This window comes from Prinia subflava, chromosome 1, assembly GCF_021018805.1.
Source record: "Prinia subflava isolate CZ2003 ecotype Zambia chromosome 1, Cam_Psub_1.2, whole genome shotgun sequence".
In the NCBI taxonomy this organism is placed as follows: Eukaryota; Metazoa; Chordata; class Aves; order Passeriformes; family Cisticolidae; genus Prinia; species Prinia subflava.
In genome coordinates, this window is record NC_086247.1 from 57,857,756 (window position 1) to 57,918,703 (window position 60,948).

General features: G+C 35.3%; 1 protein-coding gene across 1 annotated transcript; it reads right to left on the minus strand.

The window, feature by feature from the left end:
• Positions 1-27,788: 27,788 nt before the first annotated feature.
• On the minus strand, positions 27,789-56,312 carry LOC134550689 (neuropilin and tolloid-like protein 1). Its single transcript, XM_063397425.1, has 6 exons — positions 56,188-56,312; positions 44,556-44,784; positions 33,708-33,821; positions 30,841-31,399; positions 29,632-29,706; positions 27,789-28,402 (listed from the first exon to the last, which is right to left on the minus strand). The coding sequence occupies exons 1-5, from the start codon at positions 56,299-56,301 to the stop codon at positions 29,646-29,648; spliced, it is 1,077 nt and encodes a 358-aa protein (XP_063253495.1). The 5' UTR covers positions 56,302-56,312; the 3' UTR covers positions 27,789-28,402; positions 29,632-29,645.
• Positions 56,313-60,948: the final 4,636 nt, after the last annotated feature.

Sequence of the window (60,948 nt, forward strand, 5' to 3'; positions counted from 1 at the left end):
AAATAAAAATCAGATTTTAAGAAACTCTAAAAACTATATCTCAAAACCAAAAAAGAACAACTGTCTACATGTTTTTCAAAGTTCATATTTTATGTTTACAAATTTTTATGTTGCAAGTTTGGTAGAGGGAGCAAGAAAAAGTTCTAATCAATTGTAAAATTCACATTAAAATACTAATCTTTTTCCTTTTTTCTCAACAGCAACTGTATTGTGTCACATGTTAAAGCAAACACTAAACTCCTAAGTTTTATAGCAAATAGCAATGTAACAGCAAACTTTTAACCATACATCAAAATACATCAGCTCTTGTAAAAAGTGTCGCATATATCTCAAAGTCAAATTAAGACAATTGTGCTACCATGCCCAAACTACCAAACACTAACTACACCATCAATAGCAGCAAAAGTTAACCCTCAAAATTAAAAACAAGTATCATGCAATATCAACCATTTAAACAATTCAAACAAATTCACTTGTCTAACCACACACTTTTTAAAGTATGTTCTACCTCAACACATAAAGGAGAAAAAGACCAAAAAAGACAATTAAAACATCTCTTGTAAACATTTCTCATTCCTAAATGTACAGTTCTTAAAATTACAGAAGTTTTTCAACATATCAAGTCTACCACATATTATAACTAATTCATTCAAAAGCCAATCTATTGTTAAAAAACACACAAACAGCTAAAAATGTTCTTTAAAAGATAAAAATGGGAAAGAGCGTAGTGCTTTCTATTATAGAAAGGTTGAACAAAGTTATATATATGTTTTTTAATCTCTCATATTCATAAAAATTCTGAAAACAAGACAAATTTTAGAGCCTGTCCTTTATGGCAGGGAGAGAGGTTTTGTTTGTCTCCACAGGTACAGACTGTAAGAAAGTTCCTGCAAAAGAAGTTGAGTCACAACTACAAAAGAAGAAAGGAGAGCAGAACACACCTCAAGAAGAGCATGCAAAAAGACCCAGAGTGACCACAGACAGTGTCTTCAAAAAGACTTCTGCATTTTGACACAGCCCAGCACTATAGACACTGAAATACGTTTGAAGCAGAGACTTAAGTTTTATAAAAGTTGCACTGTTAAAATTTTTGAAGTTATTGTTGTCATGTCAAAATTGTTCGTTGTTGTATGTTAAAAGTTATTATCAAATCTTTATGCAAAAGAAAAGGAAAATATAGTTCACTTGAAAAAATCTCCCCAAACAAAAAGTAAAATAAAATTCATATGTAATTTGAGACTAAATATTAAATTTTAAAGATTGGCTAATAAAAAGAAAGTACCAAATTTAAAATTTTGTAATCCATAAAACTACACCTTAACTATAAACCAAATTGTTAAATAACAATAAGTTATTGACACAATCACAATTATGAACAAAAGTGAGAATTTTTTCAAAGTAACTATTTCTCTTTTTTTTTCTTTTTTTAATATGATTTTACAGGGTGAGATGTAGTCGTGCATTTCTGTACCCGAGCAGGTGTTTCCATATAAGGAAGTGAAGCTAGAATTTTCTATAGCCTGCTCGCTGTAATTGGCTCAGTCCCAACACAGACACAGTGATAGGACTTTAGAAGTGCACCTCAAAGTCTAGTGTCCATCTCATTGGGCCAAGAGCCAAAAAAGCCCACCTAGACCATCGAGTACTAAAGGGCCTGCATAAGGGTACACGAGGCTTTTTGGGAGTGCCTTAGCCTGTGTAGCTGTGCTTGGTACACTGTGCTCGGCTTATCTCTTTTCATTTTGTAACGTTTATTATTTTTCCTGTTATTAAAACTTTATTTTACAAAGCATATCCTGGGAAGCCGTCTCGCTATTTTATTAAGCCATTTCTCCGCTGGCTGGACCCTCGGAGTTATCGGGAGAAATCTCGATAAAGAATAAACATGTCTCCCTACTACTGGATGGTATCTCATTGCTTTTAATATCTGCAAAATGTTCTTTCTCATAGAGAACGATTCAAGGAAACAGACAAAAGTGTTTCTTGACAGAGGACAAGTCTCTGAAATCCTTTAAATATTTATTACTAGTATTTGGCCTTTGGGTGAGGAACTTTTGCTAGTTTTGTTGGTCTATCTAGAATACTGACTAGATTCTTCACTAATCTGAAATAGTAGAACATAAAAAAAGCACTTAAATAATGCCATTTATTTTTAAAGAGTTTTCAGATTTCATTGAAAACATGCAATTTATAAATTATCAAAGTTTTAATTCAGTGACCCTTTGTATTACTCATGCATGATGAATTATATTCTAGTTAAAAGAGCTATACTAACTTCTGACCCAATTACTTCTCTGCACCCATGCTGAACATTGGTCAGTAAGAGGTGTAAGCTGAGTTAATTTAGCACAAAATTGCTATCAAAATTATCAGAACCAAGTGGCAAGGTCATCTCACAGAACCCGTAACCAGTGTAGTCTGATCTGGTTCTTTTGATTCTCTTTATGATATTTTCTTTTGTTGTTAATTTAAACTTGTTTGAAAGTGTGGGCATAAATTGATAAAATAGGACAATGATGGTAGTAGATTGACGCATGGCACTTGAATTTACTCCTCTGGAAGAAGGGTGTTAGGAGGTTTGTGAGAAAGTCTAGTGCATACAAATTTATCTTATTTCATCTAACTTACACATACCCTGCATTTGGACTGCTGAATCTGAACAGTAGATTTGCACATATGAAGACGTTTATCCCAAGAGAACTGTTCCTGAAACTTCAGTTTTTTCTTTTCATGTGGCAAGTGTGCTTTGTCCTACTTTGCCTTATTTTTATAGGGCTTTCAACTTCCACAGTATTGATCAAATTGACATTTCTTTGACAGAACTCCAGGGAGCCCTGTAATTTTCTTGGCAGTTCCACCACTAATAAAATTGTTTATTTTCAGATGGCAAGGACTAACTTTATGTCCTCAGCAGGAGGCATAACGAGACAAGTAATAAAATGGTTTTCAACAATGTAGCCCTGTATTGCATGTTACAGCTCCATATCTGTGGACAGGTCGTCATAGAGACAATAGATTTAAATAACTAACAGCAGGGAGATATATTAATGCTCAAATGTCCCATCTTGAATCCTGTCATCAGTAATGATTGCGACCATACCCTTTTATCTCTTTTCAGGTTTTTATTACTGCAAATGATCACACTGTATCAAAAGGAAAATTAATAACTTACTTTAAAATAAACCAACCTTCTCAGAATTCTATTAACATTGCTCCAATTCTGTGTTTAAAGTTAGGTATATGGATTCCTTCCAGAACTGTTGCTTTATATGACAAAAGTTTTGCTCATAGTTTTTCAGATTTAAACCCGTTTCTTTACCTGATAACTGCAGACAATTTTAAATTTCATTATTACACAGATGCAATTTACTGAATGCAGGCGAGTGTTCATTTGTTCAATAAGCTTTTTAAAATCATACTGAGAGAGCTTTCTATAAATTCACAGTTATCAGATATGCACAAAGTTTCTTGATCTTCTCTCCTGGCTATAGTGCTGTACTCAAACACGTATCTCACTAAAGCAGTGGTTATGACAGAGACAGTAGAAAATTTCTGTAACAAACTAGCTTGAATATGTATGCATACATGTAGATATTAAATTTTGCTGGGAAGTGATTCCTTAAAGCAAATGAAATCATCTTTCAGCTTTGAATTTACTGGACAATTCTATAAAGCAAAATGATTTATTATTTTAATTATGTAAGACAGTAGCAATTATTTCTGATTCAAAACAAGCCCAGAAATCAATGATACTTGAATGAATAAATGGAGTAGACTGTGGTTTTCTTGTTGGTTAATTTACACGCCAGCCATAACTTTTTATCCTTCATATAGAGGCATAATTCTTTCTCCATTATAGAAAAAATGTGATATTGCTCCACTGGTTAAATTCCCCAAATTTAGAAAGAAATGACTAATAAGTTAAAAAAAAAATAATGACAAAAACAAGTTCAGATAGGCTGATATAATGAAATCGAAATTAATAGATTCCAATGATAGCACCGCCTAATTTGATTTAAAATAACAAATACTTCTTGTAGCTATTTTGTACATAGTGATTTTGACACTGCTCCCATACCCATATTCAGGAGTATTGAGCATATGGCATTTCTTTGATCTAATTTAATATCAACTCCTCTAGCAGTGCCAAAGATTGTCTCTTTTACTGTTTTTAAGCTTTAAGTCAAACATCTCTCTACTGAGTTAATTTCTCAGGATTTGCAGATACTTACATATTCTGCTGTGGATCAGAGGCAAAAAATGACAACGAACTACCTTAGGGATCCATAAATCTGTGCAGGCAGAGTCATGTTATTTCAAAAATATATGATGCCTCAAAAATATTTGACATGTATTGGCCCATTTCATAGAAATCTAGAAATATATTTGTAATATTTTTTTCTTTATGAGAAAGAAATATATATAAAGGTATCAAAAGGAGATGTTTATGCTTAAGGGGTTGTGTTTAAAGCTGAGATAGCAACCATTCTCTTCCATTTTTTTTTAATTTCTTTTGAGTTTTAAATATAAGTTACTTTTTTATTTCAAGGCTGAAGGTAATTATTATTAAGCTAAAAACACTGTGAAGGTTCTGTTAGCCTAGTTTCAGTGTGTTGCTATTCTGGACCAGTTAAATGTCAAAACTCTGAAAATTTATAAATTAATGTCTAGAGAGTGTGGAATGGACCAGCCATCTGGGAAAGTAAACAAATCAAATAAGCAGGAAACAACAAAAACAACAGCTAAACAACCAAACTTCTCCAAAATTGGAAACTTCCCTTGCTGTGCATGCAACTCAGATTTCAGTCATTCAAGACTTAGTTTTGGTAAAGACTTTTGAGAAGTTTGGGGTTTTTTCCTAGAAATGTTTTACAATTCTCAGAATTTGAAATATTTGTGCCTAACTGGCATGTTGTCTTATGACTGTGGAATTCATGTAACTTCTCATTGAATTGGTCTGATGTGACCAGTAGTAATAGTCTAGAGAAAACAGATTTTATATGGTCAAAAAGTACAGAGGCAACTGTCCCTTTAAAAATTTACAGAACATCCCATTTAGAAGACTTGTTAGAGATCTAATTATTTGACTTGTCTATATTAGTCATGCTTTTTATCCCCCTCCATGTGGATGGAAGCAAAGAGTTTAGGTGCATCACCTTCCACACACCTCTTCACATTTGACCTTGGACAGAATGCAAACGAAAACGCCCCTCAGCAGGACACAAGCCAAATGTGTGGAAAGGATTGTTAAATTTTGGTTCTCTTTCAGCAGAACAACCCCACTGAATGCTCTTCTTTGCTTTGAGTTCCAAAGAGAAGAGCTGCTCCACTCATCTGAATGCCTCCGAGCCCTGCACCAAGCCCTGCCAAGGCTGCCTGCAGATGAAAGGCATATGTTGAACTGAAGTAGGTGGACAGAGATATTTCCTGATGCAGAACCGGGATCTGGTGTCTACAGTAGCTTTTCTTTTCTCTGTTTACTCATCATAACTCATTTGCTTACCTATAACTTACTCATAACTCATTACTTACTCATACTCATTTACTTACCTACAAGAATGTCCTCTCCTTTCCCGGGGCAAGGTCTTTGCAACGCACTGGAAACCAGGTGTAGCCTTTAGTCAGGATCAATAACAAATATTTTCTACTACAGTATCACTATAGAAGTGTATGTCCCTAAAGGCAACCTTCACAGTACTGACAAGAAAATTATTTTTTTATTATAACCAAACAAGTTGCACCAACATGTTAAGTAAACCATGATTTTATCTATATTCTGAGGCCTGTTGGCTTCAAAGACAGCAGGACAGATAATGTTTGCATTTATATCCCCCCAGCATTATAGAGCATATGCCTGCCCAGCTTGTCTGGTAGACACCAGTGGAGTTTTGCCCTTGACAGCTCCTGTTTATACAGATGGTTTTAAAAATGTTACTGGAAGAGAAAACAGCCTGCACTGTAGGAAGCACCTTACACAGGAGCCAAGACTTAACAAGGAAAATTATTTTCATCGTTCTCTACTGTTCATCTGGAAAATTTGAGGAGCATTTGAAGGTTGGCCTTAAAACTAAATTTAAACTTATTTATGCCTGTTATATTTAGACGTGTCAAGATTTTTTAACATGATATTTTGAAGACCCTGTTTAAGAATTTATTAGAGATCTGGTTATTTGACTTGTCTATATTAGTCAAGTTTGTCAGTCTTCTCCAAGTGGATGGAAGGAAATAGTTTGGGTGAATCACTCTCCATATCTTTACCCTTGCCTTTAGATGGGATGAATCACTCTCTAGAGAAGCCTATGCCTTCCTGCAGCCTGCAAGGGGAACTGAGCAAAACCAGGTAACCTATACACAGGACCAGTATTCCATTCCAGAATCACATTGAAGTTAGAGGAAAAAAATCCCATCACTGTCATGCTATAGGACCTTCATCCTTTGTCATGTGAACTGACAACTGTAGGACTACTGCCACCAATACGAAAATGTCCTCTGCAAAGTATGCATTTCTTTTAAAGGTGAGGGTGGTGGAAATGCTGGTAGCTGGTTTTCCTGATCCAAAATATGATTCATTCTTATACACTCATAAAAACAGTCCTGTCTCAGCTGTCTGCATTCATATATGGCTAATTTAAAATCCCTACCCTCAAAACTAACAGAGTAACATAGAACAGCTGTCACTAACTTTTACCTTTCCATCTGCAGTGAATGAAGGTGCCTGGGATGAGATCTGAGCTTTCTGAGGCTTTTAACACTGACTTCAGCAAGACTAAAGCATGTCCCAGAAAAGCTCCCAATTCTGTGGGCTAAAAGCCTAAACTAAAAAAATAAGTATATAATTTAACACTAAAATATGTGCAAATAGTTAATTATCCATCTTACAATTCCTTTGACATCAGAACATGATCAACTAGTCTGCAGTTCATGAAAACTGTTATAGTGCATCTTGCCATTGCATTTGAGATGATGAAAATACGGCACTGCGGTTTGCTGGCAATAGTTATTCAACAGCAACAATACGTAAGCCAACTATAACAAGACGGACAGATACATGGCCAGTGACTGAAACAGAAATTAAAAGAAAGAGCTTTCAGAAATTGATAGGACATGCCAATATCTGGGATAATGGAACTAAAAATACAATGTATTTCTCATCTTTATGAATTTTAATGATAAACACTTAAAAAACCCTTACAGTAAATTTTTAATCAAATAAAACTGCTATATTTGGGAAAGTTGTAAGGATTGTTTTTGTATGAATAGCATAAAGTCCTGTAAACGTACTATCATGTTCATTAAACCATACAAACCGGAAAAAAATATATGTCTAATCTTAGAATAGTCAAATTCAGACCATAAACCTTAAAACATTATTCAAAGACAGTTTTCCATATGTCAGTGATCAGCAGTGTACAAGTTTGAGGAGAACACAGTTGTTATCTAATACATATCTTTTTATTCTACAGGACACATATCCTCCAAACAAGTTTTTGCCTGCACAGGTTTCACAGCAACACAACAGAGCAACACAAACACCTGTAAAGTAAAAGGCAGTTTTATGTAATCTATTCTGTGAAGTCAATCTGCACTTACTAGAATTTATTTTTGAACCATAGTTCAGTCAACTTTGGGTGAAATGCAATAATGACTTTGCTTTGACAATATTGTGATGAAAGCTTTACCAAAACAAACGGATTTTTTTCTTTGTTTTAAGTAGATTTTTAGGCACAGCACCTAGTACCTGGAATTAATTCACTTCATTAGGGAAGACTGCATTAGCCCAGGGAAAATGATAACGAAAGAGACTCAAGAGGTCATCACGTTAAAGACAGAGGTTTGTTTATGGGGGGAGAGGGCAAAGCCCTGTTCTGATGAAAGAAGTAGAAGGTAACCAGACACCACTAGAGCCACAGTGCATTCAATTTATGCACAGACATCTGGCCAGGAGCTGCTTCGGTGAAGGTGCTGTGTAGGATTGGAGCTGTATCCCTACTGACAGTGTGTTGAGAAGCTATTGGGTACATCTGAGAGCCATTTAAATGCAGATATAATGTGAGTTTGTCAGTGACTAAAAACAATCTTCCAGGCAATGGCGTTAGTAATTAGAAACCATCTGCTGCCGTGAAAGCTTGCTACACTTTCTGTATTTCCACAGGCCAAAAGGATGCCATTTATCTCCTACAAAAACAGAAACACCTATGCTATATGTTAGTGCTCTGACAATTAATATGCAAAATCAGATCCATCTTGATGTTTTTCCTCTGGGCCAGTCCTGGAAAATAAATAAATGAGAAGCCTGGAAGAAGGAATGCCATAACCATCACAAATGAAATTTAAAGAGATCACACAGATAGAGGTGAGTACCTGAAAAGATGAACGAGCTGTGTTGAAAACTTTGCCTCCTTTTTACCTGATAAGATTATGAAAGACATAAAGCAAAAGATGCTTGATAATTAGCCTGTCAGAACTCCTTAAAAAATTATGTTCTGTATTTTCAGTGTGTGGCATGAACAAGTGGATTTAAAAAAAAAATAATTAATGTAAACCCTTTCTCTTTTCTGGCCCTTAGAAGTTTGGGGGTTAGAAATTTCATGCTGTGCAGACCAAAATGAAAATGTTCCAGTCTGTTCATCAAAACCTAAACCTCCCTTCACCGTCTTTGTTTTCAAGCTAATATACCCTAAAGAATGTATGGACAGGAAGAAATATATCACACCCTCAATCTTCATCTGAGAGATTAAGTGAATACAGAAAAAAGATAATTTTAGATTTACATTGGTAATTGCAGTAATTGTCTTCTTCAACATCATATTTGTATGACATTCACAATTGTCAATTTCACTTGGTAGCTCCCATGAGTTGAAAACAATACAGAAATTCAGCTTCAGAGTTTATTAGTGATAATCAGCTGTTAAGGATATGGAGGACAGCAAAAATTAAGATATTTAATTTTGAGAATTTCAATAGCTAGAGAAAAACAGGAGAAGCTCACTGAAAGCAGAAAAAAAATTGCAATTTTTATACACAGTGAAAGTATTGAAACATCCCAGCATGTGTCTATCAAAGTAGAGGTGGTGGTTGATCCAGTGTAGCTCTGATCTGAATAATGCAGGATTCAAGGCTGAACAATCAACATCTGCAGACCATCTCAGAGCCTGTGTTTCTCAGACACAGCTGTGCTTCCCAAACTAGTCTATAGAAACTGAAACTGTACCTAAATCTTATTCTTACATGTGCCAAAGTCGTATCTCTCTTTGCTGTTCTTATAATTCATGGAATATTTTCTTTCAAAAATTTTTCTCAGAAATAAGATATGCCAGAAATACTGAAACTGAGCCATCAAAACAGTGAATAGCAAAGATATTGACTATGTGTGAAGAGGGTGTTTGGGTGTCTGCATGTCTGCGTCTGTGTGCAGCACATTTCCACACCTCAGTTCAGGAGCAGTATTTTGCCCTTGTGTAGGTGAATAGGGCAATTGAGACTTCCTTTCAAGTTCTCAAGACACAGGATTTGCAACATACTACTTGTACTTTGAAATATATCAACTCAGAGCAATGAAACTGATTTCCAAGGACAAATCAGTTTGAGACTCTCGACTGTGAATCAAAATAAATTTTCTATTTCTGGGTATAAATTGTCAGGTTAAGAGGTCTTAAAAAGATCTTTTTCTTCTAACGTACTGCTTCTATACAAAATCAAACTTATATCTCTCTAGTGTTTATAAAAGATGTTACACTTTTATATTGTTTTGTACCTTTATGCCAACCATTATACGATGTATAAAAAATAAAAACCATTTGCAAACAACAATTCTTTGTTCAATATCCCTGCATGTAACAGCTTAGTTAGTGACTAAGTTAGTGACTTAATGACTTAAGTCACTAATTTTCACATCAGAATTCATTTTTTCTCTTTTTGTACACGAGAGGAATTATTTTCCTATGTGCTTTCAACTTTATGTAGTAAATAAACCTTAATCAGTGAGACAAACCTATATAAATATTCAGTTCTCTATAATTTTCAGTTCATTTTCTATGCCACCTTGTCCACCAGCATGGTTTTCCAATGTTCAACCATTTCACCTCTATTCTCAGCTAATGCATACACATTTTTGAGAAGAGAAAATACCAATAAGGTATTGCAGATAAATTTGAAACAGTGATAATTTAATAGACCACTACAGCGCTAAGATCACTTCAAAGATTCCCAAAAATAAGAGTGCATCTCTAAGGTGGTCTGTAGATAATACAAGTTCCTAGAGATAACACACGTTTTCTGCAGAGCACTGTCAGGACAACATGCAATTTACCATACCAGAGTGACATAACTGAACGAATTCTTGCATTTCATGTTTCAGTATTTAAAAAACTCCAAACCAAACCACAACTAAAGGAAAAAAGGGGTTTTAGGTAGACAACTGAAAAGGAAGTTTAGTGACAGCCCTGTAATTTGGTCACTTTGAATTTATCCACTGTGAAACACAAGCAGATTCTTTTTCAAGCTGAAGATGTAACTCATCACCCATAAAGTCCTTATTTTACAATATTACTCACCCACAGAACTAATCCTCCAAATCTCCATTCATACTTTTCTCACAGCTTTTCTTGCCAAAGCTCTTGAGAGGTTTATAGTTTGTGCCCTTCACAGTTTGTTAGCTTATTTTTACTGAACTAAAATACATTAACATAAATGACAAAAATAATTTGCAGAACTTAAAGGAAAACAATTGCAAAATATTTTGGCAGTGTTATCATAGAAATTTTTCAAGAATATAAAGAGGCATATTATAAACATTCTCTTGCAAGTTAGGAAAGCATTAATTACAGATGGCAATTTATTAACAGTTTTAACCAGTGTTATTGCTGAAGTCTAAGAACTAGCAATAAGAAAATAATAAAATGAAGAAACTATACAAAAGATGAAGTTTAACATTTATTAAGAAATAATACAATATAAGAGCAAATTTCAAAAACCAGTAGCCCAAAGTCAACTTCAAGATCATATCTATAATTTACATTTAGAGATTTACAGTTTAATTGCATTATAATCTACAGTCATACCAATCTGCCTTATAGAATATAACTGTGGAAAATGTAATGGTGAACCTTTCCAGTGCTCAAATAGATTTTTTTGACCAATACAGCATTTTAAACTGCAAAAATGGGGTCAGATAAGATCACATCAGTCAAGGGAGATATGAACCACAACAAGAATCACCTAGTAAGACATCGAAGTTTTTAGAAGAAAATAAATTTTATGGCGAAATAATAATCAATTACAATACATGCTTTGATCATAAAGTTTCCCCAAAATTTGTGTAAACCAACAAGATTAATGCATTTAATTTCTAATGGGAAAATAAATTTGGATTAGATATGAAAGCAAGAATTCTTGAGGAGTTTCACTGTATCATTGTATATCCCAAGCAGATTTTTCAAGCAGGTCCATTTCCTTTTAGGTTCTCTTTCAGTCAATCAGAAAACTGCCTGTATGGAATTACTGTGAAAGATGTGATTACCTCAGAAGCACCAAAAATCTCTCCCAAATTATTTATTAGTTTTGACAAGAAAAAAAACCCAAAAAACATAAGAACAAACAAACAAACAAACTCCCCTTAACTAAACATTACGAACAACTTTTTCAAAGGTATCACATAAAACAAAAATTTTATTTCTCTCCATGCATGTTATTATTCCAAGGAAATGAGGAACAAAATACTCTGTTAAAAATGTCAATTTTTGACAGAATTTTCTACAAGTATAAGGCAGCAATCACTTCAGGCAGTTGTCAAGAAATGGAAAATATGAGCACCTTCACATAGAAGGAAAAGGAGAAAAATGTATGGATGTCCAAATTTAAGATGGCCCTGAACACCTGGCAAAAATCTTTCAAGCTTTTTCTTCTTCCCTTTGCAAATCACTAGCTTCAAAGTTGTGAAAATTACAATTGGCAGTGTCTAAGTCCTCTCTAATGCTACAATAAGGATTTCTGGAAGTCCAAAGACTGTATCAACCACCACCATTGAACCTCTAGGTTTTGGTTGGTCACGATCACAACGTTTTAAGTATCTGAGTTTGTATCCTGAGGATGGAGGAGAAAGCAAATTATATGCTCAGATATGTACATGTATTTTTTAGTTGTCATATTTGTTTCTTTCATTATGATTCTAGAGATAGAGGTAATTTTGGGACATAATTCATCAGATCAATATTGAACAACTGCAGTAGCATGACAAGATTTCTACTACAGAAGTTATCTTTAAAGGAAATTTTGAGCATCTCAGACAGACAGTCCTGCAGATGTCCAAGTCAGATATTATGTAAACAATCAAGATTATGAAGCCAAAAGCCCTGAAGCCATTGCTTTGCCTGTATTGTCGGGAATTCAGAATTTCAGATATTTACAGGACACAATTAGAACTTTTTATTTGGAAAGTACAGTTTCAAGAGTTAGGGGAGATTTAAAAAAATCCAGAACAACAACTAGTAAACAGAAACTTTGCAAATCCCTTGTATTTGCTGTTTTTAAATAAATCCTTTAGTTGCCTTCAATTTTGTACCACATCAAAATCTTTTTATAAACATTTGAAAATCATCATTCTTCATAGACGAATTGATGATTTTGTGTTAGTACTATCATTACAGCATTTGTGACAGAAATCTCTGTTGACATAATTGCTTTTTTCTTCTGAACATCAAGAATTCATATACTAGAGTTCTGGGAGTTTTAAACTTAAATAATCCCCTTTCCCTTGGAACCTAAGAAATACTCAGAAATATATCAGTTTTGTTTCTCATAATTTAGCAATTTATTTTGTGAACACAAATCCCTACTTTCTAGACCAAATATTCTGAATGTTACCAGCAATGCTTAAACTTTCAAGGGTTTTCTTTGCTTTTAAGATACACTGAGTTGTCCCCATGAGCAGTGAGCCACATATACAGCCATACTGATGGGTGAAGTATGAATATTTTTTCTTCAGTATCTTCCAAGGTCTCAGGAAAGGATGTCACTTGCTTACAGAAGATTTTGCTAGGAGTTTATTCATTTTAGGTAGTAAAGGCCTGATCCAAACCCCGATGAAGTCAATGGAAAAAGTCTCCCATTGACTACAATGGGCTCTGGATCATGCCCTAAGTCCATTCTCTTCATTAATCCAGGATTAATAATAGGACGTCTTTCCAGTAGCCTGGAGTACCAAAGATCCCAACAATTTCAGATGAAAAAGTTCACTTTAGATTGTCATCCCATTTGGAATTTGAAATATGAAGTCACGGTCTTTTTCAGTGACAAGAAAACTTTAAGTGGGGGCATTTTCATTTCGTGGCTATAGTCAATCCCACCAGTTCAGTGAAAATCCTTAGGCATCCTAATGAGGAAACAGCAGGAGCAAATGGAGCCAAAGAAATTTATGTTGTTCAGGGCACACTTCAGAAATACAGTGTAGACTCTGGTTTGACCAATGAATAGATGCATGTTGATGCTTTTGGAGAGATCAGTGTAGAGCCTGACTACAAAGGACAAATTAAAGGATTATAGCACACTTAAATATGTAAGGGTTTTGCTGTACTTATTTTTAAATTAACAGTTAAGGAGAGAGATGACATTTTTCAAAGCTTTTTCTCCATTTTCACAACAACGCAAAACATCAGTTCATAAATAAGGAAAAGTGACAGAAGGACATTACAAATAGCAATAATACCATCAAGTTCTCTGAACTTACAGATGTGAATTGTGAATCTTATACTAGTACAAACTTTGACAGACAGACAGCAAGTAGTTAAAAAAGAATAGTGTTATTAAATCAGATATAAAAATATCTGTATTAGGATTGGTTTTATATAAAATAAAAACCTGAAACAAACACAGTTTGTTATATTACTGTTTAAAAATTGTATTTCTGATAAATTAATATATAGATCACCCATTCCAAAACATCTCTAGTGCTATTCACTACTCATATTTCATTACCTTGCATTATTTATTATTTTACCTTGATTATTCATACTGACAAGAATGGCTCAAAAGTTGAAGCATGTTTTTTAACCCAAATACTAATATTTCTGCTAAAAAATATCATCCAATAGCCATGTACCTTATGATAAGGATAGTTCTAAAGTTGTATTGTTTGACTTAAAAAAATCAGTGGAAAATTAACATAATTTCAATATTTGCTATTAAAATATCAGCACATTCATCAATCTATAAATGCTTGCAAACATGCCACCATCCTCCCACTAAGCCAGTGAAATATAGAAGTTTTGTTCTTTCAGTTTTACTTCTTTTTTTTCAGAGACAGTTCTGTAATACTGTTTTACCACCACATTTAGTTTTAAGCAATTTAAAAGCCTGCGGACAACTCTTATATTTATTAATTTTTGAGATAAAGGAAGGAGATCTTAAATATTCACATCAAAATACAGTATTTTTCCAAAGAAATAGGTTTATTTTCCATATACATAAATAAGAACTTGCTCATCCAAGGATTCTCCCAAAATACAGAAAAACCTCATGTTTGGATCCATGGTATGAATCATCACCAATTCATACATTTCTCTCCAAAGTATCTGAATATTATAATAAAATACTGTAGTTTATTTCTCTTTCTTTGCCTTGATGAATTTTAAAAAAAAAGTCATCTGATAACTTTGCTGTAAAATAAACACATAATTTTTCAAATCTTGCCAGTTTCTGTGAAAGGAAAATTTGCTTGCAATACAAGATAACTATAATGACATCTGAAATTCATATAGTCATAACCAACATCAAGAAACACCTGATTTGAGTCTAACATGCATTCCTTTTTCTCATCCATCTAAAAATTCTGGCCAGATACACTACCTTAGTATATAGTATTTAGTAGCACAAAGACTATCCCAATTGCAACTCTGTTGAACAAATCCAAGGACTGTTTTCAGTTTAACACACTATTTTTTTTCATCCCTTCATTCTTGTTGAAATTAATTTTATTCAACATTGCTTCATTCAAGTCATGATCTGAAAAAAAAAATGAAAGCATCCTACCACCTGGATCAGGTGAAAAAAGGAGAAAATTAATGCAGTTTAAATGTTCTTGTCTGGAGTTAATATAGAAAAAAAATTAGTTTCGCATCTATTTGTTTAAATAAAAGACATTAATTTGCTTTCGTGCGCTTTTCAATTTTTTCATTTATCACTTTTAGATGAAAGGTCCATACCTACAATCAGCAAGATCAATAGACATCAAAGCTCTTTAAGCAAGGTTTAGCAACTGCTTCCCTGACATATTTATAGCTTGGCTACTAAAATTAGCCTGTGCCATTGGATTAATAATAATATCCTGATCTGTAGTTCCCATTTGATTTAACTAAACAAATATTACATTCCTGCCCCTAGAGTCTTACAGTGACATTGTCAAGATTTCAAACCCTGGAAGCTGTCCAGGATGTACAATGCATGGAAAAGACTGTACATTGATTTTCAGACAAAAGAAAAAAATATTAGTCAAGATTAAATGCTTTACTGGAGAGGTCTTCACAGCAAAAGACTGAATTGAAAAAAGATATTTCTTACCCTTACTATATTTAGAACAAGGAACTTAAAATGTGCAGCAAAATACTCAAGAACCCTCATCAGAGGGAAAAGTGAGTGACAGGATAACATCCAATATATTCTTTAAGCTAGAGTTCAAGTCAACAATTAGACAAAGTTAGACATCAAATAGGTTGTTTCCAGCAGTTTTAAGTCTTTCAATATACATGAGACAGACATTTGAGACCAGTCTGTAATATTCCTTAGAGATTTAGATAAATCCATAAACAAGACCATAATGATTTTACCAGATAGTTTTGTCATTAGAAAACCTTGTAAGTAGCCAATAGTTTAATTCTTACAAGGAGTGGGAATTGCTGTCAGGCATCTGACACCTTACACCCTGTAATTTAGGTTTTAAAATAAAAAAGTAGACTTAATTACACTCTTAGAAATAATGTTTTATCAACTTGGCACATGAACAAATTGGGTGGGATTTTACTTTCTCCCCTTCTATCCCCCTGCTGTTATCAAATGCAAGTAAAATATTAAATTTTGCTTTATTTCAGATGCTCTTTAAAGGCCTCCAATTACTACCATACATATACCAATATGCTGTGTGTACTTGCACAGAAAAGCAATAACTAGCATATTTTTGGCCTTGCACATAAGGCCCAAATCAATAACTGTATATGCAAACTTTTGTTTAGACCAAAGTTAAAAATTCCAAATATTTGCCTGAATGGATGTCAATATACCTTTGTCCAAGAATGGGCCAGGCAGTGCTACTGGTACATGCACTGCCACCCAACAAGAACATCAGAACATCTGGTCAGCAGAACAGATCTGAGGGAAAATCAAGCCAGAGTCACACAGAATCATTAATATTGTAAGAGACTTTCAAGAACACCTAGTCCAGCCATCAGCCTTGCACCACCATAATCACCCCTGAGCCACATCCCCGGCTGACAAACCTGGACTCCTCCTGAATGCTGCCAGAGAGGTGACTCCACAACCTCCCTGGGCAACCTATTTCAATGATTAACCATCATCCTCATGATAAACATTTTTCTAACATCTAATTCAAACATTCCCTGATACAACTTAAGGGCGTTTCTTCACATTCTTTTGACTAAAATGCGACAGAAGTGACCAACGCCCACCTCACTACAACCTCCTTTCAAGTAGGCCCCCCATCCCCCTCCTCACTCCCTTTCTCTTTCCCTTCTTCTCTCCACCACTGAAATAGCTTCCTTCTTTGTATAAGAATATATCAACATTCAAGAATGTTTTAGAGGTGTTGCTTTGCCCACATCTTCTGCTTCAAGGTCTTATCTGAACCTTTAGTTCCTGATATCACATTCTTTTTACCAGTATTGTCAGGCATAGCAACCAATGACACAAACTGGATCAAAAGGCCTTATTTTCAGATGTCCCTGATGTAAGCACTGATCTGACAGATTTAAAAAGAATGAATGGATATAAATGCAATGAGGCTTCAGAAATTAATCCAGCTATCAGTAATAATAATCTTGTTTTCACAATGGACATTTTGTTACATATAAAAGAGGTTTATTTTTTCTGGAGAGTCTGATGAACTAGGATTCTTAATAATCAAATACATTCTTTCCCTTTTTTTCTTTTTTAAATAAAAAAATGAGAGAGAGAGTGTGTATGTTTACTCTCATACCCCTTATTCACCATCTCATTTCCCAATTCATCCTCAAGCAAGCACATTTGGTAGATTAGGCCTCCACTAGAAAAAAAAAATGTTCTTTTTTTCTCTCTTTAGAAATCATCAAAACTAAAGCATATCCTGAAAAGTTTTAAAATAGAACAGCCTCCGTTTACCTACTCACAAAAGAACTAAATTAAAACTTATGGAATGACAGAAGAAAAAGCAATAATATAATATCAAAGAACATGTGGATGAGAAGGAAACATTCACCCTGAGATATGTAATATTTTAATTGGCTATCTGGAAGAAATAAGAAAGTGCATGTTATGAGTCTGATTCTAACCTTATTAAAGGCAGTGGCAAAAAGCCCAGTGAGATCAATGGGGCCAAGATGAAGCTCTAATTGAATTAGAAACTGACTTCAGATAAAATATGCTACCTTCTTCCCCTCATCTTCCCATTTTAGTAAAAAGAAATAAGAAAGATTTATTGAAATTCATCAGAGATGCATTCAGTTGAGTTTGTTTTGACCTGGATCAAAGGAAATAAGTATTCATGAAGAGAGTAGTTTTGACTATGAATTCATTTAAATAACAATACTGGACACTGAGCTTTCCACTAGAAGCTGGCTGCTCTACTGAAGGGTTTAAAACCTGTACTGCACTAAAACCTGAAGTGTCTAAACACCTTGGAGACAAGGTAGCTCTATTTAAACAAAAAAAATGCTGAACTTTTCCCTCAAAAACAAGTGAAAATGCAAGATTAGTTGATAGGAAAAGACCCTTGTCTTTATAATCCCCTCTGCCAGTCAGCATTTGCTGCAAGCTCAGACAAGGTGTATGTTCACATAAGGAGGGGCTGACAAAAGAAAACTTCTCTCCCTTTTACTGTTTGCAAGATGATCAGCTGCTACTGGTAAAACAGCAGCGATAATACATTAGGAGAAGACCTCAGTTTCCCTTTTCCAACACCCCCTCAGGGTCTTTTTTCCCCAACTGCTAGTGGTTACTGCCACCCTCATGATGGTGATCATCTGGGAGAGCGACTGCAATGAGAGGAGGGGAGGCTGCTGTGTAAGGCATATGCTTTGAAGCATTTTTCTTCTGTAGGGATTCTCTTCCAGCCCTCAGAAGTAAGAGTTTCCAAATTCTACTGGAATAGAACTGAAACATGAAAAGACAGAATCAATATTAGAGACTGATTTAAACTGGAAAGTTTCAGATACTGTTATCTGAAGCTGTGAATTCAGATTAATGGAAACAATTAAAAACTAATTGTCTGAAAGAGCAACACTCTAGTTGTTCTTGCATAGTTCTCTGTTAAATGACTCATGTGAGAATTATTCCTTTTCTTTTTAAAGACAAATATACATTAGATTCATAGGGAAAGTGAAAGAAGAGTAAGGAGTCCCATTCCTTGGCTCCTTGGCCCACTGGCTAGAGGTCATTTTCTTTCATTTGGCAGGCTAAGTTTAAAACCTCCCAATCAGTTTCAGAGTTTCATGAAAAATAATGCAGATGAGCAATCACTACTAATAAATAAATTTAAAAAAAAAACAGACAGCCTTAATCTGCCTTTTTTTTTTTTTTTTTTTTTTTTTTTTTTTTTTTTTTTTTTTTTTGACAGCAAAAGTACTTTTAGAGAAGCAGGACTTTATTTACAGTACTTTGGTTTCTGATGGGTTGAGGAGTCTAGAAAACTTTTGAAGTTTTTAAGGTGAGCTGTTTCCTTCCTGATTCTCCCTGCAGTGGCACAGGCTTCGGGAAATGTCAAGTATCCATCTTTCCTTTGGCTTCTGTTTCGCTTAAGCCAGAAAAGTTTCAACCATCCAAGATTTCAACCAAGATTCAGCTTTGAGACATTGCATACCTTTGACTAACACCTTTTAACATTAATGAAGGGAGATGTAAAGACACAGAAATCAATAACAAAATACAAATAAAGTTAGGTGGAGTTTCCTTAGTCATGAGGTGGTTGAACAGATATTTCCTAAGTGTCGTGACATTTTAGCAGCATCTTTTTTTTTCCCTAGAATAAAACACTACTAGCATCTTCAGAAAATGAACTGATAAATCTTTTCAATATATGTTCATCTTTGTATAAATTGAAACACTTTTTGAAATGCTAAGCATAAAATATTCTGGAAACAGATGAAAGCCTTCTTTTGTATTTCTCTGCTCAAATTCTTTATGTAATATCAGTCCAAATACTTGCAGCATTAGCTTGGGCACATTTGCAGATTTCAGCAAGCTGATAACTCCTTGTTGCTGTCTGGGGACATACAAGCTCCTGTGTTCACAGAGTATCCATGTACCTGAGAGATATGCATACTAAGTGATGGAAAGCATGCCACATTAGAAAATCGATGCATATGTCAGCATATGCACCACATTTTAACTAATTAGTCTATATTAAACTTCACGATATGCATGACTTGGAGTGAGGAGAGACTCATGACTTTTTTTCAAACTTGAGCTTTCTGCAGATTTTTTAATCTAGTATGCATTTCCTGCTGAAACCAACAAAGGCAAAATACTGTAATATTCTCATTTCTTGTTTATTAGATTTATGAATTTTATGAAACTTCAATAACAGTCTTGGGGAAAGCTTGCATAAGCATCATTCTTACATGTTATGATTGAAAGCCTGTATCAGCACAGAATTCTCCCCAAATAATAAATTACCCAAGAAGTAGATGTAGAGATAACCATTACTATTATCACAAAAGAAAAAAAAATCTGGTTTATGCTTTTGTTCTCCCTTTCTCCTTCACAATGTTTGCTATTATTATTGAAATAAAGGACAGAGGAAAGCTCCTTAGAGGTGACTCTGTACTGCCTTATCTCTAAAAGGTCCTTTTCTAGGGCTCTGGGAATTGTGTCCTTGAATGTGACATTACAATACATCATTGTATTTTGCACCATTTTTCAAAAAATGGTCTATGATTACAGTACTGACTAGATGCCCTAGCTATGCAATGTTTTGTTAGGCTCAACAGGAGTTCCATATTGTAGTTCCATGATCTATATGATCGATATATGATCTATAAAATAAATGAAGTAGTGGAAATTGTTGGAATGGTCTTTCTAACACCTTTAAAAAGCTTTTAGAAAGTCCATAAATTTTAGCAGTAAATGAAGACAATTAAACTAAAGTGTTAGCAGACAATGCCTGATCCAGGTCTAAAAATAATCTCCATAAACTTATTTGCAAATTATCCAAAAGGAACAGAAGTAGCTCCACCCCATATTATGTTGTACATTAATTTTAAGAACCAGTGTACAATTATTTATTTACTTACCACTGTTGGCTGTTTTGCATATTTTTCTTTATCATTCCCCTTTGATTTCCACTTTCTCTTGAATATGCATTGAAACTGAAGACAAGGACTGTTTTCACACAGCAGAAATACAACCTGGCAAATTGAAATGTTAGGGGTTTTTTCCACCTAGCAGTAGAAGGCACCACGAGGCTCTAGTACTCAGATTGTTCTTCTCATTGAGAAAATGGATTAGTAATCTTCAGATGAAAAGTTTTTCTTGTTTCTTCTGACACAGTTGGTATTCAGCACTGACAAAAGTCAGCCTCAAACTGGATAGCAGATCCTGAGAGGCTGGAGAGCTTTGAAATGTTAATAAATGTCAAGGGGTGAGGTAAGATAACAAAATTTAAATCTTCAGCGCTTCATGCTCAAGCTAAATGTCATTTGAGCCATAGCGTAAAATTAGAAACATTTGATAAGTGTTTATCAGTGAACAGGTTTCAAGAATGCTAAAGAAAATCTAGAGTGATAGAACGTATTTTAAATTAAATTAGCTAACCTTTAATTTCTACTTTAATTGGTAAAATTTAAAGACAGGAAATACAGATCTATAGTTAAGGGTTAACTGAACCAAATTTTTCATCACCCATTAACATCTGTTACGACCATCTTAGCTGGAGGTGGGCTTTGCAGTCCTAAAAAAAATGACAAGAGGTCTGTCTCAAGGAGCCTTCTGAATTATGAGCTCATTTGGTGTCACCAGCAGCAGAGGGTGCTGAGCCTCAGAGGCTGGATGACAAGATTCTGATTCGGGAACTCTAAGATGGAAACTTGCTACTTACTTCATTGGCTGTTATGCCGTTAGTATGTCACAGCTCTAAATCATATGCCTTAGAGTAAGGAAACCAAAGGAAATGAAATTTTGCAGTATTTCAAGGTGTATTTACTAGGTTCAGAATCACACACCATACTTCTAAACATTTTCACTGCCATGATCAACTTCTGTTCCTTCATAAATATTGCATTTTATACCTCCAATTTAAATGGATTGTTCATTGCTATGCACGGAGTCTACAGAAAGGAGCCTGTGGAAAATCTGTTTGATTAATTCTGAGACAGAAGAAGTACTCATTTGCTCAAAGCATTAAAAAGTTTCTAAATGTTCCCTTTCTTTTCTCCATATCTTCTAAACAGATGTGTGTTTAAAACTTCATGATGTATAAAGTTTATGTTGCTGTTGAGATTTCCATAAAAGTTTATGCCTATTGAGAATTCTCTTTTGATCAAATCCAGTTGAATAATAAAATCTTACAGAACTAAAATCGTGCAGAACTTCTAGAGCAATTTCCTATTTTTATTTTTATATATATCTAATGTAATTATTTTCTAGCAGCACATTGTGATCCAGCTAAACTCTAATGACATTTGATAGACTTTTCTTATAAAGCTGTATACCATATGCCAGGAAATACCCTTTTCTTTTTGAGTCCCCATAAGCTACTGAATTATATAAGAGATGTTAATCTGATAGACATGTAAAGACTACAAAGTTTACATCACAAAAGGGAGGAGTAAAACTAAGACTTCTAGCTGAATTAAAGGAAAAACATCACAGATCTGAAAACTGTAGCATATTTAATAAAAATGTCACATAAACTTTGTTGCCTTCTGCTACGAACTCTTAAGTTTTCCATGTTAACATCACTCTCTTTTTCTATCATCAAAGAAAGACACAGCGATAATAACAAATGGAGATGCCATATCAACATTTTAAATATGTAAGATCTAAATTATTTCTAGTAAATAATATTTGCCTGGATTAGTGTAGACTTTCTACCAAGACACTAAAAACCAACAAGATACTTTATGTCACTAAAGTTATTCTCAAATGACAGCACAAATCTCTGGGCCTGGATCTTGGCCATGCAACTTAGATAACAGTTGAAGAAATTCTTTCTGCAGGCAGAGCTGTAATGTACTGTTTCATTACTAAAGAAGTGCCAGATATACTCAAAATATCAAACAAAATCACCCCATGGGTGTTTTCTGCACCAAAACTAGTCAGTAGAATGTGGGAGTGAAAATGTTGGAAAGGAATTAAAAACGTCTTCCATTTGGCAAGGAAAACTCAAACTGCAGAGATTTGTCTCTGAAAAAAAAAAGGAAGACAGTAATTCTTTCTGACCAGCAAAATCAGTGGTGTTTAAAATAAAGGATATCAGCACCTTACAGATTTTTAAATGTTAAATTTGTAATTTTAAATTGGCGTACAAATATAAAATCATTCATATTGCTCAGCTGAATTTTATCTTACGATAATATAAAATTTATTAAAAAAAATGAAGGCTAGGATTGGGCTTGTATAGTAACCAAGGGTTCAACTGTAACTTCGGGAAATATTATTATTGTTTTGATCCTTGGGAAAACATGCCTATTTTAGATTTCTGGTGTTCCTTTCATTGTTTTACTTCTCTCTTCAAACTTACATGGATCACCTAAGTATAGAGCATTCATTTTGCTTTAAATCATTGATTTTTAAAACAAAGGGAAAGACTAGATGACTTGTATCGAAAACTCCTCTAGCACTAAGAAATGAGAATGAAGCTCTCCTTCTCCAGTATAAATCATATTTTTGGCTCCGCTAAAGATGGTGAAAGTCATTCACTTTCAACAAACTGATTTTTCTTAACTAAAACTTTCACTGAACTCAGAAAAAAGCAGGATCTAGAAGGAGGATGTGACTAAAGCATGAATCAGGCACTGCAGTTTTACAAGGAAAATCTCAGACAAAAGGTGTTTTCATTTAGTGATGCAGTTGATCCAGCTGAATGGTTCATTTAACCAGATACATTAATCTAACATCTGGGAGAAAAAAACCCACCTATATTTTTACAATAACTGCATCCAGCACCACAAGCATTTTCACATCCAACTAAATGAAATACCAAGGAATTGCTTTCCTATAAAGTCACAATTTTTTTAACTAGCTGAGTGTGTTTATTATGTACCTTTCTGGAGCTCAGGAGGACCAACTGAAGAATGGAAAAATTAAAAGGTATAAATAACTATAAGCTGCAGATGCTGCATGTCACAGCACAAGACTACCCTCATAGGCCTAGTAAGTCCTTGTCTGCCCACATATATGCAAGAAACTTTTAAGTCCTTCCAGAGATCTGAATAGAATTGGTACTCACAGTTGTGGCATTCTTCTCCAAAAAAACCCCTAAAACCCTGCAGTTTTCCTGTATCTGAGAATGAAGAGATTAAATGATGCATAGTGTTGGTCAGGCATGTTACTTTGGTAAAGAAATCTAAGCAGTCTCATTCTTTGTATTTTTTCATCATGGGCTTCTTAATTTCTCTTTCTTCTCCCAGTTAGGATTCATTGCTTGAAGGGGATAGCGGCAACATATTTTTCCCATAGTGACCTTGTTTAGAGATTGTGGATCAGCACAATTCCTTTTCCTGGGAAAGAAAATGGATGGAAGCAGCAACTCCTGCTTCTTCTGGTAGGTGATGTTCTTACCTTGCTGATGCTAGCTCTGCCACACCATTGGCAGGTGTTTGCTGGGCTGTGCACTGCTTTAATGGGTATGTGAAGGAGGCTAGGACAAGGATTTATGTAGTGTGGACATACACACTAATAGAAATACAGCACAGAAGAAAAAACTTAGAGGTGCTGGAAATGTTTTGACAATGGTGTAAACTGGGAGGAGAGGAATGGTGGATGACCACTGAGGTATGGCTATCACAGGAGCCATCATGCCAACACATGGAGGTAGACAGCACAGACAACACGAGTGCACAGTTATTAAGATGCAGATTCTGTATGCCTTAAAATGCAGACTCAGTATGCATGAGGAGCCCATCCTCCTGCCCATCCCATTGCACCTTCATAGCTTTTGTTGTGTTCCATAAATTGAGGGTAATCGGGGTATGCTGAGATCTCACGTTTTCATTTTGCTGTTTATAGGCAAGATATGAATAAGATGGCTCTAAAATGACAGATGGGAAAGAGCTTGGGGGATTCCAGGGTAACACAAAGGCAGGGAGCTGGTAGGATTTCAGCATTTTCAGTGAATTTTGAGGTGAGATGGGAACAGAACTAAACTCCAGTTAAACTCACTGTGGACAGAAATGAAACGCAGCAAGTGATAAAGTTGTAAACTGATCATCAAAGAGTAAAGAGGCAAGATCCTAAGGTAATGATGAAAAGCAGGGGAGTTGTGAGTGTAAGACTTCACATCAAGTGCTGAGTCACAAGTGAGAAGATATTTTCAGATCAGATATAGACTTTTATGCTCAAAAGAGTTTTTAATGGTTCGGCTTTTGTCCTTTGTATGTGCCTTAGTACTTTAGCTGTGCTGCCTCAGCTGAAATATCTTTGTGGTATCAGGGAGATTTACACATAAAGTAGAAGACACACAAAAAAAATCTAAATTTTTTTTGTAGGACAATGATCTGTGAAGTATTACTTCTGTCTTTTAGAGCTGGACATGAGCAGAATGTTTTTATTTGGTGGTTAAAGAACTTATCTGTCCTAAATTTGTTTGCAAATTTGGGAATAGGTATAAGCAAAACTCCTTTATATTCTTCTTCTAAGTACAATACCTTTCTGTGTTTCTTTTCTTTGTCTGATTTTTTTGGGGACTGTGGGAGGATGTGGGGGCTAAGAATTTCTCTTTTACAAGAAACCTTCCTACTTTCTCTTATTCCCTCTCACTGGTTACATTGTTGATAGGTTCAAGAGAATATCTCCAGCATAAAAATTGAGAAAAATTGAAGGATAAGGTGCTAACATTTATCACAGCTTCAGAGCTTTTTTTTTTCAAGCTGTTTATAGAATTGTGAAGATAGAAAAAGTTTAGATGATGATGATTTACAATATGAACTTCCTGAGATTTTTAAATGAATCTGCAGAGAGTCCTTGACAAAGGCCGTATTTACTGGAGCAAATAAAAAAGGTTGGCTGTGGCTGTTCAATTATCATGCAAAAAGAAAAGTGTATACATAGGACTGCATTCATGGAGGGCCAAAAAAAAACCAACAACCACAAAACTATAAACAGTATGTCAATGCACTATGTTAACAAAACCTCATTTTTAAAAGTATGTAAGAAATAAACATACTGTCAGCATGGCTGTAGATCACACACATTACACCCGTCAAACCAAAATTATCTACTAAATATCATTCCTAGTTTTAGTTTAAGGCAAACATGAGGTAAAATGCATGAAACTAGGACTAGCAGCTCAGCTAATTCACAGTAATTTACTGTGTTATGCAATATTAACACATATAGCTGTGTTAATTTAGTCCAAAATTCCTTTCCATAAAATTGAAAGCTTGTTTGAACTACCTTCTTGTTTTAAACAAGTGTATTCATAATAATGAAAAATACTGACAGGAAAGGAAAACATTTACTCCCAGCAACAGCTCCTTTTATTTTAATATTTTGAGTTTCATAGATCACACTAAGGTATCCTACTATCCTGAGATATGAAGCAAATATTATCTTTACTGTTTGCGGTATAGTGGACTAGGCTGTTACTCACATGGACTATATAAAGAATTCAATTACTTGAAATTAAATATTTTAATTATAGTATTTTATCTGTGTTTGAATTAATTTTTGTTTATATTTTTAATAGCTATAATTTGACCCTGTCATCCCAGTACACATGTATTTTGTACTTACAATGTTTTTTGTTTAAGGGTATACCTAGCTATTAGGCAATATGTTTCTAAAGGAGTTTCCAGGATCAAGCATTACCACTCTCACTTTTCTTAACTTGTTCTGTTTACACACCATTTTATGTTTTTCCATCCTTTTTCTGTGGCACAATTAGATATTTTCAAAAGAAAGGAAGGATGCACATGAAATTACTAATATCCATGTCTTCTCTAGTTCAGTTCTTTCAGTTAACACTTCATTGGAAAAACATTAAAAATAATTTTATTGTGTATTTGTCTAGGAGGGACTAGACAAACTCTGTGTCACAGTGGGATTTAGGCACTTAAATATAAATATACAGCAACTTTAAAAAAAACAAGTTCAGCATTTTTCTGTGAGAACAGTATAATTCATTCAAAACTAAATTAATATTTAGGTTTTTCCTTATATATTTATTTCTACTCTATCTCCAATAGTAAATATTTATAGATATACATACAAGTGTCTGCATGTATATGCATTTCTTTAAGTAAGTCTTTAATTCTTCCTTTATTTTATAATGGATGCATGGGTGCATCCATTGTAAGCATGGATGTGGCAAATAACATAATATACTTAAAAAAAGGATGGTGAGCCAGGACTTGGAGCGGTTAAGGAAAAAAACAGTGATAAATCATAAGAACATGTGAAGAGCTACTGATTTGGAAATGAACTGTTGGTGCATGCTGCAAAACCATGTAACTGAGGGATGGCTCAATGACTCTCAATGACTACAGAGGACTGAGAACTGTTTTAGCAGTTCATATGTGAAAACAAAAAAATTACTCAAGCTAAAAGAAGTTGCAAAATAGATTGTAAATATAATAGTCAAATATCTGAAACCCTGCTTCTCACGTCACTATTAAGTCATAGTGGTAGAAATCAGATTTTCTGTATTTCTAATTATGTAAAATATATATTATATATTTAAATAACTCCTATAGATTACCTTCTTTTTTATTTCAGTGTTTTTTGTTTTCTTTTTTCCCATGTACTTATAGTTTAGGAAGATAGATGGAATCCTTTACAGTTTTTCCAATAAATCTAGTAAAATTTTTACGCAGAAAAACCTAACAACCATGAATGATGCAAGATGTTTCAGAAGGAGCTGAGCTTTGTTTTGGAAGAGAATTTGGAAGATACACTTTAAATAGATAACGAAGCTGTGATTTTATGAATGGTTATTGAGTTCTTAGATGAGGGTGCTTTCTACTTTACATAATAGTAGGCTTTTCAACCTATAATAATTCCTTAATAACATAACCTCTCAAACTTGATTTTGATGTTGGTTACTAACACTTACAGCTTGCATTACAAATATAATTTTATTTTGCTTGAGGAAACAGTTTATGTCTGTTATTCTAAAGTTGGAACCCAACCACAAGGTTGGTGTAACTGACAAAAATCTGCTACTCTACCATACTGAAGCAAACTTCCTAATAATTGCCATGGAAATAAATTAGTTAAGAGAACAGAACAGAATACATAGATTACCACAAACCTTTTAACGGAAATTAGGTGATCAACTTATTATGAATTCATTTAAACCTTAAAAAAATTAATGTATTCTGTTCAGTAATTGAGAGATGAGAGACAGTTGATTCTCTGCTGTATCTGTGTTTCAAGTTCCTAGAAACTACTTTTTGACCTTAATCTCCTGAATTACACAGGATTAGTAAATTAGGTAAAAGAAAACATTGCATTAAACTCAAGGTATGAAATTATTATACATTGTTTTATGTATTTTTATATAAAAGTTACAAGTAGCAAGCATATGACACAGAAATGGAACAGTAACAGCAATAACTGTGAATGCATGCTTTTTACAATGTATCTAATAAAGGGATTTTTGCCAACTCAAATATCCAGTAACATACATGCAGTTTAATTTCTCGATGTCAAATTCAGTCATATTGCTAGATGCATATCCAACAAATGTTTCTATTGAAGTGATTATGAATGGCTAAATACCTGATTTCAATAAATTGTTCCTGAAACTGGGAATTTTACTTGCAACAAAAAGAAGAGAGAAAAAGAAAAAGAGAAATGACTGATAAGCATAATAACCAAAGTCTTATTGCCTTCTAGTAATTTTACTCAACGCTGCTGAATTTTTTCATGATAAGAGAATAGCTGGTCAGAGTCCATAAAACCTCTAGCTGGTGTTTCCAAGGACGACAGTTCACATTTCATTGTAGCATGTTCAAAATCACCCAGGAGCGCACTATTCTCAAGCAGTCTATATAATGAAAACAACGCACATGTAACAAAAGTTCAATGTAAATCTTCTTCCACATATCACACAACATACAAGTAAATAACAGACATAAAACAGATCAACTTAAAGAAAACTACGGTTGAAAAAAAAAAAAAAAAAAGAACAGTCTCAAAAACTAATTTCTTCCTCAAGTTTCCAGTAAATCTCCAAATATATTTAATAACTAAGGAGCACTTTATGGCCAGAAACCAAATTACAAAAGAAATAGATTTCTGTGCAATGGGAATATCTTGTTAAGGAGGTAAGATAATGTCTATATTTTTTAGGGTTGCATAAAGGCAATTAAATTAAATTGGAAAATTGTCCACTCTCTCTTTCAAAGAGCTGAGATAGTTCATTACAGATTTTTCCATTCAGAGTTTGCATCGCTGCATGAATAGTTGTCTGAAATCAAAACTAAGTTAAAATATGCTCTCTCTGAGGAAAAAAATGCAGAAAAATATTTACTTAAACTATCTACAGGCAATAAAACCATTAATGGATTATTTCACTGTAACAGTGTTTTATACATATATACACATAAAAATGTATGTACACATATCTGTTTATATTTACACATATATAAACTGACAGACTAGCAGCTATCTATTACTCCATTATAAACATCTGAGATTACTTTAAATGCTGGTAAAAATTATGCAAAAATAAAAGTCGTGGAAAATACTCCAAAAATTAAGTTTAATTAGTAAATATTAACCTTAGTGCTAGAGAATCTCTAAATTTATCCATACTAACACACACTCTTCTCCCAACACTTCACAAGATTGGATGAAAAAAAATGAACTGAAAACACGTAGTTCCACATCTTACTGACTTAAATTAAATTGTCAAGCTTTACATTCTATTTCACATGCTAGGTCTCTAACTTTTATTTCCATAAATAAAGAAAAAGAGAAATAAATAAACAAAATACAAGAGCCATGCAAAGCACATGACTTTATAATGCAGTTGGAATGAAGATTTTTTTTTTGCTAGGGGCTGACTGTAATTCTCTCAAGAATAAGGAATTAACAGATTTTGCTTGGTTTGCAATGATAAAGCGGTCATATGGCTTTCAGATTTTTTACCATTCAAACCTGACTCCATACAAGATGACATACAATGTAAGACTTAATATGCATTTTAGCAATATAACAAACAAAATGGAAAGCAACAGATGGTTCAATTGCTGTATAGATATGTTTACTTACCTCAGGTTTTTCTCTTAGACCCTAGTTGTGTTGTACTCAGACTCATGTTTGCTTAGAGACCCAATGAGGCAGAACCTGGAATGTTATGGCTATTTCATTCAAAATAATACTGTTTGCATAAAAAAAGTAATATATGCATATAGATACTTAATAAACAGTACACTTTGACAATCTGCTCGATATTCATGAAGTAATTTACATAGGCATGCAATTGAATTAAAATAACCAAATAACTTTTTTTTAAGAGAAAGAAATGCCTTAATGTGCAAAGTAAATATGGAGGGCATGTAAACAGTAACAAGAAATGCATAAATAATGCATGCAAGAGAAAAGACAAATATATTTAAAAAGAGTTATGTATTCCTTTTCAAATAAATTGTTCATAAATTTTTTGGTTTCTTTTCCTTGTAAACTTTTAATCATTTATATTTACAGTGATTCAAAGTGAAATATACAGAAGAAATAGCTCTTTTACTAAAAATATTATGCTTGATTTTGCTTTTTAGTTGATTAGAAAGATTCCCTTTAACTTCATTCTTATATGTAAATATATGAGTCCACTATGTTGTCTCATGTTCTAATCTGTTTATCTATGTTTATTTGACAAACAAAAATACTGTGATCAATAATGGAACAGATACAATAAAGTTTCAGAAATGTTGTCATTCATTATATAAAAGGTAATATTTCATGACAAAAAGGTGTTTCCTTGTCCCAGGACTGTGTTTCTTATTCTTGTGTTGTGCATCCAAATGGATATATGTATCTCTTATTTATTGATGAATTTATTAAGAGATGGTTAGACCAACAGTGGATGATATTCAAGGCCACCTCAGTTACAAGGAAGCCACATGTATGTGGCTGTTCTAAAAACTAAATTCACACAATATTCTTTGGTTTTTAAAAATTGTGCTTTTTCTCTATTGACCTGTGTGTGTATGCATGTGGGTATATGTAAAACAGTAAAAAAAAAAAAGAAAGAAAGAAAGAAAGAAAGAAAGTAGAAAGGTGAAACAGAGATACAGGATCCTTCAGGAAAGAGAAGCAGAGATGAGAAAGAGCAACAGAGTGATAATATAATGGCATGTGCTAGCAAAAACAGAAATTTAAACAATAAATAAAGAAGAAAGAAAATATGTCTTTACTGAACATGTTTGGGCAATCAAGTCCTTACACAATAGTCTTCACCAAAAATCTGTTGATACTGACCGCTGAACAGCTTTATCATGTCTGGATAGCCTGTGACTTGTGGTTGGCACCTCTTCAATTTCGTCTATCTCGCACGCATCTGCAGCATCTTGTGAGTAGCTATGCTTCATGACAAGGATATTTCTCCTGTTCATGGGCTGAACAAGTGGTTTTACAGGCTGGGGTTGTATTTCTGTCAAGACAGAAGCATCTCTTGTGCTGAGGTTACTACGGCTGCCCTTAATACTAGACACTTGTGATCCACAGTGATGGTCATGAATGCATTTTGAAGAGGATCTCCGCAGTTTATGGTAATTTTCAAAGTCATCTGCAACGTCAGCAAGGTCAGCTGTAGTCCCTGTCCCTCTAAGGGTGCATAACTCATAATGAGGAGGCTCAAACACCTCCTGGAACACTGTTTGATCAAAGTCTGATTTCTTTTGGACAAATTTTTTACGAGGCTGCTTGATCTGTACTATAATAGAGATAACAATGAGGATGATCACAATGCAAGAAGTCACCCCAATTATAGTCCCACTGGTATTGGTAAGTTGGTCCAACAAGTTTGCTTTTCTTTTTTCTGTGTGACAGAGAATTAAAAAAAAAAAAGAAAAAAAAGAAAAAAAAAAAAGGCACAGCATTATTTGCGGTTCAAGAATACAAACAAGTACAATGAGTTCACAGATTACTGCAAGGCTGACCCTAGTCTACCTCTGAGCTCATTTAATCAATCTCACCAACAAAAAAGAAAAGAGGAAGAAATCAGGTATTTGTGAAAGTCAAATAACTAACACACAAAGCCTTTGTGTGCCTGTTCACTTGGAAACTTATTTATTCAGGGTATATCACAAGCTTAATTTAATGAAAGAGTTATTTATTTTTTTTTTATAAAAAAGCAACCTCCATAACAAGCAGATGGCTTCACTGTCACCTCTGAACTCCATTTGGCTGCTAAAGCCCCCAAGAATTTTACAGATGTTCTCTTCATTATCTTCTCCCTCTTTTAGTAAATATATGCAGCTAGAACATTAGGTCCTATGAAAGAACAAGATTTTGCAGGATTTAAGGTCTAATATTTGTGAGCTGAGTGGAAAGGTTGACAACTTTCAATGAAAAAGCTAAATAAGGAGAAAACAGAAAAGTTATTCAAATTTAGATTTCAGAAAGGAAAAAAATACGAAATTGTTCAAGTTATTTCCATTCTTATTTTCTTTCCTATTATTTACCAAAATTTTTCTAAATAGCCATAGAAATCCAAAAGCTGATCATACCTACTGTCCTTTACTCAGGATCCTCTAATAATTTAGTCTGCAAATTCTGCATTTTGAATAAAGCAGAAAAATGCAGTAAAATAAAGAAATAAAACCAGTTTTACCCTCTGCTTCTGCATCTTTCTCTGTGATTTGCTTTCATAAAAGGCTGCAGACACGAGATGGTGACTGCGCCTTGTAGAAATTCAAGTTGAAAGAGTTTGCATCAGTCTCTCTCAGGCATAGCAAGACAAATGTGGTTAAGTTCCAAAAAACAGTTTAGTGTAATTTTTCCTGTCAACTTAAAACATATCAAAAGAATTAACAAAAAGCCTTTGAAATGGAAGTTATTGGCACCAAAACAGTAACATTCATCTCCTCATAATCTCCTAGATACCAAAACTTTACTCTTCAGTAGTTCATTGTCTAAGCTTGTAGATTCAGTCAGTGTTTTTCTAATTGACTGACAGAGACTCTGGAGAAAAAGCAGAATTGGAAAAAGCAACACTGCAGCAAGCAACGTTTTTGCTGGAATCAGCAAACCTCCTTTTTGTAGTCAGAAAAACAAGAGAAGATAAATGCACAAGACCTGATAAAATATACTTGAAGAAGGAAAGATGAAAATCATTCTGAAATTGAAGAGTGGTGAAGGTTTTCTGTTTTCCTCTATTGTGATGAACTAGAGAATGAATAATCTTTTCCCAATTGTCTGTTTAGTTTCTTTGAAGAATATGATGCTATGCCACAGTTTAGCTGTGTTCTTTTGAAGTATATGTTTTCATTTGTGTTTTACCCTATTGCACTGCTTGTCAGGATTTTACAGACTTCAGTAGACTTATGGGCTGACTGCTAATCCACCTCATTCTGAACTTTTTTTCTTGATTGGTTCCTAAATTTGGCATATCCCATGTTTTCAGGAACAAATCTGCAGTAGGGGTGAGATAGGGGGATACAAGACAGAAGCAAACTGTCTCCCTAGCCTGCAATGTAAGTCAGTTAAGCTCTTTTCTCTGAAGACAACACAGATGCTGTTTCGGGCCTGGTTTGTTGGGGTTTTTTCTAATCAGAACCACAGAGATATTTAGAAACCATTGTCAGCACATGAGTAGGATCATTACTCCCTGCCTATGAAATAAATATTACCTCTGATTTCCTGTGCTTGTTCCTTGCACTTCAACTTCACTTGATTATAGGTAGATTTGGTTGCTTTCTTGCAGTGTTAAATTCACCTTCCTTTTTAAGACTACCTGGGCTGTTATGGGCATAGCACGCAGCTAAAAGACTCCTGCTACTCATAAGTTACTTCACTACAAAGGTAACTATGGTAAAGGAACTAAAATATTACCTTTAATTATATATTAGACTGTATGGAAAGCAGAGACCAAGTGATCAGAAAGCCTCCCAGAAGCATATAAACAGACAGCAGGATATAACAATTGCTACACCAGGGGAAAAAAATAAAAACACTGAAAGTAAAATCCACTGGCATTTTTTACCTTCCTTCATTTTCTCTGTGGCTTAATGTATGCTCTCCCCGAATTACTCTTCCTGAGCTTCCACCCATTTGGCACATACTTAGCAAGAAACTGAGGATCATATACTGTATCTCATGACAACATTTTTAATTCTACATTTTACCTTTGCAGTGGTTTTCATCCCAGGGATACACACAGTTCTGGAGTCCATTGCAGACCAGTGTATTATTTATACACATATTACTGTGGCAAAAGAATGTGTTGGCTTCACAAGGGGCTAAAAATGAGAGAAATTATAAATTATATTAAATTAGTAAATCATTCAGCTCTCCTCTACAAGCAAATCTAGGAGTGGACACTATATTCCATAGTAGAACAAAGCAATACAACACATGTTCCTTGAGCATATTAAATATTTGACATGCAATATGGAGAACACTCAAGTCACAGTCTATTTATTATTCTGTGGCAAGAAGTTTTCCATTTCAGTCTAAAACGACTGAATCTTCCCCCATCATGACTCTCATAGATGTAGTGGCTTGGCTTCCAAACATTTTTGGGCAGTCACTGATTTGTTATCAACAGTTTAACCACAGACCCAAAACATATCACCCTATGGGCTGCTGCAAAAAGAGTTAACTGTATCCCAGACTCATCCAATGTATGGTAAATAATGTCTTTTAAAGTTTTTGCTGAAACCTCAAATTTGTTAGGAAAACTTGTGTGACTCAAAGAATATACATACTTGACAGCACATATCAATGGTGCCTGACCACTTACACATAAAATTATTCTAAAAGCCTTTTAGTCATAATAAAGGCTACAGTTGAGGCACATCATTTTGATCACAAGTATGAAGATAAAGAAGAACAACAGTCTTCAGTGTCCCTGAAGCCCATGATATAGAAGAATGATGGAGATTAAAGCTGCAGGAAATAGTTTTACTGATGGCCATATATTATTACAGTGAAGAAACTGCCTGAAAGCCTTCAAAAGGTACTGAAGATGCTGCTAAACTGAGGTGTTTACAGAAGTATTGGGAGATCATTAGGTGCTGGAGTTGTGAAGCTACTCTTCCAAAAGTGTATAATGTAGTAGAGATAAATATCTCTTGTTAGCTCTTCTTGAAACAAGAAAGCCTTCTGAAATTTAGAAGAGCTACAAATTTTGTCAGTGTTAAATTGTCAGAAATGAACTCCTTATGTATTTTTTTAGTTCAAGTCAAAAGTGTTATTATAATTATTTTTAAGGGAGAGTTAAAAAATAAACTAAGACCCTTAACTAATCAGAAAGCAGTTATGATGCTCATATTACTGATACTTTGAGCCTGATACTTCATGAAAATTGTTCTCTTCTGCAACTTTAGAAGCAGTTCCTATGACAACATAAATGCATAGCAGAGAGAATGTTTTAGTAGTTTGCAAACAGAGACAGTGCAAAGGATTTATACTGCAGAACTTAATGATTCCATATATCATGTCAAGAAGTCCACTTACCAATAAGTGTTTAAGTTAAGACATCCATAACTGGCTTATTTGGAGCTGTTATGGTGTGTTAAGCGAGTAGTAAATGCCATCCAAATCAAAGTGCACACCTCCAATATGCAACCACTCACTCAGATATAACACTGTACATATACCGTATCTTTAACCAGAAGACATCAAGCAGCCTGTCCACTGTTCAATTTTTTTAAAAAACCTGGTATACAAGAGGTATACATCTCCTGAGGTGCAGTGAACTTGGTCACATTTTGTTACAAAAAGGATTCTATTTTATGCTGGATGGATCAGAAGAGCACATGTGCATATGAGAAAGGGAGGATATCTGGGGACAGTTCTTATCTATCTGTTGCTGTCATTTGGGGACAGTGAAGTCGGAGCCTGGAGGATATTGTGCCACTGATGATGTAACACGTCATGTAGGTAACACATCAGAGTCATAACCATCCTTTCACACTCTAGCTGTTATGCTTGTTTCCAGGCAAGGTGAGGATCTTTTGGGATGTTTCCCACATGCAGAAACAGTCTCACTGCCTACTCTGAGCCAAAAAAAAAAAAAAGTGAGAAACTTAAGAAGATCTAAAGAGCCACCCATTCAAAATAAAAAGTGTACAAAAAAAAAAAAAAAAAAAGACACAAATATCAAACAGAAAGTTCACGGAGTGACATGGGGAAAAGGGAGAAATATTAAAAGATAAGCAAACAAAGGTTTTCAGGATTAGGTTACACTATTAAAGCCACAAAGAAAACAAACAAACAAACAACAAAACGCAAAAAAGCATTCAGAGGGACATGAAGAATCTTAGAAGTGAAGTGGGAAGGGCAGATTGCTGTCTGAATTTAGAACTATAGTGGTAGTAAGTAGAAAAGAAACTAAATAAAGGCAGCAAGGAAGTGAAAGGAAGAGGAAGAAAGAGAGAACTCTACAGGGAAAACCAATGTCAATTGTTTCATGATGAGATGAGAGAAAAATAAAGGACAATAATTTTTTTTTTTTTTCAGATTTAAGAAGAAGGAAAAATTATGCAAAAAGGCAAGAGAAAGGAAGAAAAAAGAATGAAAATTTGAGTTTCCTTAAGTTGTGCTATTGAACAATGAAAGAAAGAAATGGTATATGAATAAATGTCAAAACAAGATAAATAGTGAAGCAAAGAAATTTCAAAACCAGTACAGCAAACTTAGCATGAGAGAAACCCAAATGTAAGATTCAGAAAACTAATGACAAACAACCCGCTTTTGTTCATATTTGTAAAATTAAAAAGCCAAGTCTTCTCTGTGTTCCCATGACCCTGAAATGATTAAGCAGGACAAGAAAACAGTATATTTCCCCCACTCTAATTAAGGTATTTTTTTTGAAATGAATGAAAGCATCAAGGGAAGAAGTTGAAAACTTCTCAGTCCTGTTGTACATTGGAGGAACTTGCTTTCTTAACCCAAAAAAGGAGTCTTGGATGCTGCATCAAGGACATTCTAGTAATAACAAAAAGATAAATGAACTGGTGGTAAACCAGATTCTTTCACAGCAAGATGGATCTGGTCCTGATGCAGTCCTAAAGTTGTTACAGAACCCAGGATGACAGTGGGATCGAGCAGTATGTGACAAGCTTGTGAATGTTTTCACAAAAGGGAACTACTTCTACCATTAATTTCAACTAGATAAAGCAGCACAAACATCTCTACACACAAGAAGCCCTACTCTATCGCTCCATGGTCTTCCCCATCACTTCATATATGCCATTTATGTGAGAGAACAGCAGGAATGCAGAGAGCTCACCCAGGTGAGGAGCCAAGTGACTTTTTGGTCATGTGGAAAGCTACTGTTATACTTTGTGTTTGGACTACTTGATCAAGAGCAGTCAATGAAATCTACTTTGGGCAGCTGGAAGTAACCTCACAGTCGCAGGCCCTGGTCCTTATGGGGATTTAAACCACCTGATATCTGTGGAGAGCAACACAGCAGGGTACAAGCAAGCCCAGAAGTTTCCAGAGTGCATTGATAATTTTCTGACCCAGGTAATCAAGGAGCTGATGAGGGTAGCTCTGCTGTTCCTCATACTTTTATAAACAAGAATCTACTGGGAAGGTGAAAGTCAAGAGCATGAGATGATGGATTCTGGGATGCTTCAAAGAAGGAATAAACCAAAGAGCAAAATCATAATTCTGGGCCTCAAAAAAGCAGAAGTTCACTGTTGAGGAGTCTGGGTGGACAAATGTCATGGGAGGTGGTTCTGGAAACATACAGGCTCAAGAAGAGTTGATTCTGTACAATCACCTCCTCCCAGCTCAGCAGTTTTCTGTCTGGTCAGGCTGAAAATCAAGTGAAGGTAGCAACTGTCCTGCATGGAGGGACATTGAGCTCCTGACTGAGCTCAAATATAGAAAGGATATATATGAGTGGTAGCAGTAGGGCAGCATGATCCCAGCAGAAGTATGACTTCTCTGAGTGGAAGGAGATGAGGTTAGGGAATATTTAATCAACTGGACAGACATGAACTTGTGGGTCCTGATGTGATGCCCCCAGTAGGTGCCTCACATTGTTGTGAAGCCACTCTTTACTAGCTCTGAAAAGTCCTGCTGATTGAGGCCTCAATGGGCTGGGCAAACAGGGTCTTCAAGAAGATCAACAAAAGGAAATGCAAAGCCCTGTGCCTTGGGAGAAATAATTTCATGCACCAGTGCTGGGACTGACCAACTGCAAAGCAGGCTTACAGAAAAGGTTCTGACATGCAATAAGGTCACCTTGAAAATCACCTTGAGCCAGCCATGTGCCCTCATGGCAAAGGCCACCACTGTCCTGGGCTACATTAAAAACAGAATTGTCAGCAGGCTGAGAGGTATGACCCTTCCCCTGTATTTAGCACTGATGAGATGACATCTGCAGTGTGTGTCGAGTTCTGGGCTCCACAGCACAAGAGGGACTGCAGAGAGCCCAGGAAGAGGCTGTGAAGGCCTTTAAAGGGTTGAGATATCAGGGGTGTGAGGAGAGGCTGAGAAAGCCGGGACTGTTTCAAGCAGGCTCTTGTCAATGCATCCAAACACGCACCGGGAGCGAGGAGAGAAGACAGAGCCAGGCTCCTCTCAGCAATGCCCCGTGACAGGAGAGGAAGCAATGGGCATGAAAGGAAATACGGGAAATTCCCTTTAAATGCAGGAACTTTGAGGCTGGTCAAACACTATGCAAGGGCTGATTAACAGAGAGAGGTTGTGATGTTTCCATCACTGAAGGTACTCAAAACCCTGAGCCCTGAGCCACCTGCTGTAGCTGACCCTGCTTAGAGCAAAAGGATTGGACTAGACCATATCCTGGAGTTCCTTCCATTCCTTCTGTGTCTGTCTGAAAAAACACTGACTTTATAATTAGATTAAAAGTAACAGCTGGGAACACACAATTGTGTTATTTCTCCTGTGTCTCAAAGCTGCCTTAAGTCAAGCTCTACAAAGGTATGGACCCAGAAATAAATGAGAGCATAGTCAGCACAATGAACAATTCGTAGTGATTACAGCACAACTGAGAAAATTAGAACTACACACATAATTCAACTTGATATATTTTAATAAATTAAAGTTTCTAATCAGTTCTTTGATTTTTACATCACAAAAATACTATCATCTAAATTAAATCACTAATTAAAGAAAAATACTACTAAAGGTTATTTTTCTATTTTGCAATTGAACCAATATTTTTAATATAAAATAATAGTTTTTATAAAATTATATATATGATATACATAAAATCATATTAAAATAAAAAAAGAATTTTCATTCTACATTATTTTTATAAAAATATTTTCTTTTTATGAATGTGAGTGCTATGTGTAAGGATACCTTGTATCTTAATATACAAACAATTTTATAGTTCTTGAATTCATTATAATGCAACATCTCCTGCTTTGCAACAGCTATTTACACTGAACACAAGATGGTGCTCTTATCCTAGAAGATTTATAAACAAGTATTAACAGGAATAGACATGCTATCCCAGAGTCTTTTTCACGTATAGGAAAATCTCTGCTCATCATTAAAAACCCCAACTATAATAATAACAACCCTCTTTCTATTATCAAGAATGTAAATATGTTCTGTTTCTAGGACAAATTAGTAGATTGTTATATTGCTCATTTTTCCAGAAAGTTTCCACCACAGTATTCAAAAAAGCTTCAGTTTGGGATTTCAAGGTTGCTGCTTTCAAAGTTCTTAAAAATTGAACCAATATAGTTGTCTATATTTTCTTACTAGAGAAAGGTTTTAGAAATGCATGTGCCCATAATCTACACTTTTTAATTTATTAACAAAAAAATAGTATTTTAATCCTGAATAGCCCTAAAGCAGAGAAACATAAAGTGTATTAATAGTTCTTCCATAGGTCATCCTTACAAAGCAACATGAAATAAAAGAAGTCATAATTTATATTTTAAAAAGTCATACTGGTTTCACTCAGACAATAAAATAAATAGTCACAAGTAAGACATTCCAATTTATACTATGAAATTACATAATTTGTAAAGCAGTAGGAATTAAATATTCCATGTTATTAATAATTATTATTCCATTGTGAAGGTATTATATAAGTAAGAGAATACATTATTGCTTTGCATTAAGCAGCATTTTGTTGGGCTTTGCAGCATACCTTGGATATAAGTTGCAACCATAGGCAGGCTGAAATATTTTTACAGATGGAGCTAAAAGCAGATCTGTTATGGAACTGGTGTGCAGCCTGTCTGTTCCACTTCAGTGCAGTGCTTTCTCCAGTGTATTTCTCAGCACCATCCATAGTTAGTGCAACTGTGTGTGAACTAGCTCTGAGCAAGCCAGCTTGGGTGTCTATGCTGTGTTTCACTGAACCCTGTGGATTTACCCTTTGAGCCTGTTTCAAGGCAGGGATTTCAGGCCAAGATGGGATAATCTTAGACAAATGTCCTACCCTATTTGCTATTTTTAGGCTTATCTCTCTCCCTCCTTTCTCCCCTTCTCTTCTCGTCATAACACTTTTGAAAAGTCTTGCTTTTTCCTAAGAGTGAATGGGAAAATCCTGAAATCTTAACAATGGTTAGATGTGAGAAACATTTTACACTGAAGTCGTTAGACATTTCACACCTACTCCTCCTCTACTCAAGATAGCTCATTGCGTCATGCTCTGCACAAGAATTCTTTAAGTACAGATCATTTGGATTTTCCCATTGTTCTTTAATGAAAAGTAAGGCTTTCTTTCCTCCACAAGAGAAGGAAAATTTAAATTCTTCAGATGTTCCTTGAACGATCATTGGAACAGAAGAAGAAGTTGTTTTTCAGTCTCTTCAAGGAAAAATATTTATTGAGAAACAGTTTCATTTGCTTTATTAAGATTATGAAATTATTAAGATTGTTATAGTAATGTGCACTGCAAGTATATGATTTGCCAATAATGAAAAATGGGCTTGTTAAAATACAGCTATTATAAATTTGAAAAGTAGATAGGCTTAATACTGATGTTCTTAGTCACCTTCAGATAGCTCTGTGCTAGATAGATACAACTTTTGTGGATAGTTAATACCATATACAGATCAATAATCTAGTCTTTCAAAAACACCTCTATGGTTTCATGGAGTTTTTTTTGAGTTTTGTTGGTGGTGGGTTTTTTTGGTTCTTTGAAGTACAAACTCACCAGAGAATGGCAGGTCAGGAGCCTGTGCTCAGAGCTCCAGTGTGTGTTCAGTTAATACTCTCTGGGCAACACAAACAATTATTTTGTTCAGGGTCAGAGAGTCACTGGGGTGCTTAGCCAGTGAGGGTTTTTCACTAGAGATAGCTGCAAATAGCACAGAAGGGAGGAAAAGCACAGATGAGTGCTCACCAGTAAGGAGGCAATCCCAAAGGTTTCTTTTTAAAATATTAGTGTGGAAGCAGAGAGTAAAACCAGCAAAGCTGCAATCTGTTTACAATCCTAAGTCCTTGCAATGAGAAGCTGCCTCTTTACAGGTTGCACTAAACACTCTGCAGTTCCCTTTTTCAGTACTTCCCCTAGGTTTACCACAAAAACAACAGTCACTAGCACTGCATACCTGCAGTCCCTTTTCCTCATTAAAGAACTGCCCGTGCTGGGTGATCCTCTTCAAGTCTGTAAACAAGGACTTGGGCGCTGTGACTTGCTCAAACTGCACCCTACTCTTGTAAGCATAGCCTTAGACTTCTGTCCAAGTAGGGATTTTGGTTTTGTTCATAAAAATAAAATAAGAATGATAGAACTTATGCTCCATTAGGAAAGTTGCATGTGATAGGGCTCTAAAAACAAGCTTACAGCTCAAAGGGACAATAAGAGAATGAAGGAATGAAGTTTTTCTGGTCTGGGGTTTCTGGTGCAGAGTTATGGGCACAGAAGGAAGCTGTGCTACCAAAGAGCAGTCAGAGGTGAGAAAGTGAACCTCTTGTCTGCTGTGCATACAGAGGGTTTTTCTCTTACGCCCTGGTTCTACAAATCTGCTTTTAGGCTAAAGTGTAGGTGTGTCTGCTGAGGAGCAGCTCTTTGAAGAAGCTGTAGGTGTAGCATGTCTGTCATTAATCAGGCAGGAGATCACTCTTCAGTCATGAAAAATTAAATGAACAGTTAGTCAGTGGGTGGGAAAACAAAGACTCGTTTTTCAAGTCTTCTTACCAGTTGAAGAGACATCTTTTGTTTATATCAGCTTTTTCTTACCTTTTATTCATTCTTATATGAATTTATTGGATATTTAAAATCTTGTGTAACAGTGACTCCTATGCACAAAAATATGATTATGCTTAGAAGATACCTTAAAGATTAAAAAAGCAAAGATATAAGGAGTCAAATCCCACAATGATAGTTGGAATATTTAATAATGCTGACAATGATATATCAGATCATCACTATAAATTATCACCTATTAAGAAGTAATCAGTTATTAAGTGTTACTTAGAGGTCAGCTACTATTTTGACAATGATCAGAATTATTCCTGATTTTCTGATGCAGGAAATTTAACAACCTCATGCACTGTATGCCATTCCTTAAGACATATTTATGGCACTGCTACTCTGAAAACATCACTGTGAGAGGTTTGGAAACTTGCACGACCACTTTTTAGATGCCACCAGAAATGCGTACATGTTTTAAATTGATTTGGAACACACTTATTGAAACATATGAAAATAATTATAAAAGAAATCTCTTTAAGATTTCTCTGTTCTATACAAATGTCAAGTCCTCAAGAAATGGCTCTGTAACAAGAATAAACATTGAACAAACTTCCACTGAAAGAAAACAATGCTCAGGTTTAGTAGCTTGTTTCCACAAGATACCACTTCCAGTACACAGAGCCTTGTGTAAGGGAAAATTCAATCTCAGCAGCCTAACCCACACTAAGGAGAGGAACTTGAGGAGCAACAGATCACAACACCTGCTGGTCATTTCCACAGGAACAGTAAATACAGGAATTCTACTTTGTCACTCTTTCCATAGGCATTACTGCAACATAAATGTAATCTTCTATTTGGTTCCTTCCTCAGCTCTGTATGAACAAAATAGGACTTTTTTCCTTTCTTTGTCCCTGAATAGACACACAGGTGTCTGTTCCCTGATGCACATCTCCCTGAATGAGGTCTGACATTCCTCCTCTTCCATGCAGATGATCTAATTATTCCCACACGCTGCTGAAAGACAGTTTACATGCCAGGAGCTGTGTCTCAGAGTGTGTCTGACTGATATCTGCTCTAGCTGACTCCTGACAGCCAACACCAGTATGTGACATAGGGCAGCTCTCACAGACAGCTGACAAGACACAGAAAATACCATCTGCATCATCTTTAAACCTTTAAAGTCAATTCCTAGCATTAAAATTACAGATGCAGTTTCTTCTACTATTTATGAACTGGCTATGTAGATATACTTCAAAGTATTATTTAGCCTTTAATAAATATTCAGCTTTTAGAGAACAATGACTCTTCAGAGTAAATTGACAGAAAGCACATTATGTTTGTATTTTGAATTTCTCAGTCAGAATACTAGTCATAACTCTCATAAACTGTATACATTTATAAACTACCATCTGCTTACATGAAAGAAGTAGCTCATAAGATGTAGCATGTCAGGTAAATATATTAGGAATACTGTAAGAGAAAAAAACCTCCACATTTTTCCTTATTATCCTTTAAAATATGAGAGTTTTGCAAACGTACACTTATTCAAACCTTCATTTCAAGTTAGTCATCATAGTGCTTCACTCTCCAGTTCTTTATATGCTGTGAACCTCCAGTGTCTGTGGAGTTGTTTCTAAGGTAACAGATCAAGATGCCTTGTGAAAGAAATGAATCAGATCTTGAATATTCAAGACAGCTCCAGTTGCAGAAATGAGAAAAGGGCAGCATCATCTCAACCAAGGGTTCTCAGTGTCTTTTAGACCCCAGCTTGATTTGCAGGCAAGACTAATGTAATCCACCCTAAGGCTGCAAGTGTGAGAGTACAGTGGCACATGCAGTCTCAGGCATGTAAAATGTCAGAAATTTTTAATCAGAGCCATAATTAAGGAATTACGGAGGCTGTTCTCAACAGAGACTTGTTGCCTCATTGCAGGGTACACACACACAGAATACAGATGAAGAATGTGTTTGGTAGGTTGAGCCTTCATTCCAACCACTGACAGCAGTAAAGAAATTGTTCTGTCAGGCACACGATGCACAAACCAAAAACACATTAAAAATTAACATGAACCAGCATGTGAAAATAAATGCACCTTTCTAAAGAGGCTAAGTATGCATTATTCCTATCAAAGAAAACAAATTGATATCTTTCAGAGGTCTTTCACAGGATTATCTGGGTCAATCCTTTTCAGTGAATGGAACTTTTTGTTGAGGGATTTTTGTGATTGGTTTGATTGTTTCTTTCCTTAAACAGTCTAGAACTACATTTTGTTTCTTTCACAGGCTATTTTGCTTGTGATCTGAGCCCAAATATCATATAAAAATATAAATGCAAGTAAGGCACATAAAGAGAATATTAACCAAAATATGAAAGGATTTTAAAAAGCTTTTTTTGCTACAAAAGAAAACCCTAAACTCTTTGCTTGACAATATCTGACATACATGTTCACTGATATATGCACACACCCACCACTTGTGATAAAATAATCATAAGGTATTTCTCAAAGACATATCATAATGAGATCTAAAAAATCAAATTCAGAGAAAATTATCTGATTTGACAGAAACTATCAGAGCTGTATTATTTTCTATGTTGTGTAAGGAAAAACTTGCATGTAGTTTGGGGATCAGACAAAAGTCACCGTTATATGACTGGACAGGTCATGACCACTTGTTCCTGTTTTCTTGGTTTTGAATCTTGGTCTGTCTACTGCATTACAAATTATTGCTTACTACAAATGCTTGGAATAAAAACTGTTCTAAATATTTACATAGCTTGTTAGGCAACATATTTCAGTGACTGCTCTGCATGAAGAAAATATTAACAGGTTTTGGGACTTGTATCATTTAACAAGCTGAAAGGCAGATGCATTGATTAGGGTCTTACGTTCTTGGAAAGATGTGAAGAGCATCTGGAATCGGCTGTTTCGACTGCCTTCATCTGCCCACATGCGGATTACACCCAGACCTGTCCTCAGCATCACATCATTAGCAACTGTGCTGCAAAACTTTGCTTTCAAATCCTCCACGGAGCTGCTTCCGTCATAGACTGCTACAAAATTCCTTTTGCATTCGTTGGAATTCTGCATCTCGTAGTCCAAGAATCGTAAATAGATCTATAAATCAATCAACAACAAAAGCAACATGTACAGGCATTTGAGAATGACTGAAAAAAACATTAAGCAACTTTTCTCTACATTGCAGGAGATAGAAAGAGTACGCAACAATTCCATCAAAATAGTTTTTCTGGAGCTGGTGATCCATAGGGCACTTCCTTGGAAGGCCATTAATATGCAAACTGAGCACTGTTTCTACTTCCTGGTATTTTGTCTTCCAAGTAGAATCTCTCATAAGATCAAGATATTTCTTTTTCTTATCCACAATAAGGTCCTAATTTCCACTTTTTTTTTTTCTTCTTTTTTTTTTTTTTTTTTTTCTTTTTTTTTTCCAGAACTATATACTGTTCTTCAAGCTGAAGGACAGATAAGCTAGAAATTCCTTCTTTTACTGCTTGGCACAACATTGCTCTATTACATGACTGACATATGAAATAATAATGCAAATCATTGTTGCTCCCTCCCCAGAGTCAGTGTGTCATCTTCTACATTTCTGCTACACTGATTCAGGAAGTGAGAATCCGAGAGCCAGGCAGAACTCCATCATTAATCTTTTTATGTTTCCTCAAGGATCAGGACACCATCTAAGCTCTTCTAAACAAAGCATTATGGTATAAATTTTCATAATTTAACAGGTTTGAAATCAAACATATTCTGTGGAAACTTCTAGAAACCTATGTCTCTTTCATACAAGCTTAATTGTCTCATAAAGTAATAGATATATTGCCTTTGCAAAGAGCTCTTTAAATCTACCTAAAAAGAAGGAGGATAAAAGACTATTATTTGATATTCAAGTGTATATGGACTTTAATAAGGAAAATCACCAATTTTAAAAACAATTGATTATAAAAGCAACATGAAATATTCAATTCACAGAGAAGGCAGGTATTTTCAATAGATACATGATACATAATCAATCTGTCTCATGAGATTTTAGGAGAATGATACAGAAAGGTGAATTAGGGCAAAAATTGTATAAAAAGGCAGTAGCATACACAGCATAGAGCTGTATGCATCTTCACTTGAAAAAAATTACTAAAAAAGAAACCCCACTGTATTAGACATCAAATATTTTTATTTTCAAACAACTTTATTGACTTCAGGTATTTTCATATGCACAGAACAAATGCTTAATAAACTTCTCTGCTTTTTCAAAAAATACACAAGCAGTGCATATCCTAATAGCAACAGGACTCATAATTTCACCTCATTAATATATTAAAGCTCTTATGTTTTGAGAATTATGTGCTCTCAAGCAGTCTGCCACAGTTTAATAGTAGCCCAGATTTTTTAATGGGCCTTTTCAGGTGGTGTATTATGGTATATTTTCATTCCTTATTATGCTTTGCATAAATGTCCCTCTGAAAAGAATATTAGTGAAAAATTTTTACTAGCAAATGAAATTAAGTATACTAAAGGCACATCTATTTTCTAATCTGTTATTCTTACCCTTACTCATATTCCATCATTTCTATCCAGAAGAGTTCATTGGAATTTCAATTATTTCAATTTAAGTGCAGTTAAGTGTATTTTACTTTCATCATGTATCCTGGAGTTTACATACTATAAATTAAGGAATATTCCTGTATTGGTCTCTACAACATGGAACAACTAACAGAAATACACCAAGACATTGAGATGGAAATATCTTACATCAAGGTATAGTTTTTATATTGTTTCTTACTTCATTTAGTGGTTGTTCAGTAAAACAGTGAAATGATACACACTTTTGTGCTGACAGAGAAAGATTCCCATGGGGGGGATCCCACGTGGGGGAGGGAGGCATGGGAAGAGGCAGAGCCATGATACAAACCCCCAGCAACTGGCCATATTTGGGACGTACCAGAGAGCTGCTTCTGTGTCCCAGACATCGGATTTTCCCTCTCAAGCAAGGGTGTAAGAGCCACTGTGCCACCCTGGCACCCAGCCTCTCCTGGGAAGCTGCTGAGACAGTCCACAGCCCATCTCTCCATAACTTAGGGAATTAAAGGTGCCCCTTGCTATCCTTTTCTCAGTTAACTGAAGCAGCCTGCTTCAGACAGGTGTCCCAGTGCTTGCCAGCCTTGTCACAGATAATGTAATGAGGTTTTCCTGCAGCTGATTGCACACTATATTGCATACATGTGACTGTTTCCCAGGAAGAAAAACATGTCAGAGAGATGGTTCACAGAGAACAGAAAGTTTGTAACATGCTTTGTAGTGAATCATTACTTTTGCTGTCTATATATGCCCATCATATGTACACCATTTATATTTATATGCCATATACATACATACATATATATGTGTGTGATAGAGCACGAAGTTATAGTGCAATGTACCACATCACATTTTTATGTATTCTCCTCTTCAGGAGAGCTCATATTTACTCCAGAAAAAAAATTACATTAACCTGATGGCAGAACAATAATAAAACTATACCTACTGGGTGAAAGGCCTTGCACATTTGTTCATGTGTTCTCTATTTCTATCCTGCTGCCTTTTATATGTACATTTATATGTACAATTACAATTACAATATATGTACAATGCATGCATTTCCTTTAAAGGGTATCCCATTTCAGTATGGAGATGTAATTTTTACAAGTTTTCATTCTTACAAGGAATGTATGCTAGTCCTCACTGTGGTTACAAAATACCAGCTCTCCCAGCAATTTCCAGAGTTCATCAATTATTCCTGATCTGTTCAAAAACACTGTTCATATAACAGTACAGACAAAATCTTATTTCTATGGGCTTGTCTTTTGACATTCTTTAGTTTCTGGAGGCACACTAGCCTTATAAAATAGTAAAATATTTCCTGGAGTAGCAGTACATAAATACTGAAAAGGAATCAAGAGAATAATAACTCAGCATTTTGTTGTGAGTCTTTCAGTGAAGAAGCCAAAACCTTCAGTTCTTTCCAGCCTGAATTCTGCTGTCAGCCATACCTGCTCATTCCTCTGTGTAAGTTCAGCCAACATCATAACATATATAGACCTGATAGGTAGTGGAACCACTGCAAAGAAACATTTGACTTAAAAATCTATTTCAACCCTGTAGAAGAAAGATGCCACTTTCTCCAATGGCATGAAGTCTTATAAATTAGAGAAAATAAGTTCCTGATATTCTGAGGTAAGCTGGAGCTTCATTCTCATAATTGCTTTTGGAGATGACTGCTCCCAGAACTTTATATAAAATATTGAGGACTTGATACAATACACCCTGAAATCAGTGGGTATATTTCAATCTATTTTTTTGAATCAGACCTTTGGCTTAAGACTGCAGTGCATTTTTAAAAACTGGAAACTGATTACGCAAACTGGCAACCTGATATTGGATCAGATTTTATTTTAAAGAGCTGGAATAATTTAATTGCATCTGCACGCCTCTGCCAACTTGTATGGTTTCATTGCTATATATTTGCCATTGTTCCTGTCACTGGCTGTAAGATCCACACTGGCAGAAGAAAATGACTAATAATAAATTGAGTTCCCCAGGGAAAGAATAAAACTGATTATATGACAAACTCTTATCTAATGCAAAATGTTCCCTATACATAGTTTTTTTGAAATCAGTGGCAATATTCTCATTACTTTCACTGGTATGTGGATGTCACTAAAACAAATTCATCAGAAAGTCAGAGAAAAATTATCAATATTACTGGTTATTTCATTTACAGAGGTCTTAGCCATTACTTTTACCAGCAGTTGATAAGAAACTTTGTTCTTCTGAAAGGAAGCGAATTAAAGAAGAGGTCACAGACTCAAACATCATCATCTGCCTTCATTAAGCATTTTTTTATTGATGCCAATAGGAGCTTTTGGAATGAACATTTCTATAGCTACTGACACATTATATTAGCATAATCGAGGCATTCTTGCTGAAGAGAACATCTTATTTGAAAGAAGAAGCATAACTGCTATATCGTCTTCTTTCACATTTTTGTTCCAAAGTTTTAATAAGATACTTTTGTCAAATCAGCTCCACATTACTTAGGAGAGAGGGCTGCTCAAGTATTAGATTCACTGAGTTTTGAGGTGTCACTGCAAATGCCAATATCATTAGCAACAAATCTGATAAAACCTCACTGCCACTGTGGCATATGTAATTTACATTCAGTCTCATTTTATTTTAAATAATTCTCTTGTTGCCTGTAAGTTTTGTATTTCCACTATAAATGATAATCAAAAAATGAAATGTTGGGAAAGTTTTACTCTTTCTCTTCATTTAAATTTGAAAACAACAAAAATCTCTGACCGAACATATTAGCAAAAACACCAAAATTATTATAAACTACAAATAATATATCACCTCAGTTAAATAGTCAGATTATAATCTCCTCGTAGAGAATCACTTTTTATGAGTTCTGCATTTTAATCAATCACTGAAGGTGAGGGATGACAACATGATTGATCAGGTCAGTAAGGAAAAGCTTCAAACCATATCCCAGCATATCAGACAATATATCTGCACAGACACTCAGTTGCCTTAAACCAAACCAAACAAAAAGCCATCATTCAGCTGCCAAAAGTAATTTAGACATAAGAGAAAAAATTCCTCTTCATCCAAGCCTAATGTCCAGATTTTGCATATTCACCTTCTGCGTTCAGTCAATTCACTCGTAAGCACAGGACTGGGTTAAATTGTCCCATTGCTCAGTGATCAGTTACAGCACCTGCTTTATTCTACATCCTTTTCAGATCTGTGTGATTAACAAAGTGCTTTCAAGATGATTCCTCCAGTATTTAGGCCTGGAAAACCCAGTTTTTTTAAAGCAGATTGTGCAACACTAATTAAACTCCTTCAAGGCAACCAGACACCAAGTACACCAGCCTAAAAAGCATTTTGCCAATGATGCTTGAATTTGTAATCTGAAATGGTGTGTTCTCTTGCTTGGATGTTTTTCTTTCTTTTTTTTTAATCAACATCACTTCAATGAAGAAGTGTTAACAATACATGATCTGTTTGGATTTTTGTTATTTTGGGGGACTATTCAACATTTTTTATTCTGTTACTAGTCTGGGACCATGTGGTACAAACAGAGAGCTTCATACCTCATATTTTCTTATATTCTAGAGTTTGGAGAATGCTGCCTGTCAAAGATGACAGTTTTATATGGTACTTCTAAGATACTGTGATCCACAGCCAAGGCTCACATATCAGAACACCATTTTTCTAAACAGATTTTTGGATTTCTTTGCTTTGTCCTATTTTTTTCTTCAAATCTCTGTGACTATCCAATAGCAGAACTTACTCTGTCAAGTCATTTTTTTTTTCTAGTACAGTTCAAAAATGCTCACAAGTGCTCACAACATTTACAGCTCCTTGGTACTGTTCTGCTTTATAACACTGAGAACTGGAGATGGCATCCTGATTCTGCTGCTCTCTTTGGCAGACATTTTATTACATTCTCTAATAGCTTTTTTTAATTACACTTCTTGATAGCTATCTGGTTTGAAGATGCTGAGGTTCATTATATTTGTATACCTGAATGGAACACATTCATGGTAAGTTAAGAGTGGGGGTTTTGACAGCATTACTCTGTTGTGTGCACTGACATGCCTTCATAGCAGAGATTCTATCTACATGATTCCAAATGTAATTGTCTTGCACCTTCATCTCAAAAAACTATTTCACATAAGGGATTTTAATAGTTTAACACAGTAAATAATATTTTCTACTTCTTTAAACATAATTTATTCACCTAGTTCCAGATATATATATATGCTGGGCTTTTTTTACTCCACAATATTATTTGCATTATCTGTATGTTTGTAAGCTTCAGAGCTCTGTCAGAGAAGGAGATCATCTGAAGCTTGCAAAAGCGTCTCTGGCTGTTAGGCTATTCAGCCTTTAAATTTTATTTTTCCTAACATTTCAAGAATCACCACTCAAATGGCTCCTATTAAATTTTAGTGCACTACTTAAAGCTTCTCTTCTACAACTGATTAAGAAGCTTCCAAAAATTAGCGTATGTTAGTCTGCCAGTGCCGACAGCTTAAACTGCTTTTCTTGAAGGTCTCATCTAAGAACACAAATTTCCACCTCACATGGGAGAGCAGGAAATGTTTTGGTTTAGTCAGATCAGTTTAAACAGACTCACTCGCAGCTCCACAATTTGCTTCACTCCATGTTTCCTCCTAACTGTCTAGGAAATGCACATGCAATAACCCAGTCTCTCTTCAGACTACACTCACTACGAATGTAGGCACCTGGAACCAAAAAGTCATCCCTCCATGTGGTCAGGACCATGCCAGGTAGCAGTACCAACCCTCAGCAAACATGCAAGTGTCTTGGTCACACTGGGTCACACTGCCCCATTCCCAGCCTCATTCCTCACCACCCAGCCTCGGCCATTGCCAAGCTGCTGGCCAGGGTGTGCTTGGGCCAGCCCCACTGCCTGGGCAAGCCCAGCCACCACCACAGCCCAGCCCCACTGCCTGGGCAAGGCCAGCCACCACCACAGCCCAGCCACCATGGCCAGGCCTGTCCAAGTCTCACCAGTCATGTCCTGGCACCGTGGCCTCCCTCACCCTGGCCCCCTCCCATGTGCCGTGTGTCCCCTTCCCACTGCTCCCCAGTGGCTCAGCTTGAAATAGATGCCACCACCCACTGGCAGCTCAGGGTTAAGGATGCTGCCATGATGTGCCAAAACTAGATTTTCATTAATTGACATTTTGGGTTTCCTCAATCTCTTGTGTTAAGTCTTGCATCCTATAACCTTTGTCCAATACCTTGTTCAGGCTGGGCAAGAGAATCAGACATCACTTTTTCTAACTACCTTATAACTTCATTTTATCTCTCATGGTACAAATAAAGAGGTTACTCTCACTCTTTGTTCAGTCTAAAAGTACTTATTGCTTATTCCTCCAGAATAGATTATTTCCACTGGACAATATACACAAATTTATTCCTGTTTAGATGCTGTTTTCTGAGGTGCTCAGAGAGTCTGATAAATAGTGGGTTTAATAGCACTGTTTACTGGGTTTTTTTGAATATAAGAATATCATATTTATAAATATTTATTACTCTTACTGCCAAGTTCTACTGTGTTATTTTTTCTACAGAGCCTCTCAAAGAACAAGCATGACACAAAGGTACCTTGCTGGGAAAGCCACACACCAAAGTGAGCTACCTGAGCACGAACATGGTTCTGTCTTCCTGGGGAGTTTTGTCAAACTATGCTGACCCATCCAACATAGAAAAACAGTTGTTAATATCATCCTCCAATACTTCACCCTTAACAGAATGTAAGTAAACTATAATTCTATTCATTTTCTTATTTTCTATTCCTAAATACAAAATCTTTGCTTATCCACTGCTTACAGCCAATGATGCTTCTAAAATATTTCAAATCACTGTGTAACAAGCTTATACTCTTCCTTCTTTGGGCTTTGTTCTACACTGAAGAATTTTCAGATGAGGAAGTTCCTCCAGAACTGTATTGTTCTGGGTGGGTTAGCACTTTCAGTCAGCAGCTCTCTTATTAATTTTCCTTTCTTGCTCTGAATACTAATTGTGGTCACATTCTACATGAAGTGCAGTATTACTCTACTCAAAACTCACAGCTATCTTACTCAGCAGGAACTGACTTTGAATGATTACGAGAAACACAGACTTTTCAACTGGTCACTTTCACATATAAGACTCTAGGTCTGCATATAAGCTGTGTCCAGACTGCCTTCTGCAGCCCTCTGCACTTGGAGAATGTTTGAGTTCTGCATACATTTCAGATTTATTTTCCTCTCTCTCTCTGTGTGTGTGTGTGATATAGGATGATCAGTGATGGCTCTATTTTAAGTGTGTGCAACAACTTTTCTGCTCTCTGTCCCATTCCAGATCAGTGAGGATAGAAGCATTAGACCCAGACTGTCAGTTTGAAGCTCAGGCTTAGAGACCTCAAGCACACACTTCCTGGCTGATCTCATTGCTCATATATTGAGATCAGACTTGGCTGGAATCTGGAATTGGAAACCGAGGGAAGGAAGGACTTGCATCTTGCTTCTGCAGACAGTTTAGATTGGATGAGCTTACGCCAAATGAAATTGCAAGCAACTCACATTCTGGCACAGTTTAATTAAGAAACTAAAAATGAAAAAGTTCAACCCAAACTCTCTCTGAGAAACTCTTGCCTTTTAGGCATAATTCCCAGTAACAAATTGTGCAGCCCAAAGTACAGGAACATGTGGGTTTAAAGATGTCTGCTGAGTTCTCACTGTTCTTAGCAGGAGAGCTTGTTTTCATAGGTGCAAGCTGACATAAATTAAAATGATGTCACTATATAATTGTACTGAATATGTCATTCAAGGTTAGATAGGGACAAAGGAAGCCGACTGTAAAAAATGAACAGTAGATTCCAGTTCAATTGAATCAGACCCATAAACAATCTTATCATAAGTATTACTTCATACAAATTTCTTAAAAAATTATTCACTCATTCCTCCTTCCTTAATATCTGTATATTTTTCAACTTGTTCTAGTATGATGAAACTGTAACTGTATGTGTGTGCATTCATACAGGTATATACTTGTCTGTGTGTACATAAATATATCTGTTGGAAAAGCACACAAGCTCAAATGCTAAATTTGACTTACCCCTCAAAGATGGATCTAGGCTTAAAATTTTTTTTTTTTTTCCAGCTTTCTGTGAAACCTTTCAACTCTACATTAGGAAACACCGATTTATGTGCTTTTATGTTGCTCAATCTCTCCACCTGGATAATTTGGTAAAATAGGAACAGCAGGATCCATCAAGAGATGACCCAGTCTAGCCCTCTGTCTAAAGGCAGAATTATTAATGTTTCTCTTATTTTTCACGGGTTGTTATCTAACCTGAACTTTCAGACTGCTAACAATGCCAGCTGAACCAACTTTCTCAAACAAATATTCTTAATGCCCTCCTGATGTTTGAATTTTCTTCCTTCATATCTAACCTGAAACTTTCTTTCAGAGTGTGGGAGACTGAGTTATCCTACAGACGTGATCATCAGAGCATTCCTTCTTCCTGGTAAAAGTGTTTTATTGTGTTATATTACACTCCTTCACAAAATCTTCTAGATGATATTAAATAGCATTCAGTATTACTTCATTTTTCTAAAACTTTCCTGTTGCTCTCCCTTCCAGGTGTCCTTCAGCTAGGATAGGCTTCTTGGAATACAACACAACTAAATACAGGTACGGAAGTTTATGAAGAATTAATGAATTTTACTTTTAGCCCTCTACTAACAGTGGTAGTATACTATTCTTCTGATACATAATGGGTTTCCAGTTACATAAATGCCTAATTTGGAGTTTTACATCAGAACTGAAGTATGGATAAATGCTACAGTTAGGATAAAATTGGGATTTTTAGCAGGGCTTTGAATCAGATAGAACTTTAGAGCTAGACCAAGTAAGAACATCACAGTGGCATTATATGATCAACCATAAACTTGAATTTAGACTACAGGGAAATGTTATTGGCTTAATTAGCTGTGCTGATTCTAATTACAATTCTGTTTTCTTTCTACTAATAACTAAATACACGATAGAATAGTTTAAGTTTGAAGGGATTTATAAAGGTCATCTGGTTCAACTTCCCTGCTATACACAAGGACGTTTCCAACTCAATCCTGTTGCTCAGAGCCCCATCCAAGCTGGCCCTGGATATTTCCAGGGATGGTCATCTATCAGCTCTCTGAGCAACATATTCCAGAGTTTCACAACCCTCATTGTAAAAATATCTTCCTCATATCTAGCCTAAATCTACCCTCTGCTAGGTTAAAACACCTTGTATTACTGCTACTGACAAAATACTTTTCCCCTTCTTCCTTACAGGCTCCCCCTAAGTACTGGAAGGCTGCTATAAGGTCTTCCCAGAGTCTTCTCTGCCTCTGGACAGCATAACCCCTCATGTCTTTGCCTTGCCTCACTGGAGAGGTTCTCCATTCCTGTCACTGTTTTTGTGGCCCCCCTCTGGACCTGCTCCACCAGGCTCATGTCCTTTCTGTGCTGAGGACCCCAGGGCTGGACGCAGCACTCCAGGTGGGGTCACACCACAGCAGAGCAGAGGGGCAGAATCTGCCCCCTCACCCTGCTGCCCACTCTGCTTTTGACACAGCCCAGGACACAATTAGCTTTCTGGGCTGGATGTGTACCTTTCTGAGACACTCCAGCCTCTCATCCACCGGCATCCCCAAAACTTTCCCAGCTGGACTGATCTCCATCTGTTCTTCCTGAAGCTTGTATCAGTACTGGGATTTGCCCTGATTGAATACAAACTGCCTATAACACATGGAATAATCATTCATCAATCCAATAATTTCATATCATTACTTAGTGTAGCAAAATGGGAAGCTCATCTAATTAATTGAAAACTTCTATCAATATTAATTTTATCCAAAAGTAAAAAAATGTTATAAGATTAAAGTATTTTCTGGAAATAATTTATCTCTAGTCTTTATGAGCCAAATCCTTTCCTAAACTTTCCCAATAGAAAAATGCTGATACTAATGAATTTTTCTCTTATGAAAACCTTTCCTGAAGAGAACCCTTCAGCATTCATCCATGTGTTATTCTGATGGTGAGACAATTACATATTCAGTACAGTCTCCTCGCTGAGGTTATACAAAAAAAGCCTCTGTTTAAAGACAGCAGAGAGTAGTGCAAATACAAATTCTACTTTCTAAAACCTTTCCTGTCCAATAAGACAGCCAGAAAAAGTATTCTGTGAGGTGTCTTTTACACAGTGAACGAAAGTAGGTGGGAGGCATAAAGCTGTTCCTACTGCAAAGAGGGGAGAAGTGGTAGTGTAGCCATATCATAACTGATGAGTTATGGATAAGAGAGAAAATCAAGAGGAATCCAAGAAAAGTATTTTTGAATCCATTGCAGCCCTCTCTTGTTTCTTACAAAATGCTGGCTTGCTGACTGTAGAGGAAAAGAAATGAGAACACTCTTTGTCTGTGTCTCTAAACCAAAGGAATTAAAGGCTTCATACAGAGGAACATTAATTTATTTTAGGACCATTTGCACAGTTCCCAGATGAGAAATAGTGGTGACCTCAGGGAGCCAGTAGGGTCCCTTAGAGGTGCATATGTTGGGTATTTGAAATATATTGAAAATTAAAATTATAAGATTATTTCCTACTTCAAAACACACATTGATTCTTTAAAAAAATGAACAAAATTAAAGATGAATTTAAGAAAATTACTTATGGCACAAAAAGCACATTAGTACTGCCCAAATCATCATTTATGGAGAAAGGTGGTTATTTTGGCTGAGATGACAAATTACCCTTCCACAGCAGAAGGAAAAAATAGTTTACAGTTCAAGCTGTAAAGTTATTAAATGAGATCTGACTGTACTAAGAAATGCACAATATATTAGAAAAGTCAATTTCTTAAATTAAATGGCAAATCAGCAAGTGGATGAAGGACTGACCTTGGATCGGGGTGGTGCTCGGATGTACCATTTACAGTCTACTGCTTCAGTTTCAGAAGCTTTTCCTTCTTTAACAATTTGTACAGATTCCACAATTCCTTCAGGTCCTCCCATCTCAAACTCACAAACTGAATAACAAAACACCAGAAAAAATGAAACCTGAACAGCAAACAAAATGTTTTCTACAGCAGAGTATAAAGACCTCTGAGTTAGAAGAAACCCAAAAACAACATACCAACCTGGCAATGGTTTCAAAACACCAAGGTCCTTAAAATCTGGATCTTAAAAACAGAGAAAGACAAAATTAGTTTTCTTCAATATCTAGCATGTTATATCAATATGCTCAAATTTTATAATGCACTTTAGTTATATAATTATACATGTACTTCTTGGAAATGGGAACAGCTTCAAAACTATGGCAACACAATAATTATTAATGTAGAAATTATTGATACCATCATACGAAGTTATTTTTTTCTGTTATGAAATCCTGCTTTTCTCTGTCTCTCTCTTTCAGAAGGGTACAAAAATATTTCTGCATACATTAGCAAGTGAGAACATCACACAGCTAACCACATGACACTTTAATACATCAGTGTAGTGAAAGAGGATATATTTACAGATCCATTCAGAATCTTTTTGCCTATTTTGCATTTCGAAGAATAACACTCAAATTAACTAGAGAAATCTGAACATAATTCTGTGTTTAGGAATGCTCTGTCATCCTTACTGATGAAGAGGGGACACTTTCTTTATCAGCATCATCCATTTGGCCTCGCTGGAAGAAAATACCATAAGAATTACCCTTAGCAGTCATTATGCTCACATGGTAATAAGTCTAACACATGTGCTATTTTCCATAAACATAATTATATTTACTATCTGAGAGGGCTTGTATCATGCTTGTACAATCAGGTGTATTACAGAGACAAAATGAGTTTAGTATTAGAACTGTGTTTCAATAGACAACCACCCATATAAAATCATAATTTCACAAAATTTGGATCAGATTGAAGATACTGCCCAAAACTGGAAATATGGGAGGCTAAAGCATTTCAAGAAATGATTTCTTTGAATAGAGTAGTCTCATCTGGGGAATTTTATACCACTTGCAATGCTTTTCTACCTACAAAGTATGTTGGACACCGTTTTTCTCATTTATGTATGAAACTGATCTTCTTGTTTCAGAATTGGGTCAGTGTAGAAAGAACTAAACAGTCAAAATGCATTGACTTCAAAAACGGGAGCTTTAAAATTGGGGTTTAAATTACCTCTCTCTAATCAGGCTGCTATTGTCCTCAAATTTATTTTACAGTTGCACAACATAAATCATGAGTAAATACTTATGAGCTTACGGGACTGCAAATATAGCTGAACCGGCAATTAGTATTAACCACTATGCATTTTTATAGATCAGTAGACAGATATGATTACCAACAACATCAAATGTAATCAAATATTTCAGCTGATGTACATGAGGTGTTGATATCTAGCTTTGAAAGTGAGATACTTAAAGGAAATCTACTTTTACTTATGGTTCAAATTACCATCCCAACAGTATCTCATGTAACCATTACATTTCTTCTTTTTACTAAGTTTGCAAGGATTACTCTGATTTACTGAAAACATTCCACCACATTAGTAAAGTACATAGGAAAGAAAGCAAAAATCATCCTGCTAAATTTTACCCATATGAGAGTTTTCATATGAAGCAGTGTTAGTAGCAAGAATCGAGGCTGAAGTACAATCTAGACCATGCAATTTGACTCACAAAACAGTGCAGAAAGCATGTTCACATTTAACAATACAGTAACATTGATAACCACGCACACCAAAATGCACAATGCATTAACATTCTAGGAATATGGTAGGTCTGCTGAGTTTTAAGATACGAATTTTTGCAAGTTCTCAACATTTCAAGACTGAAAGGGAAATAAAATCTATGTCATCTGGGGTCAGGGTTATCACCTGATAACTCTTCATTAAATATTGCTATTATACCAATACTTCTATATTAAAAATAAGGAATTATCACAGATGCTTAAAATTCACCCATATTTTAGCATATTTAACTATCAAATATTTCTTTTTAAATAGTCTCCCATTAAATAGATTAGATTTTAGCAGCTCTTCTGTATGTAATTCAATCAAATTCTTAGTCCCACTGGGTCAGAACATTAAAGTTATATAAACACTGACTGGCTAGATCTTCCAATAGCCAGATGAAAATCATGTTCCAGTGAGGAAAACACCCAAGACTGGAAAACTTTTCTGTGAAAAATAACGTTCATCACCCATAAAGAGAGAGAAAAATCAGAGGCAAAATAGGAAGCACTCCGGAGCTGCTAGAGACAATCCAACAAAGGGTCCTAAAATGTTTAAGGAACATATGAAGAAAGGCTGATAAAGCTGGGATAAGTCAGTCTGGAGAAGGGAAGGGTCAGAGGTGATGCCACCAAAGTGTACAAAAACCTAGAGGGGAGCAAAGAGAATGAAGCCAGGCTCATTTCAGCGGTATCCAGTGACAGAACAAGGGGCAATGAGCAAACTGAATCACAGGAGGTTCCATCTGAGTATCAGGAAACATTTCTCCAGTATGATGTGACTCAGGACTAGCAAGGTAGCCAAGAGGCTGAGGAGTGTCCATCCTTGGAGATATTCAACAGCTGTCTAGACATGCTCCTAGGCAAGCAGCTTTAGGTGACCCTGCTTGAAAATTGAGTTGGACAAGATGATATTTAGAGATCGTCTAAACAATAACTAAACAATAGAACTGGATAATAGTTAAATAACCAATTAAAAGTCTAGACACATTATCCGAGGTAGTAGCAGAAGTTAGACAAATATCTATCACAATGCAGACTTGGTTTTGCAAAATTTGCTCTGAGTTGCAGGAACATATCCATCTAGCCTGGAGAAATATGAAATACTTAGGCCTGCGTTCAAAAAGCTCCAGTACGTATTCATGGGAGACTCTAAAGATTTTGGATACTAGCTTTGGAATCTATATTTTCTGTGGAAATTGTACTACATTTCTTTATTTTTTATTTCACTGTTCCTATACAAGAAGTCTGGCTCTTCTAGGCAGCTGGGAAACACGGAATTTAAATACAAAAACAGGAGGCCAATTGCAAGGAGTTAGGGCTCCCGATTGCTGAAAAATCTTAATGAATAAAGAAAAATGTAGAGTTAAAAGGCATTGTACATCAACTGGATTAAGTCTTCAAAAAGTATGTAAATGACCTACAGCATCTTATGGGGTTGCCCAGCTGAGGTATATCCACACAGAAACACATTTACCTACCATGCATGCACATATGCATGTAACACCTCCCTCCATGTCACTTACACAGCAAGTGAAATTGTTTAAAATTATATTACTTCTATAATTTTTGTAAGACAGAGGGAAAATGCATAAAGTTCAAATTGCTAACAACAGGATGTTCTGCTGGTAAGTATTATTGCAAGTCAGTTTTAAAAGACCACATTTTAAATTTAAAAATCCACACTTATAAAGACCATTCAACATGTCTTTGAAGAGAGATGATACAAGGCTCTTAAAAGTAATGTTGTCATGTCATGCAGAAAAAAATAGAATTTTCACTCTTACAAAGGCAAAATTTGTAAGTACACCTCTCACATTTTATTCACCTTTCCTTAGCTTTTCATATAAAATTCATCTGGGCACTTTCTACCTGGCAAACTTCAAACCTGCTGCTTTCACTGATAAAAAATAATAGATATCTCACTCTGGAAGTCAAAATATATAAGTCAAACTTTTAATATCTCTTTCAAACAATGGAAGACTGAGTTTATGTATTCCTGATCATATCTGGACTGCAGTATACTTAATTATATATTTTTTTAAAATCTGAAGTGCAATACATACAGTAAAGAACACAAGCAATTGCTGTACAGTTAAAAGTCAAGAAGACGGAAATGTGTAATGCAAAATTCTGGTGCTGAGTAACTTCTGAGGTATTTTTCTCTCTTTTCTTCTATAAATAAGATGTGGAGGAATTATTTGAACTATTTGAATAAATCATACACTACAAAGTGTTGATGTTTAAAACCTAAGGGATTTTTTGCTGTTTGTGAATACAAAAACCTCCTTTTTAAGGGATACGTACAGAAAGTAGTCACAATAGATTGAAGCCATATTTCCTATTTAGAAGTAGGGAGACTGTACACTTTTATTCATTGATAAGACAGTTGTAGATACATCATCTCATTTCTGTCTTTGACTAGAAATAGGTATTCAACTTCTATCTATCAATATTTAAGAAATTTTAACACAAGCATTCTTCTCTGTCAGAGAGCTCATTAGAGATTTGATTTTGCATGTAAATATTCATAGAAAAGTAAAAAAATTGCACTACACAGCAAGTCACCAGTTATTTATCTGTAAGTTTACTAAGTCATGTTCTTTTACAATGACTTCTGGGAGCCTAAACCAGCCTTGCCCTCTTGAGGGATGAGGTATAATTCCCTATAAAAGCAGAGCTTGAACAACTTAGTACAGAAAAGAATGATTATTCTAAGGTATCTTATGTCATTGCCTTATAGTACTTGATGAGAGAGTGAAAGTTTTGGAAGAAGATGGCCAAAAGTTTTTAAAAGCATGAAAATCTTCTCAAATAATCACAAATATAACTCTAAAACAGATAAATATTTCTGTATATAAACATTTTTTATGGTGGTCAAAGGGAACTTAGCTATTCTGCTGGGGAGAGTAAAGTAGTAAGAAGGAAAACAAGATGA

Excerpts from the sequence above, each read along its gene's own strand:
- LOC134550689 (XM_063397425.1), bottom strand. The coding sequence starts at position 56,301 with ATGGGAGGACCTGAAGGAATTGTGGAATCTGTACAAATTGTTAAAGAA. Across the intron at positions 44,785-56,187 it reads GAGCACCACCCCGATCCAAG|ATCTATTTACGATTCTTGGA; the intron begins GTCAGTCCTTCA and ends ATTGATTTATAG. Across the intron at positions 33,822-44,555 it reads CTTCACATCTTTCCAAGAAC|CCCCTTGTGAAGCCAACACA; the intron begins GTAAGACCCTAA and ends TCTCATTTTTAG.